Source organism: Narcine bancroftii, chromosome 4 (genome assembly GCF_036971445.1).
Source record: "Narcine bancroftii isolate sNarBan1 chromosome 4, sNarBan1.hap1, whole genome shotgun sequence".
Lineage (NCBI taxonomy): Eukaryota > Metazoa > Chordata > Chondrichthyes > Torpediniformes > Narcinidae > Narcine > Narcine bancroftii.
Window position 1 is genome coordinate 210,694,977 of NC_091472.1, and position 72,089 is coordinate 210,767,065.

At 44.3% G+C, this 72,089-nt stretch overlaps 1 pseudogene; it reads left to right on the top strand.

Moving 5' to 3' along the window:
* The first annotated feature begins 26,590 nt into the window (after positions 1-26,590).
* Positions 26,591-53,002, top strand: LOC138762433 (zinc finger protein 235-like; annotated as a pseudogene).
* Positions 53,003-72,089: the final 19,087 nt, after the last annotated feature.

Here is a 72,089-nt window from a genome sequence, read left to right on the forward strand (position 1 = left end):
ACATTTCGAATAGAGGGGATGGGAGGTGCAATCACCCTGGCGAAGGAAATAAAAGTCCGCGCCACGGTGAGTGATGGCCCTTCCCCTGTATGGTAACATGCCCTGGTGGCTGCCACTGATGAGTGTATCCTGGGTATTAATATGTTGGCCGGTACGGCTCTTAATACTAGCCAAGGGAGATTTGCATTTGGAATTCAGACTATTACTAAAAGATTAGTGGTGGGTCGGGCTAAGTGGAATCCTGTGATGGTGTCTCCCCCACCAAAACCAGCATGCATTCCACAATATCGCCTCCCTTGGGGGCAGGAAGAGATTACTGCCACCATCGATGCTCTGCAAGAAGAAGGGGTAGAGAGGCCCGCAACATTGCCCTGTTTGGCCGGTCCAGAAGCCGGATGGCTCCTGGAGAATGACAGTTGACTATCGTTTTTTGAACAAACATGCCTTACCACTGGCTTTGGCAGTTCTGGACATTGTTACCCTTATTGAAAACATTGCTACTGGGAACTCAGGAACATGGTATGCTATCATTGATCTCGCTAATGCCTTCTTCAGTATTCTTATAGACGAGGTCTCACAGGATCAGTTCACCTTTACCTGGAAGGGGCGTCAGTATACCTTCAGCCACCTCCCTCAGGGCTATGTACACTCTCCCACTATTTGCCACAGCCTAATTGCCCGTGATTTGGAGGGGGTGCCAGTATCGCCTTCTCTCTCTATTCACCATTATATTGATGATGTGATGATCCAAGGGGCCACGGAAGAGATGGTACAGGAAGGTTTGGAGAGTGTCCAAGATGCACTGATGCAAAGAGGGTGGGCCATTAACCCCGCCAAGGTACAGGGCCCGTCCCAGATGGTTATTTTCCTTGGAATTCAGTGGCATGCTGGAGAACAGGTGGTTCCCGATAAAGTTCGCAATAAGGTCGCAGTCTTGGCCACTCCTACCTACGAAAAAGAGACCCAGCTTTTCCTAGGCTTATTCTGATACAGGCATGCCACATTCCACACGGCATTGCATTTACGTCCTCGATATAAGGTTACCCGAAAGAAAACAGACTTTTGATGGGGTGACGATCAGGAAAGGGAGTTCCAGTCCTCCAAGCAGGCTATTCTTCAGGCCCTGCCAATTTCTCCCTGCATCCCAAATACCCCCTACGAACTACAGGTCTCCGTTACTGATCATGTGGCCTCCTGGAGCCTCTGGCAGAAACAAGAGGGCCACCGAGTCCCGCTGGGATTCTGGTCACGAACCATGCCCGAGGCTGCCACTCATTATTCTGCTTTTGAACAACAATTACTGGCCTGTTACTGGGCCCTGCTGGAGACGGAAAGAATGACAGACGATGTAGATGTCCAGTTGCGACCTGCACTTCCAATAATGAACTGGGTCCTGGCTAATGACGCTAATCTAAAGATCGGGCGAGCTCAGCAGTCTTCTATTGTTAAATGGAAGTGGTATATTCAGAGTCATGCAACCAGAGGGCCTGAAGGGGTTGGCCGCATACACGAACAGGTGGCTGATCGTCCGTCTCGTCATGAGGATGTTGAACCCGTCTTGCCCCTCGCCTACCCCCTTCACCAGTTCAGTGGGGTAAACCTTATGATTTGCACACTCCAGCAGAACAAGAGGATGTCTGGTTTACTGATGGTAGCAGCCGGTGGCTGCAAGGAAAGCAGAAGTGGAAGGCGGTGGCTTACCATCCCTGGTCAGGAAATCACTTATTGGAGGAGGGGGATGGTGGCTCAAGTCAGTATGCTGAGTTGAAGGCGGTCACTTTACCACTAGACCCTCTGTGCTTGTTTACTGATTCCTGGGCTGTGGCTAATGGACTAGTGGTATGGATGCCTGATTGGCAAAAGAATGACTGGTTGGTACATGACCGCCCAGTAAGGGGCAAACAGTTGTGGCAGCTGTTGTGGGATGCTTCCCATCATCGTGAGATAACCGTATATCACGTTGAGGGCCATACCAATGCAACGACAAACATGGCACAACATAATGCTATAGCAGATCAGCTTGCCACTATCAGCCACGCCGATACCGTCCCCCTAGCTCGATGGGCACATGAACAGAGTGGCCATTTGGGGGAGAAGGGATCAGCTATGTGGGCCTGTACACACGCCTTTCCAGTCCATCAGGACGATGTCCGCTTGGTCATGCGTACATGCCCAGCATGCCAGCTTGTGAAGTCCTGCACTGTTCCTCCTGGTCCACATGGCTGAATAAAACGGGGAGCTCGCTCAGCTGTGGTCTGGCAAATTGATTACATAGACTGTATGGGTAAATGTTACGTCCTAGTAATGGTTGACACCTTTTCAGGCCTGGTTTTTGCTTTTCCCACCAAGACGGCTGACCAAGCTGTCCAAGGACTAAACCATTTAATTTCTCGTTATGATGTACCAGAGGAGATTCAGTCTGATAATGGCTCGCACTTCTCTGGGAAGGCAATCTGTGATTGGGCAACTGACAACAGTATCTTATGGGTCCACCATATTCCTTTTTACCCGCAGGGTGCCGGGTTAGTTGAACAAATGAACGACTTAATGAAGGAACAAATTCATTTGTTAACACCACTGGGGATCCTGAAGGGGTGGTGCCATGTGCTGCAGCAGGCAGTCGACAATTTAAATCATCGCCCTTTGAAGGGAGGCACACCTTTCCACCGACTTCTTCACACATCTGAACTACAGCCTATTCCAGAGGAAAAACAGTAATTTCCCCCCATTCCCGAGCTAGAGAATGCCGGACAAAAGGTATGGGTGGCATCAACAGGTAGTGGCCCTCCTGTAAAAGGGGAAATAGTGACACCTGCCCAGGGTAACACTCGGTGGGTAGCTATTGAGGGACAGGTTGATTTAGTTTGTTTAAATACTGAATGCTTACGGCATCGTGAGTGACATAAGTCAAGCTTCTTTGTTCCAGGCCCTCCATCTTGTGCTCCTGCTGATCAGGCTTAACAGCTGCTTTGATGCCAACAATTGGATTTGTAATGTCGAGGACGTTCCGAGGGAGTTGCCCGTGGGGACATGGCCCGATGTATCCACTAATATATCTGATATTGTTAAGCATGTTTCAAAATCTGTTCGTGAGCTTCACTGTCTGGGTATTGTGGCCCACGAGGATAGTTGGAATTTAAATGGTTAAATGGTACATTTGGGGGATTGGACCACAATATTCTCTGTTAGTTGCTCGCATTATTTATTTTTGTGCTTATTATAGTTTTAGTTTCTTTTTTTCACTCCTTCTGTACTCAAATGCTGGTAAGGTCTCATAAGTGACAGGCTGCGACCAAGGGGTGGAATGTAATGGAGGATTTAGACCAGCTTATGCAAGAAGGGATGCAGTTGTATCAGAAGACATAATCTAAATTCCACTATGGGCCTAGGGATGCATATGAATCAGTAGACATTACCTAACTTCCACCATGAGGCCCAGAGATGCAGTTGTCTTTTGTTGGTCGCAGACTGTCAGGAGACCTTGAATATAAATAAATCATTTGTTCAAAGAGATAAGATCTGAAGTAAACAACTTTTGGGTAATACAAGCCATGGTCCCACTGCTGAAGTTTGAGACTCTCCAAGAGGTGGCAACATCTCTCAGCAAGAAGAACTTCAAGAGTCCAGCTAACGTCCCAGTGGAGGGAGGTAGAGAAGCTGCTACCGGCGCCCTGACAACCTATACAAGTGTGCAGTCATTGCCTCGCTTTGGCAGTTGGGACCAGTGCGCAGAATTCCATTTGGACTTCGTGGGAAAGTCGAGGCCAAAATCAAAGAGTTGATCGAGCAAGACATTATTGAACCTGTAGAACATTCAACTCAATGGGTCAGCCCAGTAGTGATTGTGCCCAAACCAAATGGTGACATAAGACTGTGCGTTGATATGAGGATGGCCAATTAAGCGATAATTCGAGAACGACACCCCATACCAACAGTGGAGGAAGTACTTCAGGAGTTAACTACCAGTCAGGTGTTCTCAAAAATTGATTTAAAATGGGGCTATCATCAATTAGAGCTGGACCCAGAATCCAAGGATGTGACAACATTTGTGTCTCACTGTGGATTGTACCGGTACAAGAGACTATCGTTCGGCATCAATGCAGCTTCTGAGATCTACCAGTACGAAATCCATCGAGTGATTCAAGGCATTCCTGGAGTTGCCAACATTTCTGATGACATCAAAGTCCATGCAGCTACAAAGGAAGAGCATGACAGACGGTTGAGGATTGTGCTATCCAGACTACAAGGGGCAGGCCTTACCGTGAATGGAGACAAGTGCCAGTTTGATGTTTCAGAGATGAACTTCATGGGACACAGGCTTACACAGGAAGGACTGAACCCAGCTGATGCCAAGGTGAAAGCTGTTGCAGATGCACATGAACCCCAGAATGCAATGGAGGTGAGGAGTTTTTTGGGATTGGTTAATTATTGTGCAAAGTTCATCCCTAACTTTGCTACACTGGCAGAACCACTGAGGAAACTAACCAGGAAAGGTGTACCATTCCATTTTGGCTCTGAGCAGAAGGAAGCATTCACAGTTCTGAAACAAAGTCTGACGAATGCCGATACTCTTGGGTATTATGATCCGGCTGCACCAACCAAAGTCATAGTGGATGCTAGTCCTGTTGGTTTAGGAGCCGTGTTGGTCCAGATGCGTGATGTGGGACCAAGAATCATTGCCTATGCCAGCAGATCTTTGACAGATGTGGAAAGGAGATATTCTCAGACAGAGAAAGAAGCACTCGGACTTGTATGGGCCTGCGAGAGATTCCATGCATATTTGTATGGCATTGAATTTGAACTCATCACAGACCATAAACCATTGGAGGTGATCTATGCTGCCAGGTCCAAACCATGTACCACGATAGAACGATGGGTGCTCAGACTCCAACCGTACAAGTACAGAGTAGTTCACATTGCCGGGAAAGCAAACATTGCTGATCCGCTGTCCAGATTGTTGAAAGATGGATGCCCACAATCCAAGTCAGAATTGGGGACAGAAGCAGAGAGCTTTGTATGCTTCGTAGCTATTCAGTCGACACCGGAAGCTGTGACAACGAGGGAAGTCAAGAGAGAGTCCGAACATGACTCAGAACTCATGGAAGTTAGAGAATGTATCCAAAGTGGACAATGGGACAAGTGCATTCACAAGGCATATATTCCCATTAGAGACGAACTTTGTTGCATCGGGCAGTGTGTATTGAGGGGGTGTAGATTGGTGATACCACAGAGGTTGAGACCGAAGATCGTATCATTAGCTCATGAAGGACACCTAGGTATTGTTGGTACCAAGCAAAACCTCAGGAGTAAAGTATGGTGGCCAGGTTGTGATAAAGACGCAGAGAAATTTGTTAAAACCTGCCATGAGTGTCAACTCACAAGTAGGAGTAATCCTCCAGAGCCGATCCGGAGTACGCAACTCCCGACAGGACCATGGATCGATGTAGCTGTTGATTTTCTCGGACCTTTACCAACTGGTGAGTCAATCACGGTAGTGGTAGATTACTACAGCAGATACTATGAGTATTCTGTGATGAGGTCAACGACCACTGAAAAAACAATACAAGCATTGGCAGAGATCTTCGCGAGACATGGATTGCCTGTTACGCTATACTCTGACAATGGTCCACAGTTCATTTCAGAGACATTTGCTGAATACATGAGGACCACAGGTATCCACCATCATAAAGTAACTCCTAAATGGCCGCAAGCCAATGGGGAAGTAGAGAGACAAAATCAGTCCATCGAAAAACGATTACGGATTGCTCATGCAGAAGGACAGAACTGGAGAGAAGCATTGCTATCCTATGTAGCTGTCTATCAGGCAACGCCTCATGCAACCACAGGAAAAAGTCCTGCAGAAGTACTTTTCGGGAGGAAAATCCGCACAAAAATACCCGAAATAAAGGAAATCAGGGACGACCAGGAGATGAGGGACCACGATGCTGAAAAGAAGGGAGCATGCAGACTCGAAGCTTGGGGCCAGGTACTTCATGCCTGGAGATAATGTTCTGGTGAGGCAAGAGAGTGGTGGTAAGCTAGACACACCTTATTACCATCAACCCTACACTCTTGTATCCAGAAGCGGTAGTATGGTGACAGTCAAGTCTCCAGTTGGAGTCCTGTACAAAAGAAACGTGTCTGGTGTAAAAAAAATACCAATCCAGAGCGACACCAAGTGAAGTCCAATACGAGATGCTCAACCTGAGCATGATGTTCCAGAGGTAGTTACCAGCATTCCCGATGAAGTGGCCAGAGTACCAGAAACACCAGAGGCCACAGCGAGCAGTGTTTCCGGTGCTGAGGGTGAACAACCAAGTTGCGACAGTAGCATTGCAGGAAGGCCAAGACGGGACAGGAAACCACTTAAGCGATATGAAGATTTTGTGCCATATTTCTAATTGTGCCCGCATTATCACGAAAGTGAAAGTTTGTGATAGTTGGAATGAGTTTCAATGAAGCGAAGTAATGTTACTCACCAAGGAAGAGAAATGATAATGGGAACATTTGGACAGTGATTTGATCAATCCATCATAAAGTACATGTATGAGTGCTGTATGAATTGCATTTTTGTTTAGTCGACTATTTGGTAGTAAATGAAAAAAAAACAAAAGTATTGGAATTTAAACATGTGAGGTGTATAAATTTAAATGTTTACATTTTGCACATGAGGTGATCATTGTATTACAGAAGAATTGTAATTACAGAAGAATAGTTGAGCTATATTACATTTGGTTATAACATATTTATGTTACATTTTGTAAAGAGGGAATTTGAAATCGTTTTTGTTTTGACTTTGAAGTTGTTTTGTTGGTTCAGAAGGCAGAAAAATGCTATTGATAATGTTAAAGTGTTTACATTTAAACATAAAGATATAAAGTTTATTTCTGGTGAAAGGAGGGATGTCATGATAATGAATATGCATGATATGGATTAACCTGACCAGAAGTCAGATGGTATGTACTGGAGGTAGGGGGGCGCGAAATGGTGGAATAATGGAAGCAGGAAAATAAAGACACGGAGATGTTCAACTGGTAAAGCAAATGGTGATGGTGTTATTAATTTCACATTTTGGGCCACAAATGTGACACATTCCACCTGGAAATGGCTCAAGGAATCCCCTGTGTGCAGCTCCCTCGGCCTCTCCTCCCGGGCTGCGGCTGCCCCGTCACGTGATGGTTTGCCCCAGCCCAGGCAGTTGCATGTTGACGTCACATGACTCACGAGGAACTTTGAGTGTCGTTCCCTCAATAACGCGCTGGTCTATGGAGGAGGCCGCGGTCCGTAAATGGAGGTGAGCCTGAGCCTTGTTGGAGCCGCGCTGCCGGGAGGTGAATGCAGCCTTGGGGAGGGCGGCCAGCGGCACCAAGGTCTGGGCGGGTGTGGGGCAGGGACTGCGCGTCCAGTCACACAGGGAGGGGGTGGGTCAGGGAGAATGTCCCTAACAATGACCTGGGCAGCGAGTGTGTCCAGGTGGAGACCCTGCCCCCAAATTTTCACACTATAAACCATATTGACCAAGATACATACAGGCATTTTTTCTCTTGAATATTTTCAGTGTCATTTTCTCCCCCTTTTTCCCCCTCCCTTCCTTCCCTCCCTCACCCCCCCTCCCATTCACCCGAAGTTCAATCTATAAGATACATTAAACCCGTTAAACAATGTTGTCACTTAATAAAAATAAACAAGAAATTTTACTGAGTCAGTTCTTTTCGTTGTCTTCTCCTTCTGTCATTTTAGGTGGTGGAAGTCCATGGTAGGATTTCTCTATTGTATTTCATGTATGGCTCCCATATTTGTTTGACTATTGTGATGTTATTTCTTAAATTATATGTTATTTTTTCTAATGGAATACATTTACTCATTTCTATGTACCATTGTTGTATTCTCAAGTTGTCTTCTAATTTCCAGGTTGACATAATACATTTTTTTGCTACAGCTAGGGCTATCATAACAAATCTTTGTTGTGCTCCATCCAAATCTAGACCAAATTCTTTATTTCTTATATTACTTAGGAGGAAGATCTCTGGGTTTTTTGGTATATTGCTTTTTGTGATTTTATTTAATATCTGGTTTAGATGTTCCCAAAATTTTTTTCACTCTCTCACATGTACAAATTGCATGAATTGTTGTTTCCGTTTCCTTTTTACAGCGAAAACATCTGTCTGATACTGTTGGGTCCCATTTATTTAACTTTTGAGGTGTGATGTATAGCCTGTGTATCCAGTTATATTGTATCATGCATAACCTCGTGTTTATTGTATTTCTCATAGTTCCAGAGCACAGCTTTTCCCATGTTTCATTGTTTATCTTTCCCCATTTTTGTTTAGGTTTACCGTTTGTTTCCTCATTCTCCTTTTCTTGCAGTTTGATGTACATGTTTGTTACAAATTTTTAAATTATCATTGTGTCTGTAATCACATATTCAAAATTGCTTCCTTCTGTTAACCTCAGATTGTTTCCCAATTTGTCCTTCAAGTAGGTTTTCAGTTGGTGGTATGCAAACATTGTATCATGAGTTATATTATATTTATCCTTCATTTGTTCAAAGGATAATCATTTATTTCCTGAAAAACAATTTTCTATTCTTTTGATCCCTTTTCTCTCCCATTCTCTGAAGGAAAGCTTATCTATTGTGAAAGGGATTAGTTGATTTTGTGTCAATATTAGTTTTGGTCGTTGGTAATTTGTTTTATTCCTTTCTACATGAATCTTCTTCCAAATTTTAAGCAGATGATGCAATACCGGTGAATTCCTACATTGCACCAATTTTTCATCCCATTTATATAGTATATGTTCAGGTATCTTCTCCCCTATTTTATCTAGTTCTAATCTGGTCCAATCTGGTTTTTCCCTTGTTTGATAAAAATCTGATAGGTATCTTAATTGTGCGGCTCTATAATAATTCTTAAAGTTTGGTAGTTGTAAGCCTCCTTGTTTGTACCATTCTGTTAATTTATCTAGAGCTATCCTCGGTTTCCCCCCTTTCCATAAGAATTTCCTTATTATTTTCTTTAACTCCTTGAATAATTTCTCTGTTAGGTGAATTGGTAATGACTGAAATAGGTATTGTATCCTTGGGAAAATGTTCATTTTAATACAGTTTATCCTTCCTATCAGTGTTAGTGGTAAGTCTTTCCAATTCTCTAAGTACTGCTAGTGGTTCTATAGCTAACGCGAACAGTGAAGGAGATGATGGACATCCCTGCCTTGTTGATCTGGTTAAGTTAAATTGTTTTGATATATATCCATTTACTGTCACTTTCGCCAATGGCCCCTTATATAATCCTTTAATCCAATTAATATATTTCTCTGGTAGGCTGAATTTTTGTAGTACTTTGAATAAATAATTCCATTCTACTTTGTCAAAGGCCTTCTCTGCGTCAAAAGCAACCGCTACTGTTGGAGTTTTATTTCCTTCTACTGCATGAATTAAATTAATAAATTTATAGATATTGTCCGTGGTTCGTCTTTTTTTAATAAATCCAGTTTGGTCTAGATTTACTATTTTTGGTACATAGTCGGCCAATCTGTTTGCTAATAGTTTAGCTATTATCTTATAATCTGTGTTAAGTAGAGATATTGGTCTATATGATGCTGGTGCTAGAGGATCTTTCCCTGTCTTTGGTATTACTGTGATTATTGCTGTTTTGCATGAATCTGGTATGTTTTGTGTTTTATCAATGTGGTTGATTACTTCCAGGAGGGAAGGAATTAGTAAGTCTTTAAATGTTTTATAAAATTCTATTGGGAGTCCATGCTCTCCTGGTGTTTTATTGTTCGGTAGTTTTTTTTAATATCTCCTGTAATTCTTCTATTTCAAATAGTTTTATTAATTTATTTTGCTCCTCTGTTTGTAATTTCGGTAGTTAAATTTTAGTTAGAAATTCATCTATTTTGTCTTCTTTCCCTTTGTTTTCAGTTTGATATAGTTGCTCGTAGAATTCCCTGAAGTTTTCATTGATCTCCGTTGGATTATATGTAATTTGTTTGTCCTTTTTCCTTAATGCCAATACCATTCTTTTAGTTTGTTCTGTCTTAAGCTGCCATGCTAGAATTTTGTGTTTTTTCTCCTAGCTCATAATATTTCTGTTTTGTCTTCATTATGTTCTTCTCCACCTTATGTTTGTAGTGTTTCATATTTTATTTTTTTTGTCTGCCAATTCTCTTCTTTTAGTTGTATCTTCCTTTATTGCTAATTCTTTTTCTATATTTGTTATTTCCCTTTCCAACTGTTCTGTTTCCCGATTGTAGTCCTTCTTCATCTTAGTTACATAACTTATTATTTTCCCTCTGAAGAATGCTTTCATTGCGTCCCATAGTATAAACTTATCTTTCACTGATTCCGTATTTATTTCAAACTGCATTTTAATTTGTCTATGATGCTTTCATTGGAGCCTGTGTCCATATAACCATATAATCATATAACGACTTACAGCACAGAACAGGCCAGTTCGGCCCTACTAGTCCATGCCATAACAAATCCCCATCCTCCTAGTCCCACTGACCAGCACCCGGTCGATACCCCTCCAGTCCTCTCCTATCCATGTAACTATCTAGTCTTTCCTTAAATGTAACCAATGATCCCGCCTCGACCACTTCTGTCGGAAGCTCATTCCACATCCCACCACCCTTTGCGTAAAGAAATTTCCCCTCATGTTCCCCTTATAATTTTTCCCCTTCAATCTTAAACCATGCCCTCTAGTTTGAATCTCCCCCACTCTTAATTGAAAAAGCCTATCCACATTTACTCTGTCTGTCCCTTTTAAAATCTTAAAAACCTCTATCAAGTCCCCTCTCAATCTTCTATGCTCCAGAGAAAAAAGCCCCAGTCTGCACAACCTTTCCATGTAACTCAAACCTTGAAATCCTGTCAACATTCTCGTGAACCTTCTCTGCACTCTCTCTATTTTGTTTATATCTTTCCTATAATTTGGTGACCAAAACAGTACACAGTACTCCAAATTTGGCCTCACCAATGCCTTGTACAATTTCATCATAACCTCCCTACTCTTGAATTCAATACTCTGATTTATGAAAGCCAACATTCCAAATGCCTTCTTCACCACACCATCTACCTGAGTATCAGCCTTGAGGGTACTATTTACCACAACTCCTAAATCCCTTTGTTGCTCTGCACATCTCAATAGCCTACCATTTAATGCATATGACCTATTTAGAATTGCCTTTCCAAAATGTAACACCTCACACTTATCTGTATTAAATTCCATCAGCCATTTCTCAGCCCACACCTCCAGCCTTCCTAAATCACCTTTTAATCTACGGTAATCTTCCTCACTGTCCACAGCACCACAAATCTTTGTATCATCCGCAAACTTGCTTATCCAATTCTCCACCCCTACTTCCAGATCGTTAATATATATAACAAACAATAGTGGACCCAGGACCGATCCCTGAGGAACTCCACTAGTCACAGGCCTCCAATTGGTCAAACAATTTTCTACCACTACTCTCTAACACCTCCCATCCAACCATTGCTGAATCTATTTCACTACCTCCTCATTTATACCTAATGCCTCCACCTTTTTTCCTAACCTCCTGTGGGGAACTTTGTCAAAAGCTTTACTAAAGTCTAAATAGACAACATCCACAGCTTTCCCTTCATCAACCTTTTTTGTAACCCCCTCGAAAAACTCAATCAGATTTGTCAAGCATGATCTACCCCTGACAAAACCATGCTGATTACTCCCTAGCAATCCTTGTACCTCCAAATAATTGTAAATACCATCCCTCAGAACACTTTCCATCAACTTGCCCACCACAGACATCAGACTCACGGGCCTATAATTCCCAGGTTTACATTTAGACCCCTTCTTAAACAGCGGAACCACATGCACCACCCTCCAATCCTTTGGGACTACCCCCAGGGCCAGTGACATCCTAAATATCTCTGTTAATGGCCCCACTATCTGTCCACTAGCCTCCCTGAGTGTCCTTGGGAATATTTTGTCCTGTCCCGGAGATTTATCCACTTTTATCTTTTTCAACACAGCTATCACTACCTCCTCGGTTATCCTTATATGCTTCATTACCTCCCCACTATTTTTCTTTACCTCAACTGGTTCAATATTTTTTTCCCTAGTGAATACCGAGGCAAAGAAATCATTCAAAATTTCCCCCATTTCCTCTGACTTCTCACTCAGCCTACCCTCACTATCTACAAGGGTTCCAATTTTATCCCTCACTAATCTTTTACTTTTAATGCACTTATAGAAGCCCTTTGGATTTATTTTTACTCTGTCTGCCAAAGCCTCTTCGTGCCTTTTTTTGGCCTTTCTAATTTCTTTCTTAAGATTCCTTCTACACTCCTTGTAGTCCTCCTTCAAATTGTCAGCTCTCTGTTCTTTATACCTCTTGTACACCTCCCTTTTTCTCCTAACCAAATTTCCAATATTCCTCAAAAGCCAAGCCTCCCTATGACTTCCAGCCTTTCCTTTGATCCTCACTGGGACATAACTACTCTGTACCCTCAAAATTTCTTTTTTGAATATCCTCCATTTCTCATTTACACCCTCCCCTGAAAATATCCTGTCCCACTCAATACTCCCCAAATCCCTTCTTATTCCTTCAAAATTTGCTCTTTTCCAATCCAGAACCTCAACTTTAGGCCCCTCCTTGCTCCTCCCTAAAACTACCTTAAAACTAACAGAATTATGATCACTAGACCCAATTGAATCTCCAACATTGATGTCTGATACCTGACCTAGCTCGTTCCCTAACAGGAGATCCAGTATTACACTGTCCCAAGTCGGTTCTTCTACTAATTGATTCAGAAAACAATCTTGTCGTTCAATGAATTCTCTAAAATCCTGTCTTTTAAGTAGCATGGAGTTTAATCTCCATCTATACAATTTTGGTGGGATGTCCTCTAGCTCTACTGCAAATAACAGGGGTGAGTGGTCTGATAATAGTCTAGCTTTATATTCCGTTTTCCTAACTCTCCCTTGAATGTGTGCTGATAACAGGAATAGGTCTATCCTTGAGTATGTTTTGTGTCTACCCGAATAATATGAATATTCCTTTTCCTTTGGGTGTTGTTTCCTCCATATATCCAAAAGTTGCATTTCTTGCATCATTTAATTATAAATTTGGTTACTTTGTTCTTTCTGTTAGTTTTTTTTCCCAGTTTTATCCATGCTTGAGTCCAAATTAAGGTTAAAATCCTCTCCTATTAGTATGTTCCCTTGCATATCTGCTATCTTCAAAAAGATATCTTGCATAAATTTTTGATCTTCTTCATTAGGTGAGTATACATTGAGTAAATTCCAAAATTCTGAATATATCTGACATTTTATCATTACATATCTCCCTGCTGGATCTATTATTTCCTCTTCTATTTTGATTGGTACATTTTTATTGATTAATATAGTTACTCCTCTGGCTTATGAATTATATGATGCTGCTGTTACATGTCCTATCCAATCTCTCTTTAATTTCTTGTGTTCCACTTCAGTTAGATGTGTTTCTTGTACAAATGCTATATCAATTTTTTATTTTTTCAGTAAATTTAACAGTTTCTTCCTTTTGATTTGGTTATGTATTCCATTAATATTTAAAGTCATATAGTTCAACATAGTCATTTCATACTTTGTTTATCTTTCCTTTCTGTTTCCTCATCACCACCTTCCCTTCTTATCCATTTCTGCTTTCTTTTTTTGAACACATTATAAGACAACATTTCTAAAACATAAAATATTTCCACTATTCTCATATCTAAAATTCCTTTAACCCCGATAGTCCCTCCCCTTTCTGAGTTGCCCTTTGTCCCTTGTCGGGCAACCACATCTCCCCTCTCCATTTGGATTTGCAAATCCGCTCGCAAGCGTCAACTGATTTCGTAGTGACTGTTATTCTTCCCCACCCAGCACCCCACAGAAAAGATTTTAATCTTCATATATAACAAAGGTCACTCACTTAATTCCCTCCTTACTTCCTTTCTTCCCTTTCTTTCCCTTCTTAGTTCTTACTTATAGTCTATTTTTTTTAATATGTATATATATAGCTTGTTGTCATTTTTGTTCTTGTTACATCTCTTTATCTCTCTGTCTGTTTTGTAGTTGTTCTGCAAATTTTCGTGCTTTTTCCGGATCCGAGAATAGTTTGCCTTGCTGCCCCGGGATAACTATTTTAAGTACCACTGGGTATTTTAACATAAATTTATAACCTTTTTTCCATAGGGTCGCTTTTGCTGCATTAAACTCCTTCCTCTTCTTCAGGAGTTCAAAACTTATATCTGGATAGAAAAAAATTTCTTGACCCTTGTATTCCAGTGGTTTTTTGTCTTCTCTTATTTTTGTCATTGCCTTCTCCAATATATTTTCTCTTGTTGTATATCTTAGGAATTTTACTAGAATGCATCTTGGTTTTTGTTGTGGTTGTGGTTTAGGGGCTAATGTTCTGTGTGCCCTTTGTATTTCCATTTCTTCCTGTAATTCTGGTCTTCCTAGGACCCTGGGGATCCATTCTTTTATAAATTCTTTCATTTCTTTGCCTCCTTCATCTTCCTTAAGGCTCACTATCTTTATATTGTTTCTTCTATTATAATTTTCCATTATATCTATCTTCTGAGCTAACAGCTCCTGTGTTTCTTTAACTTTTTTTTATCAGATTCTTCTAATTTCTTTTTTAAGTCATCTACCTCCATTTCTATGGCTATTTCTCGTTCTTCTACCTTGTCTACTCTTTTTCCTATTTCTGTCAAGATCATCTCTAATCTATTCACTTTTTCTTCTGTACTTTTTATTCTTCTTTTTATTTCACTGAATTCTTGTGACTGCCATTCTTTTACTGTTTCCATATATTCTTTAAAAAAAAATATCCATGTTCTTGCCCTTCCCTTCATCTTCCATTTCTCTGTGTTCTCCCTCCTCTTCTTCTGAGTCCACTCCAGGATCTGTGTCTTTTACCTCTGTCTCTTCTGATTTTCTTGTTGGGTTGTTTGTTTTATTTTGTTGGGTATTTTTGGTCTTCTTATTTTTATTAAAAGTGTCTTGGTGTTGGTCTTCTTCCTCTGGGTTGGTCATCTGTTGTTTCTTTGATTTCTTATTTTTATTCTCTTCCTTCTTGTTCTCGTTATTTTCTATGTTTTCCTGTTGAGAGTCTTGCTGTTGTGTTGTACTTGTCTGTTTCAGCTGTGGAGATTTACTCCTCAGCTGCACCCCCCTCCCGTCGGTGTTTTTGTCCTTCCTTCTTCTTTTCTTCCCGTTGTTTTTGGTTTTTCTTTCTTTGCTGCCATTTTCTCCACACTTTCACTTTCAATTTGTTATGGTGTCTGTGTTAGTGACTTTGTTTTTTCTCTACCTTTTTTTTACTTTTCTGGAGAGGGCTGGAGTTCCCCTACCGGCCACTACTCCATCACGTGACTCCCCCCGCAGTCCTATTGTTAATGTATTCACATAACCCAATAAACACAATAATGGATCAAGTTGTAGTTCAATCTTGAACAAATCTACCAAAAACTTAATTTTTCTCCAAAAAGGTTTAACTTTTTCACATATCCATACTGAATATAAGAAAGTACCTGTCTGTCTTCCACAACGAAAACACAAACCTGGAGAACTCAAACCGTATTTTTTCAACTTCTCAGGAGTCCAGTACAACTGATGTAAAAAGTTATAATTGACTAAACTATGTATTACATTAATTAATTTTGTAACACTGTCTACACACATATCCATCCTCCTGAGATAACATAATAGATAAATCCTTCTCCCATTTACCCTTCATTTTATATAATTCAACCTTAACCATTTTCTCTTGAATCAAAGCATACATTTCAGAAATTAACTCTTTCTTCTCATTATCAACAATTAATATCTCAAATTTAGTTTGTCCAGGTAAAACCAGATCCCGTCCAAAATTTTCTGTCAGTCATACCCGAACTTGATAATAAGCAAATAAATAACTTGATTTTTATCTAGTCTCATAATTTTTATCTAGTCTAGTAAAAGAAAGAAACATACCAGCTTCAAAACAATCCTCCACCAATTTAATACCTTTCAATTCCCAAGCTTTCAAATAGGGGTTATTAAGTGAAAAAGGAATGCACCTTTAGTTCCTATGATTTGATCCCTTTTATACCAGGTCTCCATTAAATGTCTCAATACTGGCAATTTATAGTTTTGTAAAAAAATAAGGATTCTATTTATATATAAATTGATGTACATTATGTTCAAAAATCTGAGCCAGTTCAACTTTAGCCCATATTGTAGGTTGGTCAATATCAAACATCTTATTAATAAATTTTAATTGCGCTGCTTCATAATAAATCTGAAAATTTGGTAGTTGAAGTCCACCTAACTCGTATTTCCATGTCAACTTCTGTAAAGAAACTCGATAATTTACTTTTCCATAAAAACAATTGTACCACGGTATTTAATTCCTTTAAAACTCCCCTGCTTTCCCAGGCCAGCTGGATCCTGCAACTTGGTTGCTCTTTCTGCAAAAGTCCTGCAAAAATTCTGTGTTTTGAAATGTGTGTGTACAAGCTGCTCAAGCAATTCCTCCCAAAGCACCTCCAAATACTGTCACAATATCAACACATAATCTGCAAACAAATTAATTTTATACTCTTCCTCACCAGCTTTAATTCCCTTAATGTCAACATTGTCTAATTACCTGAGCCAATGGTTCTATAACCAATGCAAATAAGGCTGGTGACAGTGGGCAGCCCTGTCTAGTTGATCTAGACAAATTAAATGCTGGTGAGACCCGTCCATTTGTCACCACCCATGCAGAAGGATTTTTATATAAAGCCTTCACCCAACCAGTAAAGAGTGGTCCAAATTTAAATCTTTCTGACACTTTAAATAAAAAATTCCACTCAAGATGATCAAAGGCATATTCTGCATATAGCTCTAATATCATCGGTTGGTTGAGTTGCTGTCTTGAAGCATTAATTATTGTAATCAATTTGGTAATGTTGTCGGCTGAATATCTATTATTAATAAAACCCACTTGGTCTACATGTACTAGTTGTAAATATTTAGCAAGTCTATTAGCTAATACCTTTGGATTCAATAAAGAAATAAAGAGGCCACTTTCAAAGAATCTCTGTCCTTCTTTGGAATAACTGTAATTCTTTTTCTCTTTGGCTTGGCTTCGCGGACGAAGACTTATGGAGGGGTAAATGTCCACGTCAGCTGCAGGCTTGTTTGTGGCTGACAAGTCCGATGCGGGACAGGCAGACACGGTTGCAGCGGTTGCAGGGGAAAATTGGTTGGTTGGGGTTGGGTGTTGGGTTTTTCCTCCTTTGCCTTTTGTCAGTGAGGTGGGCTCTGCGGTCTTCTTTAAAGGAGGTTGCTGCCCGCCAAACTGTGAGGCGCCAATATGCACGGTTTGAGGCGATATCAGCCCACTGGCGGTGGTCAATGTGGCAGGCACCAAGAGATTTCTTTAGGCAGTCCTTGTACCTTTTCTTTGGTGCACCTCTGTCACGGTGGCCAGTGGAGAGCTCGCCATATAACACGATCTTGGGAAGGCGATGGTCCTCCATTCTGGAGACGTGACCCACCCAGCGCAGCTGGATCTTCAGCAGCGTGGACTCGATGCTGTCGACCTCTGCCATCTCGAGTACTTCGACGTTAGGGATGAAAGCGCTCCAATGGATGTTGAGGATGGAGCGGAGACAACGCTGGTGGAAGCGTTCTAGGAGCCGTAGGTGATGCCGATAGAGGACCCATGATTCGGAGCCTAACAGGAGTGTGGGTATGACAACGGCTCTGTATACGCTTATCTTTGTGAGGTTTTTCAGTTGGTTGTTTTTCCATACTCTTTTGTGTAGTCTTCCAAAGGCGCTATTTGCCTTGGCGAGTCTGTTGTCTATCTCGTTGTTGATCCTTGCATCTGATGAAATGGTGCAGCCGAGATAGGTAAACTGGTTGACCGTTTTGAGTTTTGTGTGCCCGATGGAGATGTGGGGGGGTGCTGGTAGTCATGGTGGGGAGCTGGCTGATGGAGGACCTCAGTTTTCTTCAGGCTGACTTCCAGGCCAAACATTTTGGCAGTTACCGCAAAACAGGACGTCAAGCGCTGAAGATCTGGCTCTGAATGGGCAACTAAAGCGGCATCGTCTGCAAAGAGTAGTTCACGGACAAGTTTCTCTTGTGTCTTGGTGTGAGCTTGCAGGCGCCTCAGATTGAAGAGACTGCCATCCGTGCGGTACCAGATGTAAACAGCGTCTTCATTGTTGAGGTCTTTCATGGCTTGGTTCAGCATCATGCTGAAGAAGATTGAAAAGAGGGTTGGTGCGAGAACACAGCCTTGCTTCATGCCATTGCTAATGGAGAAGGGTTCAGAGAGCTCATTGCTGTATCTGACCCGACCTTGTTGGTTTTCGTGCAGTTGGATAATCATGTTGAGGAACTTTGGGGGGCATCCGATGCGCTCTAGTATTTGCCAAAGCCCTTTCCTGCTCACGGTGTCGAAGGCTTTGGTGAGGTCAACAAAGGTGATGTAGAGTCCTTTGTTTTGTTCTCTGCACTTTTCTTGGAGCTGTCTGAGGTATATAAATCTTGATAAAATGTACAAAATTCATCATTAATCTCCTGGGGTTTATAAGTAACCGTCGAGTTTCTCCTAACTGCGTTTATTGTCCTTGAAGTTTGTTCAGTCTTTAACTGCCAAGCCAAAACTTTATGGGTCCTCTCTCCTAACTCATAATAATGTTGCTTTGATCTTTGCAAACATAAATATGAGAAAATGATACAAAGTATCGTAACATAATTTCAATCTAGATAACTGCTTTGTTATCCTCTGTTGAATTCCTTTGGAATTTCTGCTCTAACATCTCTATCTCTTTCTCCAAATTCTGGCTCTCTGCCAAATATTGTTTCTTAACTTTTGCTGAATAACTGATTTTTTTGACCCTGAACCTTCATTTGATTGTAGAAAAAATGTAATGTGATCCCTGACATATTTCGGTTTTTTAAATAACATCTCATTAAATCTCCAATGAGCAGTTTCTACCACTTCAGGACCAGTACAAGAAATTAATAATAAAGAATGATCAGACAAAATCCTACTCTTATATTCAGCATGAATAATTCTACCTTGTAGTTGTGCCGATACCAAAAATAAATCAATTCTGGAAAAAGAATCATGTCGTGCAGAATGAAATGAAAAATCTTTCTCAGTCGGGATTTAATCGTCTCCAAATTTCAACCAAATTCAAATCTTTCATTAAAACAGCCAATGTTTTAGCTATTTTGGTTTTCTTCAGTTTTTGGAGATTTATCCAATACTGGATCCAAACAGTAATTAAAATCCCCACCTACTAAAATATTCTCATTCGCCTGGTCCAAATTCAAGAATATTTCTCAGTTACAAATTCTTCATCATCTTCATTTGGAGCATACAAATTCTTCATCATCTTCATTTGGAGCATACACATTCATCAAAGTCCAAGCCTCTGAAAAAATTTTACAGTTAACTGTCAATACTCTACCTGCATTGGCAGAAAACGATTCCAACATAAAGGGTAACTTTTTGTATATAAAAATAGCTACCCCTCTCGCCTTAGAGTTAAAAGACGATGCAATAACATATCCTACCCAATCATGTTTCAACTTTAAATGTTCTTTCTCAGTCAAATGGGTCTCTTGCAGAAAAGCAATATCAACCTTCATCTTTTTAATATAATCCAATACTCGCTTCCCTTTAATTGGGTGATTAAGCCCTTTAACATTAAAAGTCACAAAATTCAATTTACTAATATTTTCCCTTAGAGTGGCACCTAACAGTCAACATTAGTAAAAAATAAAAAGCTCCTAAAAAAAACTACTAACTAAACTAAAAAAACAAAAAATTTAAAAGACTAAAAATATATATTAAAAAAACCCTTCTATAAACCGAATCTGGTCAATACCACTTGTGGCAGATCGCTTCGGAAGTTTCAGTCATCACAGTTAGCCCCTCCCTGTGAGTGGATTGGCAGATGCAGCATCCAACAGTGTGCAGGCAGGTGTCAATCAAAGAAATCAGCCATGGGAGCCCTGAAGCAAATACACGGACGTGCGGGAGCAACTCGTGCAGTGTCCGTAGGGAATGAAGGGAACCAACGTTCCAGAGTGTTCTCTCTCTTTCCCTCTTCCTCCTCTTCTGTCTCCTTTCAGAGTATGACCCTTGGTCTCTGCTCTTGCCCCATCACTTCTCAACTTCTTTCTCTTCTCCCCTTCCACGTGGATCCACCTATTACCCCTTGCGTTTTATGCTGTGTTTCTTCCCCTATCTTTTTATACCGGCATTTTCCTCTTTCTGCAGATGCGTGATGAAGGGCTCAGGCCCGTAACCTTGTTTAGCTTTTACTTCCTATAGATGCTGCATGACCTGTTGAGTTTCTCCAGCACTTTGGTGTCCTGCACTCGACCCCAGCATCTGCAGATTTTCTTCTTTAACAGAGACTCATGGCTTTGTCTTTTGTTGAATGCTTTGCTGAACATTTTCCTCTGGTTAAATTAGTCGTGATCACTTTATGTAGTCGGACAGTCAAAATTGGATATGGATGGAAGGGTAGATGATAAAAAGGTGAGAATTGATAGGGGAAGGGAGATGGCTGCAAAAAAGCAGAACTGGGGGAAATGGGAAGAGTGAGAGATTCTGCTTTGTAGCCAGAAGTATCAATGTCCAGGCCTATGTACTCTCCCTGTTGCTTGCCTGTCCCCAACCCATTATCTGGCTCTAGGATGTACCACCAGCAGCATCTTTGCGAAGGAACCCAATTTCCCATCCTCCCCACCGTTGATATTTGGGGTGCACGTTGTGAGTGTGTAGAGCTCGTCGAAAGAACCAAAGACTTGTTGATCCAAACCAAGGCTTTTATTAGCAAAAGACCGGAGCTCTTCACAGGTGGCCGACCAGTCCGGAATGATCCGACCTGGCTAGGGACACAACCCTTTAAGGCCCAAACAATAGGTGTGGCTTAGCTCTCAGCCAATCGCTGTAAGCACAGTCTAGATACAGTAACTATATACACTATGTACATTGGTGATAGATCTGTACTATCACATTCACCCCTTCTTGGAGAATTGACCCTGGGAAAAAAAACAAAAACGAGGGAGAGAATGAAAAGGAAGGGGTAGGTCAAGGACTGTAGCGGTCAGGGGGTCTGACCATCCGGCGTGACCGCCGTGGTGCCGGGATTGGGGTCGCTGGAGTGGTGTCGCCAGCGGACTCATCGGGTGCGACTGCTCCGTCGCTCAATTCCCCAGTCGTTTTGTCGGCAGGGTGGCCCGGGTCATTGGGGTGCTGTTGGTCCTTCTGTTGCAGCACGGGGCCTGGAGCATAAGGAGTTGGGGGGGTTTGCTGGGTCTACCGCATCCTGAGCTAGGTCCCGCACCGAAACAGTGTCCTCCCGCCCGTCTGGGAACTCCACGTATGCGTAATGTGGGTTCGCGTGGAGTAGAGTCACTCGGTCGACCAAGGGGTCGTTCTTTGAGTGCCGGACGTGGCGTCGCAAAAGGACGGGGCCAGGGACGGTGAGCCATGCCGGTACAGTGGTTCCCGATTCGGATTTCCTTGGGAAAAGGAACATCCTTTCGTGGGGGGTGGCATTTGTTGCAGTTCATAGGAGGGAGCGGATGGAGTGTAAGGCACTAGTGAGAACCTCCTGCCAGTGAGAGGTGGGGAGACCTTTAGACCGGAGAGCCAGTGTAACCGCTCTCCATATGGTGGCATTCTCCCTCTCGACCTGGCCATTACCGCGTGGGTTATAGCTCGTGGTCCTGCTTGAAGCAATACCACACTCCAGAAGGTACTGTTGCAGCTCTGCACTCATGAATGAGGACCCCCAATCACTGTGGATGGAATTGGGGTACCCGAAGATGGTGAAAATACTGTGAAGGGCCTGTATCACTGAGGTGGCCGTGGTGTCTGGGCAGGCCACAGCGAATGGGAAGTGGGAGTACTCGTCGATGGCCGTAAGGATGTAGGTATTACGGTTGGTCGACGGTAGGGGTCCCTTAAAGTCTACGCTAAGACGCTCGAAGGGGCGGGTGGCTTTGATAACGTGGGAGTTATCCGGACGGAAGAAGTGGGGCTTGCATTCGGCGCACACCGAACAGGCTCGGGTCATGGAGCGGATCTCCTCGACTGTGTAGGGTAAGTTGCGCGCCTTGACAAAGTGAGCAAACCTAGTGACCCCTGGATGACAGAGCGCCTCATGGAGTTTCTGTAGTCTGTCCATCTGTATGCTGGCGCACGTCCCCCTGGAGAGCGCATCAGGCGGGTCGTTGAGCTTACCAGGCCGGTACAGGATGTCATAGTTAAAGGTGGAGAGTTCGATTCTCTATCTGGCGATTTTGTCGTTTTTTATCTTACCACGCTGGGTGTTGCTGAACATGAAGGAGACCGCGCGTTGATCAGTCAACAGTGTAAAGCGCCTCCCAGCGAGGTAATGTCTCCAACGACGTACCGCTTCAACTATGGCCTAGGCCTCCTTCTCGATCGAGGAGTGTCTACTCTCCGGACCCTGGAGGGTTCTGGAGAAGAAGGCTACAGGCCGACCGGCCTGGTTCAAGGTGGCTGCCAGGGCGAAGTCGGATGCATCGCTCTCGACTTGAAACGGGACAGACTCATCGATCGCGTGCAGCGTCGCAGCAGCGATGTCAGATTTGATTCGATCGAAAGCCGCTGTGGCTTCGGTCGAGAGGGGAAAAGAGGTGGTCTTGATAAGAGGACGTGCCTTGTCGGCGTAGTTTGGAACCCATTGGGCGTAATACGAGAAAAGGCCCAGGCAGCGTTTGAGAGCTTTCTGGGTATGTGGGGGGGGTAAGTCCATTAAGGGACGCATGCGGTCAGGATCTGGCATGACTATCCCGTTTTCCACCACACAACCTAGAATAGCGAGTCGTGTGGTCCGGAAAACACACTTGTCCAAATTGTAAGTCAGGTTTAGCTGACGGGCAGTTTGAAGAAATTTGTCTAGGTTGGCGTCATGGTCCTGCACGTCGTGGCCGCAGATGGTGATATTGTCCAGATACGGGAAGGTAGCGGTTAGCCCGTTCTGGTCCACCATCCTGTCCATTTCCCGCTGGAAGACCGCGACACCATTCGTGACCCCGAATGGTACCCTGAGAAATTGATATAGCCGCCCATTCGCTTCAAAGGCCGTGAATGGTCGGTCCTCGCAGCGGATCGGGAGCTGGTGGTAGGCCGAACGTAGGTCAATAGTGGAGAAAATGCGGTACTGGGCGATCTGGTTCACCACATCCGTGATGGGTGGCAGGGGGTACACATCCAGGAGTGTGAAGCGGTTAATGGTCTGGCTATAGTCGACCACCATCCGTAGTTTTTCCCCATTCTTGACAACCACCACCTGGGCTCTCCAGGGGCTTGAACTGGGTTCGATGATGCCCTCATCCAGCAATCTACGCACCTCACTCCTAATGAATTGCCTGTTTTCGTAACTATATTGCCGACTTTTGGTGGCCACAGGCTTCCAGCCAGGGGTGAGGTTTGCGAAGAGTGCTGGCGGGGCAATCCGGAGTGTGGAAAGGCCGCAGGATTGGCCCCGGGGCACGGGGGCGGGTTGCTCGGGTGCTTTGGGAGTGGGGCGATGGCAGACCGAGAGGGGGGCGTGGGGTCCCCCAAAGTGTAGGGACACCGTTTGGAACTGACACTGGAAGTCTAATCCCAGCAACACTGGGGCGCACAATTGGGGAAGGACGAATAATTTAAAGTGGGTGACCGTCACGCCCTGTACTTCCAGCGTGGCGATGCAATACCCATTTATCCCAGTCGAGTGCGACCTCGTCGCTAATGAGATCCTCTGGGTAGTGGGGATAATGTCAAGTCCCCAACGGAGGGCCAGATCTGGCTGGATAAAACTGTCAGTTGACCCAGAGTCAAATAAGCAATTGGTGTAGTGTCCATGCACTTTAATCAGTTCCATTGCTCTGGTGAGGGGATGAGAGCATTGCTGGTTTAATGTTATTGAAGCAGTTGACAGGGGAGTTTTGCGCGATGACGTCACGCAACGGGATGACGTAGTCAACGCTCGAGGAGCAGGTTGGAGAACCTCCCGGAAGTGCTGTTGTGGCGGGTGTATGGTAAGTAGTGGGGTTTGTAGTTGCTCGCGATTGGCGGTCGGGCCCTGGCGGTCGTCAGCGATGGACGCTAGGGTGAGCACCTGGTTGGCCGCGGGGGTGGCTGCGGTGGCGGTAGCGTCGGCCCCGGGGGTGCCTGTGGCGGCGGCAGCAGCGGCGGTAGCGTCGGCCCCGAGGGTGGCTGTGGTGGCGGCAGCAGCAGCGGCGGTAGCATCGGCCCCGGGGGTGTCCGTGGCGGCGGCAGCAGCGGCGGTAGCGTCGGCCCCGGGGGTGTCCGTGGCGGCGGCAGCAGCGGCGGTAGCGTCGGCCCCGGGGGTGGCTGTGGCGGCGGCAGCAGCGGCGGTAGCGTCCAGTGTTCCGCACGGGGGCGAGAGGCGGGCCATCACCATGGTTGCGAGGGTGGGTTGCCCCTTCCGGGTTCGGCGTCTCCGTGACGTCAGGCGTTGCCGTGCAGGGGAGCCCTCGCTCTCATTGGACGAGAGCTCTGGGGAAGAAGAGTTTGAATGGGATAGCGGCGATTGGGCTTCACACGAGGCACTGTGTTTGCTGGCGGCCATTTTAGACCTACAGACTGCAGCAAAGTGGCCGTTTTTAAGGCACTTCTGGCACCTGGCTTTTCTTGCTGGGCACTGGGACCTGCTGTGCTTGTCCCTCCCGCAGAAATAACATTTTGGGTTCGCAGGGGGCAGTGTAGCAGCAGCCGACAGGCCGTCAGGGGTAGGGTAGAAGGGCACTCTACTCACATCAGAACGAGGGGTCCAGTCCCTAGAGAGCTCGGTGGACTTTAAGGCTGCATCCTCCATTGTGATTGCAATCCGGGCCACGTCCTCTAGTTTTTCTACCCCTTGTTCGAGCAAGCGCAGCCTCACTTCATTCGATCTGAGCCTAGCCACATAGGCATCCCGGACGAGATCGTTTGTGATCTCGGCAGCAGTTTTGTCCACACAGTTACAGTCCTTGCCCAATGCCTTTAATACTTGTAAATATGCCCTGCTGGACTCACCGGGTTGTTGCTTCCTCGACGCAAGCACGAGCCGGGCATGAACTCTGTTCACCGGTTGATCATACAGTCCTTTCAGTACCTTTATAGCTGCGGTGTAAGTGGTCTCATCCTGGATGTTCTCGTAGACTCTCAAGGACACCATAGACAGCAATGCTGTTAGATGCTGGTTATCCTCCTCTACCTGAATGAATCTCAGGAAGTTTTCAAAGTTCAGCAGCCAGAAGTTAAAGGCTTTGAAGGCTGTAGCTGACCGTGGGTCGATATCAAGTTTTTCTGGCCGAGTTAAACGCTCCATCCCTTTCAAAAAAAATTCTTTTTGCTAATAAAATTGTAGAGCTCGTCGAAAGAACCAAAGACTTGTTGATCCAAACCAAGGCTTTTATTAGCAAAAGACCGGAGCTCTTCACAGGTGGCCGACCAGTCCGGAATGATCCGACCTGGCTAGGGACACAACCCTTTAAGGCCCAAACAATAGGTGTGGCTTAGCTCTCAGCCAATCGCCGTAAGCACAGTCTAGATACAGTAACTATATACACTATGTACATTGGTGATAGATCTGTACTATCACAGAGTGAATGTGATTGACACGGGGATGTTGTCTCATGGGAAGATGACGATTGAGGTACAGGTCTGTAAGGTGACTGTTGGTGGGTTGGGTGGTTCCAATGGGTTGGAAGTTGCATATTCCCTTTGGCGTCACAGTGGAAAGTTGACATAGGGATACAGTTTCACTGCGCGCTATCCACGCTCTTTGAACAGAATAGTTTCTGGACCATTAAGGATTCTGGGTAATAATGCGGTCATTGCCCTCAGAAACAAAATCTACCTTGATCTTTCTGCTTAAAAATGTGAAATAATTACTGCTATCTCTGTCATTCTCGTGTGTTTACTAAAACCCCATATTGACAGCAAGTCCTGGGTTTGTAATCTGTTCCTTGCTCTCTCGTGTCTATTGCCTCTTCTTTTGTTTCAGGGAATATATCATGCTTGTTTCTCTGTGCTACATTTTGCCCACATGTGTCGATCTGTCTGTGGTGATCCTTCTCACAGTTCAGGACACGTCCATGGTTTGTCGTGTTGCTAGCCGTGGCTCCAGGATGTGTCGTCCTGGAACACTGGCTGCAGAGAATGCCTTGCTCCCTCTCACTCCATCATCTTCTCTTCACAGGGTGAAGAAAGCGGTGTGTTTCCAGGCAGGGAGCTTCACACAACAGCACATTATGGTGTGACACCCTGACTGGATTCCTCAGCCCAGTGATGCGGCAGATAAAACACACCAGAGTGAGGCATGTGGTGAGGAGGAACTACCTTTGGACTTGCTGGAAACACATCACTGCACTCACCCTGGGGAGAGACCGTTCCCCTGTTCCGAGTGTGGGGAGGGTTTCACCAGCTCTGATGCCCTGCTGCCACACCAGTGTGTCCCCACTATGGGGAGCCCATTTCCCTGCTTTGACTGTGGGAAGAGCTTTCAAACCTCCAAGGAGCTGGAGTTGCAACTGAGGAGAGTCTGTTCACCTGCTGCATGTGCGGGAAGGAGTTCTCTCGATCCTCCGACCTGCTACAACACCAGAGATTTACCGGAGAGAAACCATTCACTTGCTCCCTGTGTGGAAAAGGGTTCTCTCAGTCCTCAGGCCTGCAGACACACCAATCGGTTCACACTGGGCAGAAACCGTTCACCTGCTCGCTGTGCGGGAAGGGATTCTCTCAGTCCTCCACCTTGCTACAACACCAGAGAATTCACACCAGGGAGAAACTGTTCACCTCCTCCCTGTGTAGAAAGGGGTTTTCTCGGCCATCCAACCTGCAGGTACACCAGCGGGTTCACACCAGCGAGAAACCATTCATTTGCTCCCTCTGTGGAAGGGGTTCTCTCAGACCTTCGGCCTGCAGGCACACCAGAGTGTTCACACCAGGGAGTCGCCATTCACCTGCTCCCTCTGTGGGAAGGGGTTCCCTTGGCAGTCTGACCTGCAGACACACTAGCAGGTTCACACTGGGGAGAAAACGATCACCTCCTCCCAGTGTGGAATCAGGTTCACTCGTTCCAGCAACCTGCGGAGGCACCAGAGAGTTCACACCGGGGAGAGACCGTTGTCTCCCAGCAAGTGTGGAAAGGGATTCACCGAGTCTCCCTCTCTGCAGGGCCACTTAAATTTACACCAGGGAGAGACTGTTCACCTGTTCACCTTCTCCCTGTGTGGGAGGAGTTCATTCAGCCTGTGGGTCTGTGGTTGGGCTTTGATGTCAAGATCATAAGGCAGACAGAAGACGTCAGTGTCGTTAACTGCTGGACGGGACTTCGCTTTGCAAGTAGCCTTTGGTGTTTGCAATTGTTTGTTTGAAACTCTGCGCTGCAACCTGTGGATTTTGAGATAATTAGGGAAGGTCACACAGCATCCATAAAAAGGCAAGGGCAGGTGACATTTTGGGGCTGAGTCCTTCTCCAGGAGTTACAAAAATGAGACAGACCCTGAATAAAAAGGTGAAAGGAAAGTGTTTAAATGTGGGCACCGATGGGAGGGGAGAAGCTGAGAGGAGCAGGGGAGAGGGTGAGGGATATCTGATGGGAGAAGGCAGGGAAGGGGGTGGGGAGCTGGAGGAGAGGAGACCCCGGAAAAGGGGGTGAACGGAAATTGGAAGTCCCTGACCCTGCCGTCTGATACTGCGGAGACAGAATACAAGGTGTTGTCCCACCAGTTTGTGGGTGGCTTCGACGATTGGGGTCCAGATTGCTGTTCCGATGGGGATTTTCTTTGCAGTTCAAGGCCTCGTGTGTTTGTATAATCCCCATCCTGCACCTGTACATCGGAATTTTCATCTAACCTGCATCAGATCTCCTGGGTCACTTCCCCTTGGTACTTGCTGGGCTGGCTGGTACGGATGGAGCCTGTCTGATCGGTACCTTGATGGACACTGATTTTGGTCCCATTCATGACTTTTGAAGCGCTTTTGAGGCGTCGTTATCTCCAGAACCAAACTCGTGTTGTTGCCTGTGAATGTCCTTGACCAGTGCCTGCTCCACTGTAATAGTGTTATTTGGGACCTGTGGATTTCTCCCACCAATGATTTATGACCCCTTGTTGAATTCTGCTCCTTGCAATTCCCTGATATCCCTGGGCATTTACCGTACTTATTCATCATCCGTACCATGTTATAGTCGACCCCCTCCCTTTTTTTTGACCCATGTAAGAATCGACAGAGCCCTTTCCCACCCCACCCCATGTTTGACTGACTGCCCACCCAAGCTCCCAATTGGGGATCCTCACCCCAGCCGGCCGCCCATTCGAAATCCTGATGCCCCAGCTTCCCGCCCATCCAAATGTCTGACCTTGGATCCTCTCCCCGGCTGGCTCCCCATCCGATCTGCCGATGCTTCACTGCCCGCCCATTCGAACTCCCGATGCCCCAGTCATCTGCACATCTAAACTCCTGACCACGGATACTCTCCCCGGTTGGATAGATTTTTACATTGTGGGGAATTAAGGCAGGTAGATGGAGCATCTGATCATCAGATCAGCCATAATCTCATTGAATGGTTGAGCAGGCTGGATGGCCGATTCCTGCTCCTGTTTTTTATGTTGTTCAGCGAGATATCGGCCAGACGCAGGCAGGTAGATGAGTGTGAATGAGATATTTTGGTCCATGAAGGGCCTATTTCTATACTGAATGGTCCCCTCTATGAAGTAATGGCCATTCTTTTATGTTGGTGCCACTTTCCTGTACTAATCCCATGTCCTGTGGTTCCTCACTAACCACCAAAAAAAATCTATTAACCCCTGATACTGTACTGGAGGAGGGGCCAAGATGGTGGCTACGAGGAACAGGAAGAAACCAAAGAATATGGATGGGGATTTTAAAGCGGTGTCTGTCGACTGAACCCAGAGTAGGTCAGTAGTCTCGAAGAATGGGGCACGTGTGGAGTGGTGAATAAGTGAACACCTCTTTAATTTACTGCTGGCTGCGGTTTGGTGGACGTACGATTGTATCATCCAGGATGTGGAGATTCATCGGGCTCACGCAGTGAAGAGACTAAGACCACGGGCTGTGAGCTCTGGATTCACAACTGCTTTAATTTGAATCTCATGCTGCAGCCTTTAAGTCACATCCCATTCCGTCCCCAAAGCCCTGACGCTTCGTCTTGATGACACAAGTGGCTTGACTGGATGAGACAGTCCTGTGACGCTATCTTTGCCTCGGTGCCCTGTCGACTGTGAATGACAAGCAGGGCTGATCTGCCGCTACCAGAATGTGCATCGCCACAATCTATCAGAAAATGGACCAGTCCCTTCCATTGTCAGCTGACCAGAACTGTTCCAAAATGACATGAAGCAGGAGGAAGAATTTCAGCAGAACAACTCGTGGGAAAAAAGATCCATGATGCACAAACACTGAGGTTACCGAAACTGAAGGCACCGTCTATTGGTTGCTCACACTAGCCCAGACTCAAACTGCGGGCAGGCTTTGTGGCATAGCAGCCTTTATGGAGAAGAAAGGGGGAGGAGTCACGAGCCGGCCAGTGAGAGCAGGATCAACCAGGAACGGTCGTGTAATTTCTCTCTTCTTCGGCTTGGCTTCGTGGATGAAGATTTATGGAGGGGTGAATGTCCACATCAGCTGCAGGCTCGTTTGTGGCTGACAAGTCCTATGCGGGACAGGCAGACACGGTTGCAGCGGTTGCAGGGGAAAATTGGTTGGTTGGGGTTGGGTGTTGGGTTTTTCCTCCTTTCTCTTTTGTCAGTGAGGTGGGCTCTGCGGTCTTCTTCAAAGGAGGTTGCTGCCCGCCGAACTGTGAGGCGCCAAGATGTACGGTTGGAGGCGATATCAGCCCACTGGCGGTGGTCAATGTGGCAGGCACCAAGAGATTTCTTTAAACAGTCCTTGTACCTCTTCTTTGGTGCACCTCTGTCACGGTGGCCAGTGGAGAGCTCGCCATATAACACGATCTTTGGAAGGCGATGGTCCTCCATTCTGGAGACGTGACCTACCCAGCGCAGTTGGATCTTCAACAGCGTGGATTCGATGCTGTCGGCCTCTGCCATCTCGAGTACTTCGATGTTAGGGATGAAGTTGCTCCAATGAATGTTGAGGATGGAGTGGAGACATTGCTGGTGGAAGCGTTCTAGGAGCCATAGGTGATGCCGGTAGAGGACCCATGATTCGGAGCCGAACAGGTGTGTGGGTATGACAACGGCTCTGTATACGCTTATCTTTGTGAGGTTTTTCAGTTGGTTGTTTTTCCAGACTCTTTTGTGTAGTCTTCCAAAGGCGCTATTTGCCTTGGCGAGTCTGTTGTCTATCTCGTTGTCGATCCTTGCATCCGATGAAATGGTGCAGCCGAGATAGGTAAACTGGTTGACCGTTTTGAGTTTTGTGTGCCAGATGGAGATGTGGGGGAGTTGGCTGATGGAGGACCTCAGTTTTCTTCAGGCTGACTTCCAGGCCAAACATTTTGGCAGTTTCCGCAAAACAGGACGTCAAGCGCTGAAGAGCTGGCTCTGAATGGGCAACTAAAGCGGCATCGTCAGCAAAGAGTAGTTCACGGACAAGTTGCTCTTGTGTCTTGTTGTGAGCTTGCAGGCGCCTCAGATTGAAGATTGTTACATGTAACAAATATATACAAATAGTGGTTTCAGCACAATCCATCAAATAAATGGAAATGCAAAATTAGAGAGTGGGAAGAGGAGGCCGACCAGAAGTAGGAGAAATAAGTGCGAGCTGGAGAGATAATGTGAGCCACAGGGGTGGAAACTGGCATATCGACCCCGACCTTGCTTAGTAATCAAAGCTAATAATGATTGGCCTGTCTGGGCAGGATTGTTTTTTAAGATTGAAATTAAATTCTTCTCCAAGAAGTTACAGAAACCAACCCAGCTACATTATTTGGATGAAGGGCATATATTAAACTAGAAGGTGTTGATCAATATTGAAAAAAAATTAAATGCGATGTTTAAAGATCACAAAATGGCGAAAATCTAAATAGGGGATAGACCAGCTGCAGAATGTGAAACTGATTTAGCATTTCAGATTAAAGAGATTATATTTACTGTTAAAATGGTAGCACACTCTCCTCCCCACACCCCCACCTTAGAACGAGGGATTGTCTCTGCTGCCTGAGAGACGGACTTGACCCTTTGTTCTGTTACGTGTCTTCTAAAACCACGTTAAGCGCTAGTATTTTCAAAACCGCACTGAGCCCACGTTAAATGACCTGCTTAAAAACAAACCATGTTATGGACCAGAACAGGCCAGATCTTTAAATATGTTCAGGCAAGATAAAGCAAATGGACTTATCGAATGGCCCATTTTCCCCTTCGATTCACAAACCTTCATACATTGATTGAACACATTAGAAGGGAAACACTTGTTGGAACCAAGGGCTTAAGTAATCATGGAAAATATGCCTATGTACTATTCATTATGTACTCATTAATCCATTGCTATGTAACAATTTACTATGTACTTCAATTATACTGTTTAGGGGAAATATTAATGCAATTAAGTAACAGCCACAGTATGTAGAAAAGTTGGCTGATTATAGTATGTAGAATTTGCTGACTCCAAATACAAAGAGAAAAAATACTTTCATCCCCAAGGTTACACTAAACTGCTAATTGTAAAGGCAGAGAGAAAACATCAAAGGCACTGTCTTGGGTAAACTTATACCTCTCATTTTGTTCATTTAGATTGGTCACAGTGTTTGAGCTACCGAAAGAAAATAGACACACACACCGAGAGCAGTTCAGTTTATACAAATGTTTATTACTAATTCAAAAGCTGATTTCACACTACAATATGCAAGCCCTTCCCAACTATACTTATCAACGCTTGGACTGGTCCCAACTGCCGAAGCGAGGCAACGACTGCACACTTGTAGTAGGTTGTCAGGGCGCTGGTAGCAGCTTCTCCACCTCCCCCGACCGGGACGTTGCTCGGACTCTGGCTGTTCTTCCTTCTTGACAAGGGGTGTTCCCACCCCTCGGAGAGTCTAAACTTCAGCAGCAGGACCACAGGCTTATATACCCCAAAAACAATTAATCATGCGCCTACTCCTTCTAATATTTGTCAGTCAAAATCAAAACTGAACATTACATTCTACAATTTAGAAGATTAATTATTATGGAACCAGGATGTTATAACTTCCTGGTTTATCTCGTAGATACAAAGACTTATTAAAACTTCTCGAGCAAGACAGGTTGTGACCAATTCGTTAATTTCAGAGTGTCGTATTTGACAACTGCTTTCCCTGGGCCTCACAGTGGAATTCCATTTCAAAGTGTATCTTCAGATAAATCCCCATGGCTGAGTTTAATTACATCTGCTAGTTCTGAAAGTAAGGTGACCTGCGTGTGGACCCAGTGTCGTCAGTTCCACATAAGCAAAAAGCATCTGAGTACATGGTTTTAATCCTCCATTACATTCCACCCCTTGGTCACAATCTGTCATTTGCGAGGCCTAACCAGTATTTGAGTACAGAGGGAGCGAAAGAAGAGAAATCAAAACAACAATTACAAAGATAAGCAATGATGCGAGCAACCAACGGAGGATAGTGTGGCCCACTCCCCCAAATGTAGCAGTTAGCCATGAGAAAGGATTCCAACCAAGGCTCAAATTATCCTTGTTGGCCACAATACCCAGATACTGGAGCTCACGAACAGATTTTGAAACATGCTGAACAATAACATATTTATATAAGCTGCACTTGAGGCTGGTGACCGAGGACTTCCTTGGTGTAATGCATCGGACCGTGTTTCCCACGGGGAACTCCCTTGGAACGTCCTCGACATTACAAATCCAATTGCTGGCATCAAAGCAGCTGTTAAGCCAGATCACCAGGAGTGTAAAATGGAGAACCTGGAACAAAGAAGCCTGACACATGTCACTCACGATACCATAAGCGTTCAGTGTTTAAACAGACTAAATCATCCTGTCCCTCAATAGCTACCCACCGAGTGTTACCCTGGGCAGGTGTCACTATTTCCCCTTTTACAGGAGGGCCACTACCTGGTGGTGCCACCCATACCTTTTCTCCAACATTCTCTAGTTCGGGGATGGGGGGCAATGACTGTTATTCCTCTGGAATAGGCTGTAATTCAGGAGCGTGAAGAAGTCGGTGGAAAGGTGTACCTTCTTTTAAAGGGCGATGATTCAAATTGTCGACTGCCTGCTGCAGCACATGGCACCATCCCTTCTGGGTCCCCAGTGATGTTAACAAACGAATTTGTTCCTTCAGTAAGCCGTTCATTTGTTCAACTAACCCGGCAGCCTGCGGGTAATAAGGAATATGGTGGACCCATAAAATACCGTTGTCATTTGCCCAATCACAGATTGCTTTCCCGGAGAAGTGCGAGCCATTATCAGAGTGAATCTCCTCTGGAACATCATAACGATAAATCAAATGGTTTAGTCCTTGGATAGTGCTAGCTTGGTCGGCCGTCTTGGTGGGAAAAGTAAAAACCAGGCCCGAAAAGGTGTCAACCATTACTAGGACGTAATATTTACCCATACAGTCTAGCATGGGGCCTATGTAATCAATTTGCCAGACCGCAGCTGAGTGAGCACCCCGTTTTATTTGGCCATGCGGACCAGGTGGAACGGTATGGAACTTCACAAGCTGACATTCTGGGCATGTACGTACGTTCATGCGGACATCATCCTGATGGACGGATAAAGCATGTGTACGGGACCACATAGCTGATCCCTTCTCCCCCAAATGACCACTCTGTTCATGTGCCCATTGAGCCAGGGGGACGGTATCAGCACAGCTGATAGTGGCAAGCTGATCTGCTACTGCATTATGTTGAGCCATGTTAGTCGCCATATTGGTATGGGCATCAACGTGATAAACGGTTATCTCACGATGGTGGGAAGCATCCCACAACAGCTGCCACAACTCTTTGCCCCATACTGGGCGGTCATGTATCATCCAGTTGTTCTTTTGCAAATCAGGCATCCATACCACAAGTCCATTAGCCAAAGCCCAGGAATCAGTAAACAGGCGAAGAGGGTGATCATGGGGATCTAGTGGTAAAGTGACTGCCTTCAACTCATCATACTGACTGGAGCCACCATCCCCCTCCTCCGATAACTGAGTTCCTGACCTGGGATGGTAAGCCACCTGTTCGTGTACGTGGCCCACCCCTTCAGGCCCTCTGGTCGCATGACTCTGAATATACCACTTCCATTTAACAATAGAAGACTGCTGAGCCCGCCCGATCTTTAGATTAGCATCATTAGCCAGGACCCAATTCATTATAGGAAGTGCAGGTCGCAATTGAACATCTGCATCACCTGTCATTCTTTCAGTCTCTAGCAGGGCCCAGTAACAGGCTAGGAACTGTTGTTCAAAAACAGAATAACGAGTGGCAGCCTCGGGCATGGTACGTGACCAGAATCCCAGCGGGACTCGGCGACCCTCTTGTTTCTGCCAGAGGCTCCAGGAGGCCACATCATCAATATAATGGTGAATTGAGAGGGAAGGCGATACTGGAAGGTGGGTGAAGGTATACTGGCGCCCCTTCCAGGTAAAGGCGAACTGATCCTGTGAGTCCTCAGCTATAAGAATACTGAAGAAGGCGTTAGCGAGATCAATGACAGCATACCATGTTCCTGAGTTCCCAGTAGCAATGTTTTCAATAAGGGTGACAATGTCCGGAACTGCTGAAGCAAGTGGTGGGGCATGTTTGTTCAAAAATCGATAATCAACTGTCATTCTCCAGGAGCCGTCCGGCTTCTGGACTGGCCAAACAGGGCTATTAAAGGGCGACGTTGCGGGCCTCACTACCCCTTCTTCTTGCAGAGCATCGATGGTGGCAGTAATCTCTTCCTGCCCCCCAGGGAGACGATATTGTGGAATGCACACTGGTTTCATGGGGGCTGGCACCATCACAGGATCCCACTTAGCCTGACCCACTACTAGTTTTTTTGTAATAGTTCGAATTCCAAATTCAAATCCCCCTTGGCTAATATTAAGGGCCATACCGGCCAACATATTAATACCCAGGATACACTCGTCAGTAGCAGCCACCAGGGCATGTAACCAGACAGGGGAAGGGCTATCACCCACCATGGCACAGACTTTTATTTCCTTTGCCAGGGTGACCGCTCCTCCCAACCCCTCTATTCGAAAGGCCGGTCCAGTCCAGAGGTCGGGATTACCAGGAATCACCGAGTGCTCTGCACCGGTGTCGACCAAAGCCAAGTATTGGCGATCATTACCCCCACCCCAGTGGATTGTTAACGGTATGTAGGGCTGCGGATCCCCGTGTGTGCGCCGTGTCTCGATGGGGTAGACACGGGAATCCTGCCCACACCTTCAGGCTTCAGAAGGGTTCGGGGGCTTCCAGGACCACATGCTATTGTTATCTTTAAGAGCCTGTTTAACCCATTGTTTTACCTCATCATGAATAACTGAAGCAGGAGAAGCCAGCTCGATAGAAGCAGCAGTGGGAGCAGAAAGCACAGCTGGGCCAGGAGGACTCAGCAGCTGGGGATGATGTTCCCCTGCTTTTTGCCTAAATCGATCTCCAATGGCAGCCAGCTCTTTTACAGAGAAATCACGGATCATTGACTCCTTCCGACCCCTGTTCCCACTTTGGCTCACAGGGTCCTCCACCCAGTCTAGGGGAGGAGGTGGAGGCCATCCAACAGAGGGAGTAGGCCATAGAGCATAATCAGGGGTTTGGGTATTTTCCCCTGGGTCCACATGGGAAACCGGGGTATCTATCCCTTCCATCTCTACCCTTACATCATCCCCCCTTCTGTCTGTTTGGGAAATCTGCTGCCTTATAGGGCGGGCGTGAACAGCAGATGGAGAGGGTAGTATGTTAGACACATGCTGAGGAGTATCTGCATTATTACCATTGTCATTCCAGATATTCCCATCCCAATCCTCAATTACATCAGGATCGTCACCATTCCTTATCATGGCATGATTATGATATGGATTGGGTTCTACTGCATGCCTTTCCTTATCTGCACAGAGCTGCTGCCGGAGTTTAATATTACGGCAAATCATTTGGACATGCTTATCTTCCCATTCTTTGGCTCTGTCCTGACTGGTGCGAACAATCTCGCTCATCATGGAACAGCATTGTCGCAGGACTTCTAGCTCCTCCTCTAATTGCTTTCTTTTGCACTGAGATTCTACTTCTCTTTGAATTAATTCTGCTTCACGCTGAACGGAGTGGCGTAATGCTGTGGCCAGCAGCCAAAAACCATTCGTTAGCGTTCCCTTTTTATCAGGAAATTTACTTTCTCGAAGGAGAGTGGCAACCCGCTCTCCCAGAGGTGCACTTGATGAGTCTAACTTCTCATCCCAACTAATGGGTGGTCCCAACAAAGACAGGGTATTGGCCAACATGCCAAACCCATCGTCTTTGGAAGTCCATCCAGGAATCAAGAACTGCTCAGGGCTCACCTGTTTCTTTCGGCGAAACATCTTGAGACCAACCCTGCTCGCAGCGCCAATTGTCTTGGGTAAACTTATACCTCTCATTTTGTTCATTTAGATTGGTCACAGTGTTTGAGCTACCGAAAGAAAATAGACACACACACCGAGAGCAGTTCAGTTTATACAAATGTTTATTACTAATTCAAAAGCTGATTTCACACTACAATATGCAAGCCCTTCCCAACTATACTTATCAACGCTTGGACTGGTCCCAACTGCCGAAGCGAGGCAACGACTGCACACTTGTAGTAGGTTGTCAGGGCGCTGGTAGCAGCTTCTCCACCTCCCCCGACCGGGACGTTGCTCGGACTCTGGCTGTTCTTCCTTCTTGACAAGGGGTGTTCCCACCCCTCGGAGAGTCTAAACTTCAGCAGCAGGACCACAGGCTTATATACCCCAAAAACAATTAATCATGCGCCTACTCCTTCTAATATTTGTCAGTCAAAATCAAAACTGAACATTACATTCTACAATTTAGAAGATTAATTATTATGGAACCAGGATGTTATAACTTCCTGGTTTATCTCGTAGATACAAAGACTTATTAAAACTTCTCGAGCAAGACAGGTTGTGACCAATTCGTTAATTTCAGAGTGTCGTATTTGACAACTGCTTTCCCTGGGCCTCACAGTGGAATTCCATTTCAAAGTGTATCTTCAGATAAATCCCCATGGCTGAGTTTAATTACATCTGCTAGTTCTGAAAGTAAGGTGACCTGCGTGTGGACCCAGTGTCGTCAGTTCCACATAAGCAAAAAGCATCTGAGTACATGGTTTTAATCCTCCATTACAGGCACACATGGGAATAACAGGATAGCAGATAGGAGAAGTTAGACAGGATGAGGTTGGAGGAACCATAGGGACAGTGATTTATTCTGAAACTGGCCAGTGACAGGAAGATAAGTGTATTGCAAAGATAAGTGATAAGAGTACCATGACTGAGAATGTCAGAGTAAAACAAAATAAATAGACCACTTGTGGTACACGGGAGGTGTTGATTAAAACAACAGAATATTCTGGCCTGGGAGATTAAGATGAGAGGGCGACACCATAGATAGTTGCAGAGCAGGAAATTGCTTGAGATAAATCTTAGGCAAGGAGCCTATCAAAGAAAGCCAACTCGTGGTCAATGTAACAATGTTGATCTATATAAACAGGAGGGTAAGGGTCAGTCTTGGGAAATAGCTCACCGAGCAGGTGACCTATGAACTGACAACTGAACCAGAGCTCTGTTAAGCTTTATTCTTGTGCTATGTAGTAAACTGATTGTGAAACCGAATATCTTTTCCTATCACTTCATTCAACAAGCACAATGGACTCAGACGACATATAGACCAAATTGAGGGTAGGGTAAAGCCAGAGTTCGACACGCTGTTGCCTGGTGATCAGTCTTTCCCTTGTGCATCAGTTGCTTTTCCATAATTCTTAATGGCAATTGCAGGTAAAGAAGCAATAACAATTTATTTTAAGAAATTTTAAATCTTTAAATTTTTAATATTTTTTTAAAGAAGGAGGTATGTTATATACAGAGGAAACTTGGGACTATTTTATGCTGGAGCATGAACATTGCAAGACTCTAAGAAGCGCATCACACTTGAGTGGTGAGCATGCTCAGTGAGACACATTGTAAGAGCCACATCACACTTGAGTGGTGAGTATGCACAGTGTATGAATACATGACTGGCAGCCTGAGATGTGAGTAAAGATTCTGTTATAAACAGAAGTACCTTCACAGAAATTGCTCGAGACAAAAATTGAGAACAAAGAACATTTATTATACAACAATGCAAAGTTGGGTGCTTCCCCTTATCCTGGGAATACACACATACACTGGGCTCACCCAACTTTTATACAGTTTATTTCAGTATAGGAATACCCTCCCTCTTACATTCTTCTGCTCCTGGAGAGGTTTGGCATTAGGTAATCCTGCCTGCCTAAGGTGCTGTTTCTGTGAACTTGGAGGACCAGGGGGTATCCTGTCGGTGTCTCATCATGTCATTATCCGCATTGTCCTTATTCACAAACCTGTCTTTGTTCTAATTTACACCTTCCCAACTCTCAGGGCTACAACCTCTTCATATGTAGAACTTGCTAATACTGTCTAGGGCTTACTAATTACATATGCAAAAGCTGCTAATTCTATCTAGGCCTAGAAGACCCTTATCTTATTCAGACTAACTCTACTTCCTACATTCTAATATCCATTTCTTATCCTGTTCATACTGGCTTTATTCATTTACCCATATATCTATATTAGTTTCCTCATCTTCATATTTTTATATCAGTTTTACTCATCTCTTACAATCCTCACTTTTCTTTTAGATCAGTATTACTGATCTCTCAACTGAAATGTATTACTTGTAAACTTGGTCTTTTTCCCAGCTGGTCAGTAAACAAACTGCAGTCGCAGCATCATTAGACAGAATTTGGGAAGCATACATCCTTTGGGTTATAGTGATTTGACGAGGGGTTCGATGAATTAAATACTGCACACAAGTCTTTAGGCAGGGGAGTACCATAATGGTCAGAATAGCGAGTCCAGCTGCTATAAGGGCTGTGGATATCAGACTCCAGTTACCAATAAAAAGTCTAGTTCATCCCACACTGGACCAAGGTTGCCACGTCTGAACCTGGGCATGGGAAGATTTTCGAACTCCTGAAGAAGTGTCTTTAACTGCCTGACCGTTGTGAGCATTGTCCTTAACCAGTCTTTCACAAACGCTGCCTTCAGCAGCCAACGAGTAATCGAGAGCCAGGCGGTTTTGTAGAACTGTGGCTCGTATCTGTCGTTTTTCTTCAGCCCCTAAATTCAGGGACATTGCTATCTGTTCGGTGATGATCTCCAAGAGTCTGATTAAACGATTTAAATGCCAAGCAGCTTTAGTATTCTGGAGCAGCTTACTTCGTTTACAGCTGGAACTCCCCTTACAGTGGTGGTTTTTTTAACATTCCGAATGTCTGTGTGACGTAAAGGATGCTTTACAGGAGACCAAGTTGGGGAGGGGTGTTTCTTGTCACTTAACCTGTGAGTTGCAGCTTGTCTGCGAACATTAGCATAAGTATCACTGAGCCTGTGAGTTGCAGCCTGTCTGTGAACATTAGCATATGTATTAACTCTATCTCTGCCACATGTACAATCCTGACTACCATTCTGTCCGTCTTTGTCCCACCATCTCCTTTGTGCTATCCCTTTAAAACTCCTCTCTTTAATACCTGTAGAGGCCAAAATACAAATCAAATCTACTCCTCTAGAGCCGTTCTGTTCCCCTGGTCCATGTTGGGATCCTATATTAACCCATACCCCACTATGACTATACTTTATATCGATGCCCTGTCTACATTCTAAAGGTAAATAATTGTCACCTCTGCTGCCCCTATTCCAGGAGGACTTAATACATCATGAGTAATTTAGGGATGTCCCAAAAACGGGGAACCAACAAATAAACAATACAGTAAATGGTAAAAACAACATTACAGCACTTTTTCCCGGCATAGTGTAACTTTCAGATCAGAAGGATGAAGGACAGCACGCCCGTTGGAGGGTAGATTATCAATGTCTTTAGTCCGTGGATCAGCAGCTTGTTTAATTGGTTGTATTTGAGTCCACCCTTTTTTCTTTCGTTCGCACTGCAGTGTCTGTAATCAAAAGTACACAATAGGGACCATCCCAGACAGGTTTTAGTTGGTGATCTTGCCATGCTTTTACATATACCCAATCACCAGGTTTAATAGAATGAATAGGATATTCCAGGGGTGGGCAGTAACAGCTGCATGTCTATTTCTCCGTGAGCGCAGCCTGTTTGGCAGTTGCATCTGCCTGTCTGTTCCCTGTGCTTCAGGACTGTTACCACTTTGATGGCTCCGTACATGAACTACAGCTATTTCCTCAGGTAATGTAAGAGCATCTAGAGATTGGAAAATTAAGTTTTCATGGATCAACTTTTGTCCTTTTCCAGTTATCATTCCCCGCTCTTTCCAGATCTTCCCAAAGGTGTGCACTACACCAAAAGCATACTCTGAGTCTGTGTAGATCGTGCCCACCTTGCTCTCTTGACCCTGGAGAGCTCTACAGAGGGCATGCAATTCACAAGATTGTGCTGACCAATGACCGGGAAGGTGACCGGCTTCAATCACCACTCCTTCTTTTCCATCCACTACACTATACCCCCTATAGCGAGTGCCATCAATGCAACGGGAAGATCCATCAATAAACCACCTTTCACCCTCCTGTAAAGGCTCATCACTTAAATCCTGCTGGATTGTGTTCTTTATTCGTAATCAGTGTCAAATAATCCCTATCCATTAGGATCGCTTCATATTTTAAAATTCTAGAGTCTTTGAGCCACCTTCCAGCACGTTGTAAGAGAATATTGCGGACTGTGTGAGGGGTGTGAACTATCATCGGGGCACCAAACATAATCTTTCGTCCTTCCTCAACTAAAATAGCAGTGGCTGCGATGGCTTGCACACACTCTGGCCAACCATGACAAACAGGGTCTAAAACTTTTGACAGAAAAGCAACTGGCTGTCTACAGCCTGCCCTCTCTTGTGTTAGTACTCTGGTGGCTACACCTCCTTTCGCATTGGTATATAGGTCAAATAGCTTATTTAGGTTGGGTAAAGCTAACACTGGGGCACTAATAAGGCACTGTTCCACCAAGTTAAAATCTTTAATCTCTTCCTCTATCCAGACAACAGCTTCGCCCCCTAGAATCGTGAGTTTATCACAGAGAAATCTGACCAGGCTAGAATAATTTTCAATCCAGATTCTACAGTGTCCCACTAAACCAAGGAATTTCCTAAGTTCTTGGGCATTCTTGGGAGGGGGGATCTGTAGAATACCATGTATCCTCTCTGGATTTATTTTCCTAGTTCCCTGATTTACCAGATGACCAAAGTATTTAACTTCTGATTGAACAAATTGTAATTTGGATTCGCTCACCCTGAGACCCTTATTCTCCAGAAAATTCAAAAGTCCAAAAGTATACTGTTTAACTAATTTGTAAGTTTTTCTCATAATTAACAAATCATCAACATATTGTATCAACTGACAATTCTCTCTCCAAGGAGCATCATCTAGTATTTGTTCTAAGACCTGGCCGAATAAATTTGGTGATTCTGTAAAGCCCTGGGGAAGGACTATCCACCGGTATTGATTCTTGCGTCCAGTAAAAGGATTTTCCCATTCAAAGGCAAACATGTCTCTGCTCTCTGTTGCTAACGGACAGGTCCAGAAAGCATCTTTGAGGTCAAAGATTTACTATGGGGATCGATTTTACCCATTATTGTATAGGGATTAGGTACAACTGGGTGACGGGTGAGAATAATTTTGTTCAGCTCCCTTAAGTACTGCACTAATTGATAGGTACCGTCTGGTTTTTGGACAGGTAAAATTGGGGTATTAAAAGGTGACATACAAGGTTCGAGTATACCATCTTTCACCAACTGGTCAATTACTGGCTGCAGCCCCTTTCGGCCAGCCATAGGAATTGGATACTGTTTTTGTCTAATTACTTGTTCAGAATCTTTTAAAGTAACTTGCAGGGGAAGAATCCCGATACCTGATTCCTGTGGTCTGGCAGAAGAATTGGTCCTGTAAATTGGTCCTGTAAATCTCGTCCTAACAAACAAACTTCAGCTTGGGGAACTAGTAAAATATCCTCTGTTATTACCTTTTCTCCCATTTGTATTCTTACATCTCTTAATACAGGGACTGAAAAGTCTCTTCCTCCTACTCCCGAAATCATCACGGTCCCCTCTATCTTAACACCCTCAGGTGGTTGTAAGGTACTAGTCCGGGCTGCCCCAGAATCTACTAAAAAAAGGTCATCTTGTCACTGTGGGGTCCTATGCTTAAATTTACCAATGGTTCTCCATGCAGCCCCACGGTGTGTATTGACTGAGAACCGTGACCCCCCCCCCCCATTCATAATCTGCTTCCATATGTCGTTCTCTGGCTTTACCCTCCCCTTAATTTAGTCTATGTGTTGTCTGAGTCCAGCGTGTTTGTTAAATGAAGTGATAGGAGAATCAGTTTATTCCACAGCATAAGAATAAAGCTTAACAGAGCTCTGGTTCAGTCATTAGTTCATAGGTCACCTGCACAGTGAGCTATTCCCCAAGACTGACCTCTACTGTCCAGTTTCTACAGTTTATATAGCTCAACCTTATACAGAACAAAAGTTGGCTTCCTTTGCTAGATTTCTTGCATAAGATTTATTTCCTGCTCTGCAGTTATCTGGGGTGTAGAGCTCCCATCTTTTTTTTTAATCCTCAAGGTTAGAATATCCTGTTGTTTTGATCAGAAATCAATTCATACCCCAGATATTTCTAATTATTTCTTTGTCCTCATCTGGCCATATTCTTCTGTTCTACTAAACACCTCCTTCTATCTTAGCTTCTTACTGATTCCATTCTCTTTGTTTATGACAGTCTCTGTCAGGATTCTTTTTGTTTGTGCTAATCAACACCACCTTTTGCCTTAACATTCCTACTAAATTGTTTCATACATATCCTCTCTTTTGTATTTTTGGAGCAGACAATTCTAAACCTACTGTAATCAGCCAACTTTGCTACATACTGTGGCTGCCCCTTACTTACATTACTCTTTCCCTTCACCATGAGGTAAATATTAAATTGTTACATAGTACTGAATTCATGTATACAAACTGTACATATTTTCTATGATTAATTAACCCCTATATTCCAACACATCAGTGCGTAAGGTCGTGTCTCCCTGGCTTGCATTGGGCATTCTCTCTTAAAATTACACACCTCCGGACTAGTCAGGGGCACATTTACAAAACTGAGACCCCCTCCCATGGGAACTTCCCGTAAAGGTCTCATCCAGTTAGTTTCTGGCTTATTATGTCTAGGTTCCTGCTCTCTGGGAAATGAATCAAAGGGTTCTGCCCTTTCTTCCCCGAGGGTCTCACACTGCTCTGAATTAAAGTCGCCTCTCTCTCTTGTCAATAGAGGTGGTAATCGAGTACTTTGTGAAGGGTCATCATACCACCCCTACTTTCTTCTCCTTTCTTTTGCTGTGGGGGAGGAGGGGAAGGTGCAGAAGGGTAGAGCATAGGAGGGGGGGAAGATAGGAGCTGGCATTGGAGGAGCATAAGGAGGAGGAAGGGAATGTAACACATCCCATCCTTGTGTTTCAGGGACAAAAGGTTCCTTATCTTTCTTGTCCTTGCATTCCTTTTCATTCAAAACCATGTGATCAAGCGATCCCCTGAGCCAGCAGGCTGCATATTCCCTGCTCATTCCAAACAGGAATACCTGACCATGGTCTGTTTGTCCTTCCCACGGGTTTTCCCCGCACCCCAATCAGACAACATTAATCCTAACGGACTTTGCTTAGTTATCTGATCCTCTCATCCTTCACTAGGACTCTCTTTCTTACTACTCACACCTCCCATACTAACAGGTAAGTAAAATTTCTCTTACCGAGATCCAGTAGCTAGTTCTAGCACGCTTCCTTAACGTCCTCTCGTTGTTTGTTCTCAATGCCTCTTCTCGGATATCACTCGCTTCATCCACTGACCAGTCACCCTTCATCCATGAGTCCAGCTGAATCAGCTGGAGTGCCCCTACGCCCGTCGTCGGGCACACTGTCAGTGGAGGGAGTGGGATCCCGGACGAGCACCCATTTGTTAGAAACAGAAGTACCTTCACAGAAATTGCTCGAGACAAAAATTGAGAAAAAAGAACATTTATTATACAACAATGCAAAGTTGGGTGCTTCCCCTTACCCTGGGAATACACACATACACTGGGGCTCACCCAACTTTTATGCAATTTATTTCAGTATAGGAATACCCTCCCCCTTACAAAATTCTTCTGCCTCCTGGATAGGTTTGGCATTAGGCAATCCTGCCTGCCAACGTGCTGTTTCTGTGAACTTGGAGGACCAGGGGGTATCCTGTCAGTGTCTCATTATGTCATTGTCCTCATTGTCCTTATTCACAAACTGTCTTTGTTCTAATTTACACCTTCCCAACTCTCAGGTCTACACAACCTCTTCATATGTAGAACTTGCTAATACTGTCTAGGGCTTACTAATTACATATGCAAACCCTGCTAATTCTATCTAGGGCTAGAAGACCCTTATCTTATTCAGACTAACTCTACTTCCTACATTCTAATATCCATTTCTTATCCTGTTCATACTGGCTTTATTCATTTACCCATATATCTATATTAGTTTCCTCATCTTCATATTTTTATATCAGTTTTACTCATCTCTCACAGGGGGAATTGAGTTCAGGAGTAAAGAGGTCATGTTTCATCGCTACAAATCTTTGGTAAGACCACACTTAAGATTATTGTGTTCAGTTCTGGTCACTTCATTGTTGGAAGGATGTGGAAGCTATGGAGAGGGTGCAGAGGAGATTTATCCTGTTTCCCAGCAAACACCAGAGGACATCTGTGCAAAGTTAAGGAGAGAAGTTTAGGGGAGACATCAGGGGTAAATATTTTCCACAGATTGTGGGGGCCTGGAATGTCTTACTGGGGATGGTGATGGAGGCTGCAACATTGGGGGCATTTAAGAGAATTTTAGACAGACACATGGATGAAAGGAAAATAGAGGGTTATGGGGTAGGGAGGGTTTAGTTCCTTTTTTTGGAAGGAATATGTGGGTTGGCACAACATTGAGGGCCAAAATGCCTGTACTAAGCTGTATTGTTCTAAAAGAGCAGGTCACACTTCTAAAGGAAGCAAAGGGATTTTCCAAAGTGTTGAGCCTGAGCCCTTTGTCAAGTTCTGAGCAAAAAGCCAGCAGGAGCTGGAATGAAAAGGTGGGGAGAGGAAAGGAGTGAAGGGGCCAGGGGAGGCGCAGAAGACAACAGACAGGAGGTGGACATGGTGGGAGGGTGAAGAGGAAGAAGAGAAGTGTTGGGGAGAGACTGGTTCGTTGGGTCCACAGGACAACAGGCGGACATGGTGGGAGGGCAGAGAGGAAGAAGCAGATAAGTGATGGGGTGTTGTGTTGGGGAGAGTCTCGGGTTTAGTGGGTCCACAGGACAACAGGCAGGAGGTGGACATGGTGGGAGGGCGGAGAGGAAGAAGAAGAAAAGTGTTGGGGAGAGACTCTGGTTTGGTGGGTCCACAGGACAACATGCGGACATGGTGGAAGGGTGGAGAGGGAGAAGCAAAGAAGTGATGGAGTGTTGTGTTGGGGAGAGTATCAGGTTCGGTGGGTTCACAGGGTTGAGTCTGGACACAAGTGTTACAATCAGATGTAACACAAGGGAGACAAACAGGAGGAGGTTAAACAGTACTCGATCACTAATTCATATCAGCGATGATATAGACGTTCACCTTGGACTTCAGTTGGATTCTGACAATGGTGAACCTACACTTGACCTGCTCTAACTCTACAAACAGTGACTCTTACACCTGGTTCCCTGACCAACAGGGGTGCAAGTATTGATTTATTGCAATAATATCGGTCAGTGAAGTGCACTCTTTACACACACTTCCATCGAGGTCCACAGTAGTGACCTGGCGTGGAGCAATGTCTGGGTCTTGGACAACGAGGCCAAGGGAAAGAATGTGCAGTGCTAATAATGACCGTAATTTCAATTAGCCAATGGCAAGGTATGCACTAATGGGTGGCTGGAGTCCAATCTTAATTGACAGGTGGTGACTTCTGAATACGGGGAGGACACGTGACCACCCGCAACAGACACATTCCAGACTGGCAGGGAGGCTACACGTGCCTTTCAAATGCTAGACAAGGCACATAATCAAATTCAATAACAACGCCTCATCACCTCACACACCCCTGACCAAACAGGGGTGCTGTGTTCCCGATGAAGCAGGGAAAGAAATTTGGTCATCGATTCACATGTCTGGTTTTTCTGGCTTGGCTGGCAAATGTGAGCACCTTTACCATCAACATCTGTGAGCCCGGCCCTGCACAGTTTCATCTGATGAACTCTGCCCGCCTCTATGCCCCATTTCGGACCAGTTTCTCTCCCCCCTCCACACACTCCCCCCTCCACACTCCCCCCTCCACACCCCCCTCCACACCCCCCCTCCACACCCTCCCCCTCCACACCCCCACTCCACACCCCCCCTCCACACCCCCCCTCCACACCCCCCCCACGCGCATTTCCCTTCTTTATACTCTCCCCCTTCGCTGCTTTATACCTTGTTTCCGGCCCCAATTAAACACCATTCCCGGGGCACATTCCACCTGGAAATGGCGGGGGGCCGGAGGGCTGCTCCTCTGAAGCACAGTTCTCTCCGCCCCTCTTCCCGGGCTGTGACAGCCCCATCATGTGACCGTTTGACCCGACCCAGCCGCCCACAGTGTGTGCTATGGGCCAAGATAAATTTTCATCCCTATAGATTTTAGAAACAACACCCTGGTAGACCACTGCCCACTCTTCATTGGCAGGGATTTCAGGTTTGGCTGCGGCCTGGACCTCGGGGGTGTAGGTGAGACTGGGCCCAGGCGAGCGGAGCTGCCGGGGGCCTGAGTGGTCGATGCCAGGGGCGTGGGTCTGGCCCTTGTTGGAGCCACGCTGCCCCTCCCCAACATCCACTGGCAAACAATCCTCCCCCACCCCCGGGACAATCCTGCCCTGGTGCCGACCGACCGGACGGGCCCTGAGGAGCCCTGGCAAGGGGTTGGTGGAATGTATTAACCCTCACTTCCCTGATCAGCACGTTACAGAAGGACAAGGGAGAGATTTCACTTGGAAGCTCGTGGAGGGAAATTTCAACTAGAGAGTAGATTCATAACATGAAGCATGAAAAGGGGACCTGAGAGGGAGTTGAAGAAAGCGAAGATGGTGAGACCGAAGATCGTGGAGAGGGAAATTTTGAAGATGAAAATGAAGATGATGAGACCGATTACAGCAGCTCATTGCCAATCTGACCAAACCCTGCCTCCATCTTCCTTGAATTTAAGGCCCTCCTTGACCCACATACTCTTGTCTCTTCTGTGGATTCCCATCTCTTGCACCTATGCACTGAACTCAAAGTTCAGATTTACATGCTTTTCCTGGGGCCACGCAGAATTTCAATGTCTTGGTATTGCAAACAAAACTGCTCAGGGAGATTTAAAGAGAAACGTAAACGAGTGGTGAGCAGTTTTCCACAGGGGTCAGGGCTGGGCCCACAACTGTTCACTATGTACATCAATGCAGCCCATCTTCGTTTGCGGATGACCCTAAATTGAGTGGATAAGCAAATTGTGCAGAAGCTGCGGAGAGATGTAGGCAGATTAAGTGAGTAGGCCAGGGTCTGGCAGATGGAGAACAATGTTGAATGGTAAGCGATTGTAGTGTGCTGTCGTGCAGAAGGACGTGTGAATTAATTGCAGAAGGTTGGTTTGCAGGTGCGGCAGGATATCAAGAAGGTAAATGGAATGTTGCCCTTCACTGCTGCAGGGATTAATTTTAGGAGCAGGCAGGTTTCTGCTGCAACTGTACAAGGTCCTGGTGAGGCCACATCTGGAGAATTGCAGGGCAGTTCTGGGCTCCTGACTTGAGGAAGGATGGACTGACTTGAGAGATGGTGCAGAGGAGATTCACCAGGTTGATTTCAGAGATAAGGGTGTTGGCCTATGAGGAGAGATTGAGTTGTCTGGGACTGTATTCACTGGAATTTAGAGGAACGAGAGGGGATCTTATAAAAACACAAAAAATTATGAAAGGCATAGATAAGATAGAGGTAGGTCAGATGTTTCCATTGGTCAGGGAGACAAGAACGAGGGGACATAGCCTCAGGATTCAGAGTCCTAGATTTAGGAGAAAGATGAGGAGAACCTACTTTTTCCAGAGGATAGTGAATCTATAGCCCCTTTCACACTTGCATCCCACTAAATTGGCTGTTCAGTGTCCTGGGGTAGGAATGGGGGTTTGGCTTTTCACACTTGACCACTCTTAACTGGGACACTGAACGCTTTCACACTTGGAAGGAGCTATCCCTGGGGTGTGGACTGTTCTACCTTCTACCAGTGATGCCATGATGCATCGAGTGATGGTGGACCTGCCCTAAATCTGGATCAATGTATTTTGATATTGTATTTGAACAAATTAATTATACCTAATTATAACACAATTAAGCTTTATGCACAGCACAGTATGAGCCCTTCAGCCCCTGTTGTTTGCTATGCTGACCCAAAAAACCTTTATAAGGGACCGTGGGGAAAGAACTAAAAATAAATAACCATAGTGTACAATTTTTAAACAGGGTTGGAAAGTTGGTAGCACTTTAGCACACAATTTATAGTGTTGGAAAGTTTGTAGTGCACAATTTATATAATGTTGGAAAGTTGGTAGCATTATCATATATTATATAAATACTGTGGGAAAAAAATGATGGGAGACCTGCCCTCCCAGATTTCCATGCAGCAGAGAAAGGGATGTATGGAGGGGATTCTCTGCCACACAGCATTCTGGGAAGTCAGTTACATCATTGCTTTTTCACATGGTCTTTATGAACTGTGCACTATAGTGCTATCAACTTTCCCACGCTGTTTAAAAATTGTCCCCCATTGCTATTTATTTCCTCTCTCTCTCTTGCTATGACTTTCCCATGACAAAGTTTATACCTTTTAATCTTTTCCTTCACGTTCTTGCACTCATGCAAAAATGTGGATCATTTCAATCCCACAATACAATTACCTGTTTCACACTTGGCTGATTGCAACACCAGGGATTGTACTAGGGGTCAAGGCTGTCAATCCCAGACATGAGATGACATCATCTGAGGCCGTCATTGAGCTGATTTTGCTTTCACACTAGACACTTTAAAGGCCGATTGGCGGTCAATTCTTGGGACCACGTGAGTGTGAAAGGGGCTTCTGGAATTCACTGCCCATTAAAGCAATGACCTCAGTGAATATGTTTAACACAAGGTTGGATAGATTTTTACATTGTGGGGAATTAAGGCAGGTAGATGGAGATCAGATCAGCCATAATCTCATTGAATGGTTGAACAGGCTGGATGGACAATTCCTGCTCCTGATTCTTATGTTTATGTTGATCAGCAAGATATTGGTCAGACGCAGGCAGGTGGACCAGTGTGAATGAGTTTTTTTGGTCCATGAAAGGCCTATTTCGACACTGAATGACTCCCCTCTATGAGGTAATGACCATTCTTTTATGTTGGCACCACTTTCCTGCACTAATCCCATGTCCTGTGGTTCCTCACTAACCACCCCACCACAAAAAAATAATCTATTAACCCCTGATACTGTACTGGAGGAGGGGCTGAGATGGTGGCTACGAGGAACAGGAAGGAACCAAAGAATATGGATGGGGATTTTAAAATGGTGTCTGTCGACTGAACCCAGAGTAGGTCAGTAGTCTTGAAGAATGGGGTATGGGGGCCGGTTGTGGGGTGGTGAATATGTGAACACCTCTTTAATTTACTGCTGGCTGCGATTTGGTGGACGTACATTTGTTTCTTGTCCAGGATAGAGGCGAGGAGATATCAGAATGATCAAGTAAAGTCTCTGGCTTTGGAAATGGGGGTGGAGGAAGTTCACCAGGTTGATTCTAGATAAAAGTGGTTATCTCCTGAGGAGAGGTTGAGTCATCCGGAACTTCTATTCTCTGGAGTTGAGAAGGGTGGGGGGGGGGGGGATCTTTTAGAAACATAAATTGAAGAAAGGAAGGCAGAGGATAGAAATGGGGAGATTATTTCCACTGGTGGTTGAGACTCCAACTGGGGGGAAGGGGGGAAGAGCCTCACGATTCTGGGAATTAGATTTAAGCAGAGAGTGAGGAAATGCTTCTCCCAGAGAGGGGTGGATCTGGGATTTTTTGCCCAATGAAGAGTGGAGGCTGTCTCATTAAATATAGATTTTTAAAAACTCTGCTGCGTCCCAGACAATGGAAGTTGAGGTTGTGCTGGGTCCAAACACAATGGCAGCATCTGCCCCAGATTCACGTGTGGAAAGTTTCTGCTCATCCACATGTTGACTGAACAGTGTGAGCAGCCTGACAGAGTGAAGTGGACCAGAGATGGTGGAAAGGTAGAGGTGAAAATGAAACCCGGCCTTGTGTCTCCAAATATGATCAAGCAGGGGCAGCGTTTAGATCGGAAATAGAGAGGGGACAAAGTTAGGGGAGGGCCTGATGAAGGAGGGGTTTTAGAAAACAAATAAAAAGGTGCTTTAGAATGTCTGGGTCAGAACTTGGCCTTTGAGGTGACCCATCCTAAGTTAATGACAGAACTTCAAACAGTATTTCCACTATGTCTGGTGATTTCAGTGCGTTACATTGTTAATGTTAAGTTATAAGCCAGGGGTGGCCAAACCGCGGCTCATGAGCCATGTGCGGCTCGCTGCTGGTCCCTCTCCCTCGCCCGCCCAACTCATGCTGCCGGTCTCTCCCCCTCGCCCACCCGACACGCTGCCGGTCTCTCCCCCTCACCCATCCGACTCGTGTCTTTAATAGCCTGATATTTGTAGCATTGTATTTTAGTCATTAAAAAATATGATTATAATAAGACTAATTTTGTAAGATGGAAATCTGATTAAAATATCTATAATTTTTTTGGTTTACCTTTTTTTACATATTTGTGTCTTTGTGATTATTGAAACTAATACAAATTATCAGTTTAAAAACTGCATGTATGAATAAATATTATTGCATTTAATATGCATTTCTTAAAATTTATATAAATTTTTTGTTAAACAATGTGTATGTAACAATAAAAACAAATGTGTGAATTTTGTTCTTGTCCTGTTGCTCTCAAGCATCGTTTGTGGCTCTTACATTAAGCAAGTTAGGCCACCCCTGTCATAAGCTTTAAATTTTTGTGCTGGTTGGAGACTTGGACACTACAATCTAACCCGAAACAAAACTTATTTTTATTTGTAATTTTAGCACGGTAACAGACCCTTCCAGCTCACGAGCCTGTATCGCCCAAATACACCAATTAACTGACAAACCCCGTGAGGATTTTTTTGTGAAGGCTGAGAGGAACCCACCCAGGTCATGGGGAGAACGTACGAACTCCTTACAGACAGTGCCGGATTGGAACCCGGGTGCCTGGTGCTGTAATTGTGCTGTGCTAGTCGCTCCGCTCTGCTGGAGGGACTCAGTGGGTCGAGCAGCATCGGTGGAAGAGAAAAAGAATCCCCAACGTTACGGGCCGACGTCCCCCTCTCCTCACACTTATACAAAATATGGCCTGGTATGTTCTGAGGAGGCACTGGGAAATAGACCTGGGATATTTATTCCTTAATCAACATAAAAACAATGATTGACGTCTTCATCGTTGATGGGATCTTTCTGTGCATTGACTGGTGACCATGTTTTGTCCATCATTGCAGTTGTGCCCTGGAAGATTGATTTGGGAGACACGGGCCCAAGAACAGCTTTGTTTAATGACAATCACTCAATAGCTTTCATAGCGATGGCCTTTACCCAGAAGTCTCTTCGACCAAGAAAGTGCCTCATCAACATGTGAAAGAAGAGAGCACACAGGCATGCAGGAAGTGACATCACGTGAGATGCATCAAAGCTCCTGGTGCTTGTTGGGGACCGAAGGCAATTCAGCACTGGGGTCCCAGAACGGAAGACTCCCACGGTTCCAGAGCTTGCAATGCCTGGCTAGAGGATGCTTCTCCTCAGGTCCTGGCCCTAGTCTAAGCCCTGGTGTTGATTTAATCAGCTCTCCAGGAGCCTCCATTGGGCTGAGCCCGCATTTTGTGCCCTAGGGCAGGTCTGCATTGATTTATCCCCTGATAACACCCTCTCGTTCACACAGTGATGAACCCACTTCAGTGTTCCATCTATGGGAAGAACTTTAAAAGATCAAGTGAGTTTATGAAACACCAGCAGGTCCACATCAGGGAGAGGCCCTTCATCTGCCCTGAGTGTGGCAAGGGCTTCACCCAGACCTCCCATCTGCTGACCCACCAGCGGATTCACACTGGTGAAAAGCCATTCGTCTGCCATGAGTCCAGGAAAGAGTTCGCCCAGGCCTCCAACTTAAGGAGCCACCAGCAGGTCCACACATTTGTCCTGAGTGTGAGAATGCCTTCACTAACAGGTTCAGTCTTGAGATGCACTGGCGGGTCCACACCAGGGAAAAGCCATTCGTCTGTCCTGAGTATAAGAAGGCCTTCGCCAATTTGTCTCAGCTTGAGGTACACTGGAGTGTCCACACTGGGGAGAGGCCCTTCACCTGCTCTGAGTGCGGCAAGGGCTTTATGAAGACCTCCAACCTGCTAGAGCACCAGCGGGTCCACACTGGGGAGAGGCCCTTCACCTGCCCTGAGTGCGGCAAGGGCTTTATAAAGACCTCCAACCTGCTAGAGCACCAGCGGGTCCACACCGGGGAGAGACCCTTCACCTGTCCCGAGTGTGGCAAGGGCTTCACCCAGTTCTCCAACCAGCGGAGGCACCAGAGTGTCCATACTGGTGACAGGCCCTTCACCTGCTTCAGCTGCGGCAAGAGCTTCACCCAGTCAGCTGATATGTTGAAGCAACAGTGGGTCCACAAGTGAGCTGGATCCTGTTGTTAACCTGACCCATACTCCTGTCATTCTAACCAAGATCGGACTGTCCAGCTGATCTTAACAGCCTCTGCAACCCTACAGCAGCTTAATGTACTTGGCACATTACAAATAAATGACCTGGACCTTGAACATCCAGCATGTTGTCTGTTGAATAGTGAGGGCTGTTCTTGGGCTTTAGTTAGGATCATATGGTCTTTCTGCTGTTGAACCACAGAACACAGAAACAGGTCATTTGGCCCATCTATTCTGTTCTGAACTATTATTCTGCCTAGTCCCATTGACTGTAAGGCAACTGAAAGCTTCTCCCTCCTCCCTATTCTGGTGATGCAGTCGGCTGTGGGGGGGGGGGGGGGGGGGTGGGGAGATGGGATTAGGGTGCCTGGCCATTCGGGGAGCAGTACCAGGGTTGGGGAGGGGGGTGGTGGTAGTAGGTAAGAGTTTGGAAGCTGTGACAGAGTATTTGGGAGATAAATTTGTTAGAGCAGGTTACACACAGAGAGTTTAAAACATAGTTTTTGCAAAAAGCTTTTGCAGAGTGCTCAGTAATAGAGTGTTATTTGCAAAAGGCAACAAAAATAGTTACATGCAGTGACAGCTTTGTCTGGAAAACAGAATTTACTGTCTGAAAGAGCATATGATCTTTGCAGGCAGAGAGGAGAAAAGAAGCTTTGCTCTCAGAGTGGGAGGGAGTGAGGGAGATGAGAGACACAAATATCGGTTCCATGGGGACAAGCTGGCAAGCTTTGGAAGACGGCCTGGTCAAAGGAGAGGACTGGCTGTCTGGTGTTTCCCTTGGAATAAGAGAAACAGAAAGGAACTCTGGTGACCCGAAAGAAAGAGGTTAATCATCTGGAGAACCCTGAAGGGGCAAGTTTCGTCAGTAAGACACTGGAGTGGCTGATTAAAAAGGAATCAATTGCAGATGTCCTGGAATGAGAAAACTCTCTGAAAATCAACAAGAACCCACATGAGTGGTAACCATTTACCTGTTAAAGCACCAAAGACCGGTGAACTGTATTAATGTTAACTTCTGTGCAAGCAATGAGATTGGACTGTGAACCAAAGAACTTTTCTAAACTTATGTACACCCTATACACTCCTGCGCTGAGAATTAGAGGGGTTTTAAGTAGGTTAAGTAGAGATAAGTTAAAGTTAGATTCTGTTTTCATGTTTATAGATAATTAAAAGCAACTTTTGTTTAAGTTACCCTTTGTCATGGTGCATATCTATTGCTGCTGGGTTTTGGGCTCCTCTGGACTCGTAACAAAGCTTTTGCCACGTGGGAATGGATGTTTCATGAACTGTCATTTGGAAACACAAGATGAATGTTTTCTGAACCAAGGGGTAGATCAGCCTCGATGGGTCATGAAGTTGTGCAATGCAGAAAACAGGCCATTTGGCCCAGCTTGTTCATGCAGGTCCCATTTTTCACACTTCCAATCCACGTTTCTGAATGTATCATGTAAGTTCACCTGCCTCCACTACTTCCTCTGGCAGTTTATTCCACACATGCCCACCACCTCTGTGTAAAGTTAAATAAGGGAATCTGTAGACACTGGGACGCTTATATTCTGTATTGACAGTCTCCAACCAGATGACATGAATATCGACTTCTCCACTTAAGCACCCTCTCACAGACTGTCTTTCCAATCCCTCTAGCTTCCTTCCAGCTCCCCACCCCCTTCCTGTCTGATCAGGGAGCTGATCTTCTGTTATATTACTACAGTATCAAGCCCACTACATAGATCAACTTGATCTTTTTTTCCCCTTGAGATGATCCCTGAGCTCCAATCCAGGTTGTGAGCTGCAGATGATGTTGGAAGAACATTTGTGGAGGGGGGGGGGGTCCACTCCAGGTTGAGGGCAGTGGGCAATGCATGGTGTATGTCAATAAAGAATGGTGGGTCCACTCCATGTTGTGGGCCGTGGGTGATGCAGGGTGTATGTCAGTAAAGGGTGGATGTTCCACTCCAGGTTGTGGGCTGTGGGTGATGCATGGTGTATGTCAGTAAAGGGTGGATGTTCCACTCCAGGTTGTGGGCTGTGGGTGATGCAGGGTGTATGTCGGCAAAGGGTGGATGTTCCACTCCAGGTTGTGGGCTGTGTGTGATACAGGGTGTATGTCGGTAAAGGGTGGATGTTCCACTCCAGGTTGTGGGCTGTGGGTGATGCAGGGTGTATGTCGGTAAAGGGTGGATGCTCCACTCCAGGTTGTGTGTCTGAAGTGCCAGTTGATGAAGTAGACAAGGATGATGTGGCAAACAATAATCATGGCTTTTATTAGCAGAAACTAACGGTACAATAATGAAAGACAATGGGTGAATACACAGTTATACCCAAGGGGAGTGTCTTTAACGGTAGAGATAATGCACAGCCAATGTTAGTACAGCAAGGCTAGCCAAAGGGAAGACAGGCAGCTTAGCAGAGATTCACCACAGTCTCCCCCGGCAGAAGAAGGGTTAAAATCAAAAGGACAGCTGCGAGGTAAAACTTAAGCAAGAATTATATGGATACCATATTTGGCATTGAGAACTCTCTGACAGCCAAAATACACCACTAACGAGCAATCAAAATATAATGAGATGTTTTATAAATACTAAAGCCTCTCAGGTTGTTTACGAATTTTAGTTGATTTTCTCAGAGGAACAGGTGCAGGCCTTGTAGGCTTAGCAACCTTGGGAAATGATACAGGTCCTGGGTCTGCAGTGTGGGAAGGTCTGACTTCTGGACCCACTCCAGAATTGCCAGCGTGAGGCAGTGAGGGCTCAGCATGGCCGTCTGAATGCTTACTAGGGGTCACAGGCTGGGGGGGAGAGTCCAATCTCTCAGGCTCACTCTGCGTAGGGGTGCGAGGAAGGGGCGAACCAGATGGGGCCAAATCTCTTAGAGGTACAGTGTCAGTGCTCCCATCTAGGAATTTAACATGAGCATAGTTGGGGTGACGTGACCTACCCAGCGCAGTTGGATCTTCAACAGCGTGGATTCGATACTGTCGGCCTCTGCCATCTTGAGTACTTCGATGTTAGGGATGAAGTCACTCCAATGAATGTTGAGGATGGAGCGGAGACAACGCTGGTGGAAGCTGTTGAAGATCCAACTGCGCTGGGTAGGTCACATCTCCAGAATGGAGGACCATCGCCTTCCCAAGATCGTGTTATATGGCGAGCTCTCCACTGGCCATCGTGTCAGAGGTGCACCAAAGAAGAGGTACAAGGACTGCCTAAAGAAATCTCTTGGTGCCTGCCACATTGACCACCGCCAGTGGGCTGATATCGCCTCAAACCGTGCATCTTGGCGCCTCAGTTCGGCGGGCAGCAACCTCCTTTGAAGAAGACTGCAGAGCCCACATCACTGACAAAAGACAAAGGAGGAAAAACCCAACACCCAACCCCAACCAACAAATTTTCCCCTGCAACCGCTGCAACTGTGTCTGCCTGTCCCGCATCAGACTTGTCAGCCACAAACGAGCCTGCAGCTGACGTGGACATTTACCCCCTCCATAAATCTTCGTCCGCGAAGCCAAGCCAAAGAAGAAGAAGAAGAGTTGGGGTTAGTATGCAGTAGCTGAACTGGTTGGATTAGAGGGTCCGTTTTATGCGTCCGAGCATGGCTCTTCAGCAGCACAGTCCCAGGCTCAGTCTGGCCAATCCATCACAGTCCCTGATTTCCTAGGAAAAGTAAACATACGTTCATGAGGTGTTTGATTTGTTGCAATACACAATAAAGACTGAATAGAATGTAGCACCTCAGGCAGCATCTCCTGCCACCGGGTAACAGGGTAACCATGTTCTTTAATGCAAGGTTAACAGTCTTCCAGACTGTAGCATTATCCCTTTCGACCTGCCCATTGCCCTGTGGGTTGTAGCTCATGGTACGGCTGGTGGCAATCCCCTTTCTTAGCAGGGCTTGGCACAGCTCAGCGCTCATGAATGCTGAGCCTCTGTCTGTATGAATGTAATTGGAATGACAGACGCTGATGAGACATCAGGGCAGGGTATTCCGAAGGGAAACCTGGAATATTCATCGATTACAGTAAGGAAATATACATTTTTGTTGTTGGAAGGTAATGGCCCTTTAAAATCTAAGTTAATCCTCTTAAAAGGTCGGGTTGCCTTGATGAGAGTGGCCTCTGGAGCTTTAATGTACTGCGGTTTGCATTCTGCACAAACAGGACAGCTTTTAGTCAGTTTTCTGACTTCCAGGGAGTAAGGAAGGTTGTTGGCCCTTATGTAGTGGAAGAATCTCATGACCCCTAGGTGGCACAGTCTGCTATGGATCTCCTTAATCCCTCAAGCTGAGCACTGGCAGCAGCTCGTGACAATACATCAGAGGGATCATTGAACCTGCACGGTCTGTACTGGATCTCATAATTGTAAGTTGAGAGTTCTATTCGCCAGTGTGCCATCTTAACATTTTTTGATTTTACTTTTGTGATTAGTACTGAACATGTAGGCTACAGATTTCTGATCTGGTAAATTTTCTGCCCGCTAGAAAGTGTCTCCAGTAGCGAACAGCTTCAATGATAGCCTGGGCTTCCTTTTTAATGGCAGGATGTTTTAGTTCAGGTCCGCATAACGCGCTGGAGAAGAATGCCACAGGTCTGCCCTTTTGATTAAGGGTTCCTGCCAAAGCACAATATGAGGCATCAGTTTCCACTTGGAACGGGACATCCTCAAGGTCATTGAAGAGAGAGGAAAAGATTTAGTGTCAAACAGAGGGTGTGCTTTTGTAGCGTAGTCACGTATCCATTTGCAGTTGTAGGAAAAGAATCCCATACACCTTTTAAGGGCTTTTGCTGAAGGTGGTAACTTCTTAAAGGAAGCCATTCTTTCCAGATTGGGGCGGACTTCACCCTGTGGACAATGTAGCCCAGAATGGGCAGCTGTCACGTTGAAAGCACATTTCCTCTCGTTAAATGTAAGGTTAAGTTCTTTCGCTGATGCTAAAAATTTGTTATTATCATGCTCAGTCTGTGTTTTCCCACAGATAGTGACATTATCCAGATAGGGAAATGTACCCTGTAACTCATACGTTCAAATAAATCTTATCCATCTCCCTCTGAAACACTGACACACCAAAAGGTACCCTTTTAAACTGGTATAACCCCCCATCAGTCTCAAAGTACGTGAAGGGCCATTCCTTTTTTTTAATGGGGATTTGGTGGTAACCTGCTTTGAGGTCGATAGTGGAGTTCACTTAGTATTACGCTATCTGATTCATCATTTCATTGATGCGTGGCAGCGGGTAGGCATCCAGGTTAGTGTAATGGTTAGTGTGATTTTTTTCACAACTACCACCTGGGCTTGCTATGGACTCTTACTGGGTTCAATTACTCCCTCTTTAAGCAATCTCTGGGTCTCAGCTTTGATAAACTCACGATCTTCTTTGCTGTAAGAATGGCTCTTAGTGGCAATCGACCAACACTCGGGGATAAATCATTGGAAAGGGAGGGAGCTTTGATCTTTAATGTGGGCAGACCGCAGTAACTAGTGCAGGGGATGGTAAGTGTGGGTAGTGGCCCATCGAAAGTTAACACTACACTTTTCATCTGAGATTGAATATCCAACCACAGAGCTCAGGCATTACAAAAAGCGAAACATCAGCAAGGCAATGTCCCTCCAAATTTAATGTAACTTTACACTTGTCGCGTACAGTTTTTGTAAATTCACTACAAGCTATCGATATCTTTCGGTTCGCTGAATATCTCCACAAATTTAAGGCTTTGGCGACCTTCTTGTGGATGTAGCTGTCAGTACTCCCTGAGGCAATCGAGATTTTCACCATTCACCTCCCCCTTCATAGTTGACCGTTCCAGTCCGTAACATCCCCCAAGCTTTACAGTCAATTGAGCTAACACAGGGGAACTTTGTGCTGATCTCACCTCATCGTCACTTGAAGTCGATTCAGTTGGCTCGTCTTAAGATTCCTCCTTTTCACAGTTGTCTTCCATTCCCACAGCCCCAGGATGAATTTTCTTGGCACTTCTTATCAGTGGGAGTACTTTTCGCTTTGCACGCTTCAGCGAAGTGACCGAGTTTCCCACAATAGCTGCAGGTAGCAAATCGAGCCGGGCACTTCTGTCTGGGGTGCCAGTTGTTACCACAGAAGTAGCATTTGCCAAGGGTTTGCCCTTTTCTTTCCTTCGGGGTTCCAGCACTCCATGATGTTCCTCTTTTGGTTTCTAGCATTTCACTGGACCACATAGCACTTCTCAGTGTTTTGGCTAGAATGACTGCCCGGTCGTAGGTTAAGGGCCCCATCTCTAACAGCTTCTGACTGATGTAACTGAAGTCGATTCTACTGACAAAAGCATCCAGCTTCAAGGCATTGCGGTGTTGCACATTGACTGCCCTGACATCACATTCGTTTGCCAGTGAGTCAAGGGCTAGTGCATAGGCAACATCACTTTCCCCAGGTTTCTGGCGTCTAGTCAGCAAGTGGTGTCGAGCAAGCACCACATTCAGTGGCGTCTCATAGTAGGCAGTCAGACGTTCCCGGGCTCTAGCCAGAGTGGTATTACGGCAAAAGGGACCTCACCTAGCAGGGAATTCAGGTGGCCCCACTGTATCGCCTCATCAACCACGTTGTTTCGAGCAATGTAGTAATCAAAACAAGCAATCCAGTGGTAGAAAATTTCTCTAGCCCTTGGGGCAGACTGGTCGATTATCAGCCACTCTGGTTTGAGTACTGCATCCATTTCTGCTAATAAAATTGGAGTGCCAGTTGATGAAGTAGACAAAGATGATGTGGTCAAATAATAATTTATTGGCAGAAATTAACGGTACAATAATGAAAGACAATGGGTGCAGACACAGTTATACCCAAGGGGAGTGTCTTTAATGGCAGAGATAATACACAGCCAATGTTAGTACAGCAAGGCTCGCCAGAGGGGAGACAGGCAGCTTGGCAGAGATTCACCTCAGGGCCGTGGGGTGATGCAGGGAGAATTTTGTTAAAGGGTGGATGTTTCACTCCATGTTGTGGGCTGTGGGTGATGCAGGGTATATGTTGGTAAAGGGGGAATGTTCCACTCCAGGTTGTGGGCCATGGACTGGCCACAGTGCCAAACCGCTAAGGTCCAGCGCCACCTTAAGGCTCTGGTGCAGCAATTCAACTCCCCCCACCCCCCCCCCCACCCAAGAGGTTCGAGCACATTCACATCGACATCTTGGGATCCTTACTTATTTACTGTAGTCTACCGCACGACGAGGTGGCCAGAAACCATTCTGCTAAAAGGCACTTCCCTCGAGTCCTGCACCAGAACTCTGCTCGCCCACTGGATTGCCAGGTTTGGAATCCCAGCACACATGACAAGCGACAGGGGCGTCGAGTTCACATCCGCCCTCTGGTCGCAGCTGGCAAACCTGGGAATTAAGCTCCACCACACTACCGCTTATCATCCCCAGGCCAACGGACTCGTAGAGCGCTTCCACTGGTACCTCAAGTCGACTCTCATGGTATGTCTCACTGGCCCCAGCTGGATGGATGAATTGCCCTGGGTCCTGCTCGGCATCAGAACAGTCCTGAAGGAAGACCTACAGGTATCGTCTACAGAGCTGGTCTGTGATGCACTATTGATGTAGAAAATTATACTGTGCTAATCTGTACCTTACATTTATAACCTTAGTCATATTATCTTTAAATAAATTCCTCCAATCATTTTCATCCATCTTCCTATTCAAATCGGTTTCCCATTTCATTCTTGACATGAATATTTAACTTAGACATTTTGCATTGTAATAATTTATACATTCTCAGAAATATATTTATTTATATCTCCTTGGTAAGTATTAACTCTGAAGCAGGTTGTCTAGATAATTTTAAACTATGGCCTAACTTTTACCTGATAATAACAAAAAAAAAGGGTTATTGGGAATCTCATATTTTTCCTTCATTCAATTAAAAGATATAAATTTCCCCGCTTCAAAATAATCTTCAACATTTTAATCCCCAGTTGATTCCATATCTTCAAAAACTGATTATTAACTGTAAAGGGAAAAGCTTATTTTGATATAAAGGTGTCTTAGATGAAATCTGACCTTTTCTACTCATCAATTTTATTCTATAATTCAATTAAATGCTTTGATTTTGGTGGTTCTCAACCAACTCACAATTTTGAATTCCATTTGTAGATAAATTCCTGCATACATTGTTCATCAATTTTAGCTAACTCTATATTTGCCCAAACTGGAGATTTATTGAAATCAAACATCCCACTAATAAATTTCAATTGGTCAGCTTTATAATAATTCTGAAAATGTGGAAGTTGTAAGCCACCTCATTCAAATTTAAAAGTTAATTTTTCCAAGGATATTCTAGCCATTTTCCCTTTCCATAACAATTTTCTAACAATTAAGTTAAGATCTTTTAAAACATTTTGAGTTATTGCGACAGAGTATTTGGAGGTGGTTTGGGAGGAATTGCTCGAGCAGTTTGCACACTCACATTTCAAAACACAGAAATTTTGCAGGACTTTTGCAGAAAGAGCCACAAAGTTGCAGGATCAAGCTGGCCTGGGAGGGCAGGTGATTTTTACAGGCAGGCCCCAGAACAGTTTGGGTCTCAGAAAGGGAGGGAGTGAAACAGAGAGGAGAGACACAGAAATCAGTTCCAGGACAAAGCTGGCAAACTTTGGAAGGCTGCCTGGTCAAAGGAGAAGACTGGCTGTCTGAGTTGACCCAAAAGAAAGAGGATCATCTGGAGAACCCTGAAGGGGGTAAGTTTTGTCACCAAGACTGATTGAGAAGGAATCAATCCAGATGTCTTGGAACAAAAGGAATCTCTCTGAAAACCAGCAAGAACTTTCCTGAGTGGTAACCATTTGCCTGTTAAGCACCAAAGCCTGGTGAATTTTGTTAATGCTAACTTCTGTGCAGAACAAGAATTGCCTGCAACCAGTGAGATTGGACTGTGATCCAAAGAACTTTACTAATCTTAAATATACATTATACACACCTGCACTTAGTATTAGAGGGGAGGATTAAGTAGTTAAATAGATTAATTAAGTAGGTTAAGTAATAAGTTAAATGCATAGGAGCTGTTTTCTTGTTCAAATATAATTAAAAACTACCTTTGTTTAAGTAACTCTGTGTTGTAGTGCATATCTATTGCTGCTGGTTTTTGGGGTCCTCTGGACTCTGTAACAGTATTTCACAGGGAATAGACTGAAAAAAGATATTGGATCCTTTTCATCTTAATACGATTCATTCTACCTATTAAAGTTATAGGTAAATCATTCCACCTATTTAAATCTTCTTTTACTAAATAATTGTAAATAATTCAATTTATACAAACTGTCTAAATTTTTATCAATTTAATACCTAAATATTTAATCAGATTTTGTGTCTATTTAAATTGAGCAATTTGTTTACATCAATCATAATCACCTTCAACTAATGGCTCACTTTTGTTCCAATTAATTTTATAACCAGATATTTCCCCAAAATTTCTTATATAAGGAAGTTAATGAATTTTCAAGATCTGTTATATAAATTAAATCATCAGCAAACATCCTAATCTTATATTCCTCTTTATTAACTTTAATGCTGGAGCCAAAGGATAACAGTGTCTGGCTGATCTGGTTAATGAAAAAGGAGAAGAAACTTGTCCATTGTCTACTCTAGCCAAAGGATTTCTATATAAAGTCTTAATCCAATTAATAAATGTTGGTCCAAATTGACATTTTACTAAAACTTTAAATAAATAATTCCATTCTAATCTGTCAAAAGCCCTTTCAGCATCTAATGATAAAATTAAAGCTAAGTCTGACTTCTTCTGAGGAACATGAATTAGTAGCAGATTTATCTGAATATTAGTAGCAGATTTATCTGAATGAACTAATTTTGGTAAGTATTCATTCAAAGTATTCACCAAAATTTTAGCTACAATTTTATAATTGACATTTAATAAAGACATAGGTCTCTATCTTTTTAAGGTATTACTGTTAATGTAGCTTTTGAAAAAGATTCTGGAAATGAACAAGTTTGGGTCACTTGTTTGAATACTTCCATTAATAAAGGCATTAATAAATATTTAATATTTAAAATAAAATTCACAAGTAAACCCATCTTCACCTGGAGATTTACCATTTTGCATAGTATTTAAAGCATTAATAACTTCTTTCAACATAAACGGAGAATCTAAATCTTTACCAGCTTGACAATTTAAAGATGGAAGTTGAAGCCTATGTAAGAATGTGTTGATTTTCCCTTCATCATCTTTTGACTGAGATGCACTTAGTGTAAAACTCTTTAAAAGAATTATTTATGTCTTGCAGTTTGTAAGTAATTTTTGAATTATTTTTAACAGCATTGATAGTTCTTGATGCTTGTTCCATTTACAATTGCCAAGCTAATACCTTGTGTGCTCTTACTCGCAGTTCATATTTCTGTTTAGTTCTTTCTATTAATTTCTCCATTCTGTATGTCTGTATCGAATTATAATGCATTTTCTTATTTATTAATTCTAGCCCCTTTTTCTCAGATGAATATTTTTGTAAATGTTTTTTTCCAAGATTGCTATTTTGTTCTCTAATTTATATACCTCTTTAAGATAATTTTTCTTAATCTTAGTTGAATAACTTATTATTTGACCTCTCAAATAAGCTTTGAATGCATCCAACAAAACAAATATATTATCAACTGAATTAGTATTTATATCCAAATATATTTGTATTTAGTTTCTCATAAAATTACAAAATTCAACATTTTTTAATAATGAAGAATTAAATTTCCATCTTTATAAATTGGATCAATTTTGTCAGAACTTAAGCACAACATCAATAGCAATGAATGATCTAATACAATTTTAGGTTTATATTGTGGATATTAAATTCTTCCTTGCAAATGAGCTGGATTCAAAAATCTATCCTAGAATAAGAATCAATTTTTAGGAATAAAATGAATAAACTCTTCCCTTTGATTCAATTTTCTCCAAATGTTTACCAAATTCAAATCTTTCATTAACAACAAAATTCTTTTAGCAGTTTTTGATTTTGTTAAAACATTTTGAGATTTAACTAAAATTGGATCTCCTTCTTTGGCTTGGCTTCGCGGACGAAGATTTATGGAGGGGGTAAAAAGTCCACGTCAGCTGCAGGCTCGTTTGCGGCTGACAAGTCCGATGCGGGACAGGCAGACACGATTGCAGCGGTTGCAGGGGAAAATTGGTTGGTTGGGGTTGGGTGTTGGGTTTTTCCTCCTTTGCCTTTTGTCAGTGAGGTAGGCTCTGCGGTCTTCTTCAAAGGAGGTTGCTGCCCGCCAAACTGTGAGGCGCCAAGATGCACGGTTTGAGGCGATATCAGCCCACTGCCGGTGGTCAATGTGGCAGGCACCAAGAGATTTCAATTGGATCTAAACAGCAATTAAAAGCTCCACCAATTATTACATTTTCATTTGCATCTATCAAATTAAGGAAAGTATCTTGAATAAATTTTCATCATCTGTATTAGGTGCATAGATGAGTCCAAGACTAAAAAATTTGACAATTCACCAAGTAACCATTATATCTAACTTAAATGGTAACTTTTTTATTAATTAAAATAGCTACACCTTGTGCTTAAAAACTTGACCAACCCATTCTGTCTTTAACTTTTGATGCTCTTTCTCAGTTAAATGAATCTCCTGCAAAAAAGCAATATCTGCTTTTAACTTTTTAAAATGAGCTAAAACTCTCTTTTTAATTGGGTTATTGAGCCTGTTCACATTAAACGTTACATCATTCAAACTATGCATCCCATTAATATAATTTCAACCCTGGCACGTCTCGGCTCCGCAGGCAATCTTAAGAACAAACAACATCTCCAAAGATAGAAGAGTAGGAAATCCCAAATAATAAAAAAAAACAAAAAAAAAAGAAAAAAGTACTGATTGGATTCAGCTCTAATCCCCTTTGTTACAAGGAGGGGCTCTCGCCACTAGTGGCATGCATCCTCGGAAGGAGAGTCCGCCTCCCCAGACGGAACATGAAAGATAAGCTTCTTCAAGGTCTCTGTTGATTGATCATCATCAATTTCAACATCAGTTCCAGTCGGGTTTTGGTTTTCCGTTAAGGATTCTTCTCTCAATTCATCTTGATTCATTTTCTTTTGCTGAGATGAATAATGTTGATGTCCACTTTGCTTATTGTTGGGTAATGAAGTAGCAAACTCCAAAGCTTCAGATTCATTAGCAAAAAATTGTGCTTAATGTTCTCCATAGAAAACTGTAAGAATTGCTGGATATCGAAAAGCAAATTTATATCCTTTCTTCCACAGAACTGACTTTTCTGGGTTAAATTCTTTTTTTCTCTTAACAGCATTACTTCAAGTTTCTTTTTCCCCCCAAAATGACCAACAATTCTCCGTCTTTTTCTTTATCGTAACTAGTGAGACGCAGGTCTGGTCACGGTGGCTGCTGGGGTTCATGTGGGGGTGGCCTTGCCCACAAGGAATCTGTCTGCAAGAATAGGGAGGCCCTGTCTGACATCAGTTCCCCGGGGTTTTCTTCTCCCACCCTCTATTTGTTACCCGTTCGGCGCCTGATTTCTTTCCTCCCCCGTTCATTTTTAACTTGTTTCCTGCACCCTATTCCTACATTTACCTGTCCATGTGATTGCACGATTCTACATCTCTTCAGTTCCTCTTTTTTTATTGTTTATTTTTGGAAAAAGTCAATCTTCTGGAAGCTATAAATGTTGGCTGTACCATCAGAGGTCTTAATAAGCACCAAGAAAAGCTTGTAAGTTTAGAATTGTGAGAGATGAGTAAAACTGATATAAAAATATGAATATGAGGAAAGTAATATAGATATATGGGTAAATTAATAAAGCCAGTATGAACAGGATAAGAAACAGATATTAGAATGTAGGAAGCAGAGTCAGTCTGAGTAAGATAAGAATCTTCAAGCCTTTAGACAGAATCAGCAAGTTCACCGTATGAATGAGATAGGGATAGACAATAGATAATAGAATGTAGGAAGTGGAGTTAGTCTGAATAAGATAAGGGTCTTCTAGCCCTAGATAGTAAGCCCTAGACATATTAGCAAGTTCTACATATGAAGAGGTTGTAGCCCTGAGAGTTGGGAAGGTGTAAATTAGAACAAAGACAGGTTTGTGAATAAGGACAATGAGGATAATGACATGATGAGACACCGAAAGGATACCCCCTGGTCCTCCAAGTTCACAGAAACAGCACATAGGCAGGCAGGATTGCCTAATGCCAAACCTATCCAGGAGGCAGAAGAATGTAAGGGGTAGGGTATTCCTCTACTGAAATAAACTGTATAAAAGTTGGGTGAGCCCCAGTGTATGTGTGTATTCCCAGGATAAGGGAAAGCACCCAACTTTGCATTGTAGTATAATAAATGTTCTTTGTTCTCAATTTTTGTCTCAAGCAATTTCTGTGAAGGTACTTCTGTTTCTAACAAATGGGGGCTCGTCTGGGATCCCACTCCCTCCACTGACAGAGTGCCCGATGACGGGGGTAGGTGCACTCCAGCTGATTCAGCTGGACTCACGGACAAAGGGTGACTGGTCAGTGGATGAAGTGAATGATATCCGAGAAGAGGCATTGAGAACAAACAACGAGAGGACGTTAAGGAAGCGCGCTAGAACTAGCCACTGGATCTCGGTAAGAGAAATTTTACTTACCTGTTAGTATGGGAGGTGTGAGTAGTAAGGAAGAGAGTCCTAGAGAAGGATGGGAGGATCAGATAACCAAGCAAAGTCTGTTAGGATTAATGTTATCTGATTGGGGTGCGGGGAGAACCCATGGGAAAGACAAACAGACCATGGTCAGGTATTCCTGTTTGGAATGGGTTAAAAGTCCGATTAAAGGGAGTTCAGTATATTGGCCAAAGCTCGGATCCGAGGATGACTGGATGTGTCAAGCATTGGAACATCTGGCTCTATCAAAACCCAAAGAGATAATCTTGAGAGCAAGGAACATGCAGCCTGCTGGCTCAGGGGATCGTTTGATCAACTGGTTTTGAATGAAAAGGAATGCAAGGACAAGAAAGATAAAGAACCTTTTGTCCCTGAAACACAAGGATGGGATGTGTTACATTCCCTTCCTCCTCCTTATGTTCCTCCAATGCCAGCTCCTATCTTCCCCCCCTCCTATGCTCTACCCTTCTGCACCTTCCCCTCCTCCCCCGCAGCTAAAGAAAGGAGAAAGTAGGGGTGGTATGATGACCCTTCACAAAGTACTCGATTACCACCTCTATTGACAAGAGAGAGGCGACTTTAATTCAGAGCAGTGTGAGACCCTCCGGGAAGAAAGGGCAGAACCCTTTGATTCATTTCCCAGAGAGCAGGAACCTAGACATAATAAGCCAGAAACTAACTGGATGAGACCTTTACGGGAAGTTCCCATGGGAGGGGGTCTCAGTTTTGTAAATGTGCCCCTGACTAGTCAGGAGGTGTGTAATTTTAAGAGAGAATGCCCAATGCAAGCCAGGGAGACACGACCTTACGCACTGATGTGTTGGAATATAGGGGTTAATTAATCATAGAAAATATGTACAGTTTGTATACATGAATTCAGTACTATGTAACAATTTAATATTTACCTCATGGTGAAGGGAAAGAGTAATGTAAGTAAGGGGCAGCCACAGTATGTAGCAAAGTTGGCTGATTACAGTAGGTTTAGAATTGTCTGCTCCAAAAATACAAAAGAGAGGATATGTATGAAACAATTTAGTAGGAATGTTAAGGCAAAAGGTGGTGTTGATTAGCACAAACAAAAAGAATCCTGACAGAGACTGTCATAAACAAAGAGAATGGAATCAGTAAGAAGCTAAGATAGAAGGAGGTGTTTAGTAGAACAGAAGAATATGGCCAGATGAGGACAAAGAAATAATTAGAAATATCTGGGGTATGAATTGATTTCTGATCAAAACAACAGGATATTCTAACCTTGAGGATTAAAAAAAAAGATGGGAGCTCTACACCCCAGATAACTGCAGAGCAGGAAATAAATCTTATGCAAGAAATCTAGCAAAGGAAGCCAACTTTTGTTCTGTATAAGGTTGAGCTATATAAACTGTAGAAACTGGACAGTAGAGGTCAGTCTTGGGGAATAGCTCACTGTGCAGGTGACCTATGAACTAATGACTGAACCAGAGCTTTGTTAAGCTTTATTCTTATGCTGTGGAATAAACTGATTCTCCTATCACTTCATTTAACAAACACGCTGGACTCAGACAACACATAGACTAAATTAAGGGGAGGGTAAAGCCAGAGAACGACATATGGAAGCAGATTATGAATGGGGGGGTCACGGTTCTCAGTCAATACACACCGTGGGGCTGCACGGAGAACCATTGGTAAATTTAAGCATAGGACCCCACAGTGACAAGATGACCTTTTTTTAGTAGATTCTGGGGCAGCCCGGACTAGTACCTTACAACCACCTGAGGGTGTTAAGATAGAGGGGACCGTGATGATTTCGGGAGTAGGAGGAAGAGACTTTTCAGTCCCTGTATTAAGAGATGTAAGAATACAAATGGGAGAAAAGGTAATAACAGAGGATATTTTACTAGTTCCCCAAGCTGGAGTTTGTTTGTTAGGACGAGATTTACAGGACCAATTTTTCTGCCAGACCACAGGAATCAGGTATCGGGATTCTTCCCCTGCAAGTTACTTTAAAAGATTCTGAACAAGTAATTAGACAAAAACAGTATCCAATTCCTATGGCTGGCCGAAAGGGGCTGCAGCCAGTAATTGACCAGTTGATGAAAGATGGTATACTCGAACCTTGTATGTCACCTTTTAATACCCTAATTTTACCTCTCCAAAAACCAGACGGTACCTATCGATTAGTGCAGTACTTAAGGGAGCTGAACAAAATTATTCTCACCCGTCACCCAGTTGTACCTAATCCCTATACAATAATGGGTAAAATCGATCCCCATAGTAAATGGTTTAGTGTGATTGACCTCAAAGATGCTTTCTGGACCTGTCCGTTAGCAACAGAGAGCAGAGACATGTTTGCCTTTGAATGGGAAAATCCTTTTACTGGACGCAAGAATCAATACCGGTGGATGGTCCTTCCCCAGGGCTTTACAGAATCACCAAATTTATTCGGCCAGGTCTTAGAACATACTAGATGAGGCTCCTTGGAGAGAGAATTGTCAGTTGATACAATATGTTGATGATTTGTTAATTACGAGAAAAACTTACAAATTAGTTAAACAGTATACTGTTGGACTTTTGAATTTTCTGGAGAATAAGGGTCTCAGGGTGAGCAAATCCAAATTACAATTTGTTCAATCAGAAGTTAAATACTTAGGTCATTTGGTAAATCAGGGAACTAGGAAAATAAATCCAGAGAGGATACATGGTATTCTACAGATCCCCCCTCCCAAGAATGCCCAAGAACTTAGGAAATTCCTTGGTTTAGTGGGATACTGTAGAATCTGGATTGAAAATTATTCTAGCCTGGTCAGATTTCTCTGTGATAAACTCACGATTCTAGGGGGCCAAGCTGTTGTCTGGACAGAGGGAGAGATTAAAGATTTTAACTTGGTGGAACAGTGCCTTATTAGTGCCCCAGTGTTGGCTTTACCCAACCTAAATAAGCTATTTGACCTATATACCAATGCGAAAGGAGGTGTCGCCACCAGAGTACTAACACAAGAGAGGGCAGGCTGTAGACAGCCAGTTGCTTTTCTGTCAAAAGTTTTAGACCCTGTCTGTCATGGTTGGCCAGAGTGTGTGCAAGCCATCGCAGCCACTGCTATTTTAGTTGAGGAAGGACGAAAGATTATGTTTGGTGCCCCGATGATAGTTCACACCCCTCACACAGTCCGCAATATTCTCTTACAACGTGCTGGAAGGTGGCTCAAAGACTCTAGAATTTTAAAATATGAAGCGATCCTAATGGATAGGGATGATTTGACCCTGATTATGAATAAAGAACACAATCCAGCAGCTTTCTTGGTTTCTCCAAATTCTGACAATACCATAAGTGAATTAGAGCATGTATGTTTAGAGGTAATAGATTTACAGACCAAAATTAGAGAGGATTTAAGTGATGAGCCTTTACAGGAGGGTGAAAGGTGGTTTATTGATGGATCTTCCCGTTGCATTGATGGCACTCGCTATAGGGGGTATAGTGTAGTGGATGGAAAAGAAGGAGTGGTGATTGAAGCCAGTCACCTTCGCGGTCATTGGTCAGCACAATCTTGTGAATTGCATGCCCTCTGTAGAGCTCTCCAGGGTCAAGAGAACAAGGTGGGCACGACTACACAGACTCAGAGTATGCTTTTGGTGTAGTGCACACCTTTGGGAAGATCTGGAAATAGTGGGGAATGATAACTGGAAAAGGACAAAAGTTGATCCATGAAAACTTAATTGTCCAATCTCTAGATGCTCTTACATTACCTGAGGAAATAGCTGTAGTTCATGTACGGAGCCATCAAAGTGGTAACAGTCCTGAAGCACAGCGGAACAGACAGGCAGATGCAGCTGCCAAACAGGCTGCGCTCATGGAGAAAATAGACATGCAGCTGTTACTGCCCACCCCTGGAATATCCTATTCATTCTATTAAACCTGGTGATTGGGTATATGTAAAAGCATTGCAAGATCACCAACTAAAACCTGTATGGGATGGCCCCTATTGTGTACTTTTGATTACAGACACTGCAGTGCGAACGAAAGAAAAAAGGGTGGACTCAAATACAACCAATTAAACAAGCTGCTGATCCACAGACTAAAGACATTGATAATCTACCCTCCAACGGGCGTGCTGTCCTTCATCCTTCTGATCTGAAAGTTAAACTATGCCGGGAAAAAGTGCTGTAATGTTGTTTTTACCATTTACTGTATTGTTTATTTGTTGGTTCCCCGTTTTTGGGACATCCCTAAATTACTCACGATGTATTAAGTCCTCCTGGAATAGGGGCAGCAGAGGTGAAAATTATTTAACTTTAGAATGTAGACAGGGCATCGATATAAAGTATAGTCATAGTGGGGTATGGGTTAATATAGGATCCCAACATGGACCAGGGGAACAGAACGGCTCTAGAGGAGTAGATATGATTTGTATTTTGGCCTCTACAGGTATTAAAGAGAGGAGTTTTAAAGGGATAGCACAAAGGAGATGGTGGGACAAAGACGGACAGAATGGTAGTCAGGATTGTACATGTGGCAGAGATAGAGTTAATACATATGCTAATGTTCACAGACAGGCTGCAACTCACAGGCTCAGTGATACTTATGTTAATGTTCGCAGACAAGCTGCAACTCACAGGTTAAGTGACAAGAAACACCCCTCCCCAACTTGGTCTCCTGTAAAGCATCCTTTACGTCACACAGACATTCGGAATGTTAAAAAAACCACCACTGTAAGGGGAGTTCCAGCTGTAAACGAAGTAAGCTGCTCCAGAATACTAAAGCTGCTTGGCATTTAAATCGTTTAATCAGACTCTTGGAGATCATCACCGAACAGATAGCAATGGCCCTGAATTTAGGGGCTGAAGAAAAACGACAGATACGAGCCACAGTTCAACAAAACCGCCTGGCTCTCGATTACTCGTTGGCTGCTGAAGGCAGCGTTTGTGAAAGACTGGTTAAGGACAATGCTCACAACGGTCAGGAGTTCGAAAATCTTCCCATGCCCAGGTTCAGACGTGGCAACCTTGGTCCAGTGTGGGATGAACTAGACTTTTTATTGGTAACTGGAGTCTGATACCCACAGCCCTTATAGCAGCTGGACTCGCTATTCTGACCATTATGGTGCTCCCCTGCCTAAAGACTTGTGAGCAGTATTTAATTAATCGAACCCCTCGTCAGATCACTATAACCCAAAGGATGTATGCTTCCCAAACTCCGTCCAATGATGCTGCGATTGCAGTTTGTTTACTGACCAGCTGGGAAAAAGACCAAGTTTACAAGTAATACATTTCAGTTGAGAGATCAGTAATACTGATCTAAAAGAAAAGTGAGGATTGTAAGAGATGAGTAAAACTGATATAAAAATATGAAGATGAGGAAACTAATATAGATATATGGGTAAATGAATAAAGCCAGTATGAACAGGATAAGAAATAGATATTAGAATGTAGGAAGTAGTGTTAGTCTGAATAAGATAGAATA